The 71455-nt window shown below is 29.7% G+C and overlaps 10 protein-coding genes across 13 annotated transcripts; 6 read left to right on the top strand and 4 right to left on the bottom strand.

Annotated features, from left to right (window-relative positions):
• The first annotated feature begins 23733 nt into the window (after positions 1 to 23733).
• On the top strand, positions 23734 to 28896 carry LOC119683845 (testicular haploid expressed gene protein-like). 2 transcript variants are annotated; one of them, XR_005252698.1, is made up of 10 exons: positions 23734 to 24123; positions 24185 to 24427; positions 27182 to 27336; positions 27401 to 27732; positions 27790 to 27957; positions 28054 to 28117; positions 28178 to 28311; positions 28389 to 28454; positions 28513 to 28637; positions 28713 to 28896. XR_005252698.1 is itself a non-coding variant. In XM_038097711.1 (2 exons), the coding sequence occupies exons 1-2, from the start codon at positions 23964 to 23966 to the stop codon at positions 24349 to 24351; spliced, it is 327 nt and encodes a 108-aa protein (XP_037953639.1). In that variant the 5' UTR covers positions 23734 to 23963; the 3' UTR covers positions 24352 to 24427. The 2 variants fall into 2 exon arrangements, 1 of the variants encoding a protein (XP_037953639.1); XM_038097711.1 differs by lacking the exons at positions 27182 to 27336; positions 27401 to 27732; positions 27790 to 27957; ... (3 more) ...; positions 28513 to 28637; positions 28713 to 28896.
• A 2896-nt stretch (positions 28897 to 31792) lies between these two features.
• On the bottom strand, positions 31793 to 38702 carry LOC119679667 (RCC1 domain-containing protein 1-like). Its single transcript, XM_038092154.1, has 7 exons — positions 38610 to 38702; positions 38394 to 38554; positions 37811 to 38327; positions 37669 to 37744; positions 37155 to 37606; positions 31985 to 32094; positions 31793 to 31905 (listed from the first exon to the last, which is right to left on the bottom strand). Exons 2-6 carry the CDS (start codon positions 38479 to 38481, stop codon positions 32091 to 32093), a joined length of 1137 nt encoding a protein of 378 aa, XP_037948082.1. The 5' UTR covers positions 38482 to 38554; positions 38610 to 38702; the 3' UTR covers positions 31793 to 31905; positions 31985 to 32090.
• On the top strand, positions 32196 to 33812 carry LOC119679669 (testicular haploid expressed gene protein-like). 2 transcript variants are annotated; one of them, XR_005252418.1, is made up of 4 exons: positions 32196 to 32397; positions 32466 to 32644; positions 32710 to 33239; positions 33307 to 33812. XR_005252418.1 is itself a non-coding variant. In XM_038092156.1 (3 exons), exons 1-3 carry the CDS (start codon positions 32337 to 32339, stop codon positions 32896 to 32898), a joined length of 429 nt encoding a protein of 142 aa, XP_037948084.1. In that variant the 5' UTR covers positions 32196 to 32336; the 3' UTR covers positions 32899 to 33812. The 2 variants fall into 2 exon arrangements, 1 of the variants encoding a protein (XP_037948084.1); XM_038092156.1 differs by having other exon boundaries at positions 32710 to 33812.
• LOC119679668 (ADP-ribosylation factor-like protein 3) lies at positions 38661 to 42062 on the top strand. The gene is made up of 5 exons (XM_038092155.1): positions 38661 to 38749; positions 41146 to 41274; positions 41340 to 41471; positions 41571 to 41807; positions 41880 to 42062. The coding sequence occupies exons 1-5, from the start codon at positions 38747 to 38749 to the stop codon at positions 41916 to 41918; spliced, it is 540 nt and encodes a 179-aa protein (XP_037948083.1). The 5' UTR covers positions 38661 to 38746; the 3' UTR covers positions 41919 to 42062.
• Positions 42063 to 44441: 2379 nt separating this feature from the next.
• Positions 44442 to 53983, bottom strand: LOC119682656. Its single transcript, XM_038096146.1, has 5 exons — positions 52966 to 53983; positions 52750 to 52898; positions 45271 to 45550; positions 44761 to 45021; positions 44442 to 44577 (listed from the first exon to the last, which is right to left on the bottom strand). Exons 1-5 carry the CDS (start codon positions 53791 to 53793, stop codon positions 44497 to 44499), a joined length of 1599 nt encoding a protein of 532 aa, XP_037952074.1. The 5' UTR covers positions 53794 to 53983; the 3' UTR covers positions 44442 to 44496.
• A 3724-nt stretch (positions 53984 to 57707) lies between these two features.
• Positions 57708 to 58870, top strand: LOC119682525 (luciferin sulfotransferase-like). The gene is made up of 3 exons (XM_038095984.1): positions 57708 to 58042; positions 58109 to 58223; positions 58292 to 58870. The coding sequence occupies exons 1-3, from the start codon at positions 57708 to 57710 to the stop codon at positions 58868 to 58870; spliced, it is 1029 nt and encodes a 342-aa protein (XP_037951912.1).
• Positions 58871 to 61633: 2763 nt separating this feature from the next.
• On the top strand, positions 61634 to 62885 carry LOC119682526 (caspase-like). The gene has a single exon (XM_038095986.1). The coding sequence runs from the start codon at positions 61870 to 61872 to the stop codon at positions 62842 to 62844; it is 975 nt and encodes a 324-aa protein (XP_037951914.1). The 5' UTR covers positions 61634 to 61869; the 3' UTR covers positions 62845 to 62885.
• Positions 62886 to 65295: 2410 nt separating this feature from the next.
• Positions 65296 to 66369, bottom strand: LOC119679853 (electron transfer flavoprotein subunit beta-like). Of its 2 annotated transcripts, XM_038092424.1 has the most exons (3): positions 66316 to 66369; positions 66194 to 66247; positions 65296 to 66086 (listed from the first exon to the last, which is right to left on the bottom strand). In XM_038092424.1, exons 2-3 carry the CDS (start codon positions 66242 to 66244, stop codon positions 65376 to 65378), a joined length of 762 nt encoding a protein of 253 aa, XP_037948352.1. In that variant the 5' UTR covers positions 66245 to 66247; positions 66316 to 66369; the 3' UTR covers positions 65296 to 65375. The 2 variants fall into 2 exon arrangements, with proteins under 2 accessions (XP_037948352.1, XP_037948351.1); XM_038092423.1 differs by lacking the exon at positions 66316 to 66369 and having other exon boundaries at positions 66194 to 66301.
• Positions 66370 to 66500: 131 nt separating this feature from the next.
• LOC119681291 (3'(2'),5'-bisphosphate nucleotidase 1-like) lies at positions 66501 to 68412 on the top strand. The gene is made up of 5 exons (XM_038094439.1): positions 66501 to 66825; positions 66891 to 67149; positions 67210 to 67417; positions 67614 to 67738; positions 68057 to 68412. Exons 1-5 carry the CDS (start codon positions 66565 to 66567, stop codon positions 68263 to 68265), a joined length of 1062 nt encoding a protein of 353 aa, XP_037950367.1. The 5' UTR covers positions 66501 to 66564; the 3' UTR covers positions 68266 to 68412.
• A 165-nt stretch (positions 68413 to 68577) lies between these two features.
• LOC119682364 (protein claret segregational-like) lies at positions 68578 to 70970 on the bottom strand. The gene is made up of 3 exons (XM_038095780.1): positions 70708 to 70970; positions 69947 to 70650; positions 68578 to 69818 (listed from the first exon to the last, which is right to left on the bottom strand). Exons 1-3 carry the CDS (start codon positions 70895 to 70897, stop codon positions 68598 to 68600), a joined length of 2115 nt encoding a protein of 704 aa, XP_037951708.1. The 5' UTR covers positions 70898 to 70970; the 3' UTR covers positions 68578 to 68597.
• Positions 70971 to 71455: the final 485 nt, after the last annotated feature.

Below are 71455 nucleotides of genomic sequence, written 5' to 3'. Positions count from 1 at the left end.
CAAAAAAGTCAAGTACGGCTTTGGATCAGTTGATTAAGGTGCGCTGATTCTGAGCTTCATATTTGGCAGGACACGAGTTCGAGTCCTGGTACTTGCAGTCTCAAAAAAATACGAATAATTAAATACAAGAATTATTTCCAAGACCACTGAAGATGGGTATTTGGCAATACTCCAAACAGCTGTATGGTCAAGCAAAAATTCAATTAATTAAAATAATATAAAATGAATTTTTGTTGTTATAGATCTCTACTGTTCGAAAAAACCTCTTTAAAAAAATTTGATTATAAATAATTTGAAATATAATAGTCAGTATATTGTGTTGTCTTCTTACACTCCACCAAAGCTTATGGTTTGTTTCACTAGATTCCATTTGTAGAAATTTATAGTATAGGATATATAGGATATAGAATATAGTGTAGGATATATATATGAATAGGTAATAAATATAAATATACATAAATAGAATATAGTTCAAATTTATAGTATCCTATAAATAGATTTAAATATAATAGTCAGAAAACTATGTTATATTGGGAATATTGTACTTATTTAGTATATTACACCGTCATTTCTATAGAAACTGCAAATTGCAGCTGTAAATATCTTAAAATATTCAACTTATTAACATATTTGTGTCATTAAAAATGTACCAATTACAGCTAAGTTTAAATATTCTTTAAAGTTTAACGTTGTCACAACTGCCAAGAATAACTTAAAGTGGTTCTCACTACACTTTAACTACAAAAATTCTTAATTTACATGTCATGCAAGTATCTGTATCCGCGCAAATGCATCTGTGCGCTACTAATTTGTATGCCAAATTATATCAAAAATAGCATGAAATAAAATTGCTATTAGAGCCGCCGAATGCCGGATGTCAAGTGCAACAAGTGCAACTACCACAGCAGTTGGAACAACAATAACAACAACAACAATAAAATCAACGACTCCGGCACTGATACCAACCGGCAACCAACAACCTGCAATCAAATTCCTTTCAACAATTCCAGCAAATTTTGTTAACTCTTGCAAGCATTCACCTCACTCTTGACCAACAGCCTGATAACGATGATGACTATTTCAGCATGATTGGAGCATATCAACCGTCGAGCACCCAAAGCCGACTTACGTCAAGTTCAATTTTTAGTTGTTTGGTGTATGCCACAAATTTTAGGTGCAATTGCAATAGCAACAAATTTAAAAAAAAAAAACAAAAAAAAGATCAGTAAAAAAAGAAAGAAAACATAATTCTGTAACGACAGCAAGGAAATTGATAGGAAGACCCCAACTGCCGGTGAATTTTACGCTTCTCTCACTTGTAACTCCATTAAATCGTACTATCGAAACGAGTTTTCTGTAGAGAAAAAAAACAAGAATGTAGTATGAGGAAAAAAATTTGAGGAAAAATTGCATAAACCAAGTTATCAGCCTCAAACCAACAAAAATTGTATCATTCTGTGTAAATTTAAAGTATCGAAAAAAATTGCTCATGGCCGGATGTAACGAAATTGCTGGGGTTTGCATTCTGTAATTGGTTGAAATATACTCGTAGAATAAGAAAACGGGGAAAAGATAAACTATTAAAAAAATTGCACAAAAAATTACATAAACTACTCAAAAATAGCTTATGTTAAATTGCATGCTAACATGTTGTTTTTGCAGCCATTCATGTTCTTTGCAGAATGCTGGAAGGCCCTCCAGTCATATTAAAAAATAGCACAAAAATTGATACTTCCATTAAAATGTTGTAGCGTTACAGTAGCTTAAGTTGTTAAAATAGAAAGGTTTCAGATAACCTAAAATTAATTTATTTATATAGTTTATTTTATTTTTTTCTCTAGTAAAAATCATTAGCTCTATTCCACTTCATCTCAGTTGATTCTTATTTAATTTTTATTAAATTATTAAAGTATATATATAACTTAAAATATATATTCGTTATATGTATAACACTAACATATTGAACATATTAGCAATATATTTTTAGAAAGTAACTACTTTAATGTTAAGCGGTAAAGTTACATCCTTAACAATTCGACAGAAACCCAGCATTCCCTTAACAAACTACTTAGGCATGGCAGTATCCAACTTAAATGAGTACTTGGTTATCAGGACATTTTATGCCACTTACGATTGTGTTTCGTGCTCTGGACGGCCTCTTGACGAACTACGAAATCGGTAATCCCGAGAGGGCTAACCATCAGACAGCGCGGTGATTTTAGTCTGTTGAAGTCTTACACTGACTGGGCTTTCGATTGCTTTACACCTCGTTAAAGAAAAAGGCAACTGCTGGATAAAAGAGTTTTTTGAGGCAGGCAACCTGCTGTCTGACATTAATTTTTCGGATATTGGTGTCCCATTTGCAACGGCCAAGCTGATAATCAAACAAAAATATTTGGGTATAGCAAAATGAACTTCGGCAGATTAATCCAGTTCTGTTGAAGCCTAAGACTTGATCCAAACTCGCCTAGCAACGTACCAGTCAGTTGCTTTATCTAAGGCATCACTTGCTCAGCACTTGCTCAGCACTACGGTATCGGTGCTGACAGGTGATTGCATACTAGCAAGAAATGCTATGAAACTGAATCTACCTCATAATGCCTTATGAGGTAGGTGAGGTGAATCTACTCTACCTTATGAGAGTACAAATACAGAAATACAGAATATTTCAAATCTTTGGGATTTCTGTTCTTACCAACCAAACTTAAAAACTTATCTTGACTTAAATAGAGGAGTCGTGACTTTCAGCAGACTAAAAGATCAGCATATGAACGCCACAAATCCGTGGTATCACAAGGACATTATTTAAGCTCAAGTTGTCTTGAGTTCAAGGCAATTTAACTAACTTAACTAATTCATCTATCACAAAAGTTATAAAGCACCGTGTATTTTCAAAAGTCTGCTTATTCCTATTTAAACAGAAGATCACTTTTGTAATCTGCTCTTTAAAGTCCATAGTTATTTAACGTGGTTAACTGATGTGAAGGCTTAACACCATAGTAACATGGCAGCTTAACACTTGTATTGGTATAATAAGCCGATAAACTCTCTATTAAAATTCCAAGAAATTCTGTCGGTACCAATTGAAGCTATACGTTTCGATATAGTTTCCTTCTTATTAGAAAGCGAGTCTTATCTAACAATTTTATAAACTCAAAGATATTATAATAGAGTATAAAAGTATCTTAAGTTTTCGCTTAATACTGACATAAAAATTTTGAATACATTTCAATTCTTTGCATGTAATTAATAAATTGAATCCAAGAGTTAAAAATATATGTAATAGATATGCGTTTTATTAAAAGATAGCAGAAAATATTTTTAAAATCACGGGTTTAAAGTTGCTAAGTTATAATTGTCGTTTAGCATTTGATGAGTAATCTGAGTTTTTCATGTTTTATTAGAAAATAAGAATGCCCTTATGGAGTATCGTTAAAAATGTGTTTCATAATTAATAATCTACTTTTATCCAGACTTTATCCTTATGATTAATAATCTTAAACAAGATTATCGAATCGTTTGATGTGCCTTTTGACTCAGCATAATCTCAAATAGCGGTCCACTGAACTTTTAGAATAGTATCGTCATCAAAACAGATATCACGAAAAGAATATTGACATGGATTATACATATCTCACAACATCAGCGAAATCATTAAGTTATTGACTAAGCTGTTATTTTTTTATTATTTATTTATTTTATAGAGTTATTATCTAAGTAAATGCCGTATATCATTAACGAGATTACACTATTTGACGCAACTCGTTTTCAAAACTTATGAATAATTTGTATATAATAAATTGTTATAAATTTAAAAAAAAAATGTGTCTGTATATTCTTCCGAAAAATTACTGACTACTTCGTTTGCATGTAGTGGATGTAGCCTACTATATTGGACGTCTGCCCGGGGGTTTTATTTCATCAACAGTAATATTTATATTCAGCTCACGATGGAGATCAGCGTTAATAGCATACTACAAAGCATTTATAATAACTCTTAGCATTTCATTAATGAAGCCAAATAAGCCTAATAACCCTACGTAGTTAAAACTAAATGTGATCCTTTAGAAAATTTGTGAGGAGAACTTATGGTGGGACGTTGGGACACCGCACCGTTCAACAAGTGGCCCCACTGAAGCGAAGGAGTAGCCGAAGTAGACCACGAAACTACTGGGTACTTTTTCGTCCTTCTATTCTCGGATGTCGTTATTGAGTTAAAGCTAGAGTGGCTTCCAGCTTTAAGTAGTGAAGAGAACTACTTAGAACTGTAATGTTTCTGATACTTGACTTTTTGAAGAGAATTCTTTGAAATTTACACATTTGATGTGATAATCTTTCCATAAGTACCTAAATACTGCCTGTGCGTTGTACGTCTTGAAATCATTTTAATTTGTTCTGAACATTTGTCTATAAAGAGATTTGTCCGTTTCTATATGTAAACGGTGATACTTTATCTTAAATCATAAATTTTTATTAAAATAATGGTTTTATAATAAATATAATACAATTAAAATTAAAGTTAAATGATGAGTTTAGGACCAAGTCTTTTAATATTCAAAGTTAAATGAAATTTAGTCTCGTTTCTCTACCTCTGTTTTGTTATTTTTTGTTAAAAAAAACTTTACGGTTTGCACAAAGTTAAAAAAAATTGCTATAACTTCCATTTGAGTTCTTATAAATTAGAATCTTTAAAAAAAATATATAAAAAATATAAAATAAAAGATGAAGCTTCAATTTTTTCTTGGCCTTCTTGCATTTGCTGCCATTTACCATTGTCTCATGAATTTTATAGCCAACACGCACTTTGTGGCAAAATGTAATCCGACAGATGTTTTCAGTTCATATCGTAGAACGGTCTATTGCGTCTACAAAAAATAGAAAAAGACTACATGAAGGGCATATGCAAAAATTACACGTTACAACAACAAACTGGGAATGTAAAAAATTGAAGAAATACAAGGCTAGTTGGGAAGGTTTTGTGTAGCATGCAACGCACTTTGAGTTTTAAGATTTTTAGGTTTTTTCTTAATTTTTCTTTAATCATAATGTTGTTGTTATTGCAATTTTAATTTTTCTCAAATTTCTGTACATGTTAACGAAAAACAAAAAAAATTAAACAACAGCAGCTACTATAACATCAGAAATGTTCACAACTGCAGCAAAAAGTGCAACTTTTTCTGTCTGTTGGCCAATTATTATCTCCTCACGCAAGTAATTATTTTAGAATTTAAAAATGAAGTTGTAAGAAAAAATTTTGCTGTCTTACAATAACACAAACAGATGTAAAAAGTGGATTTTAATTCAGTAAAATTTTGCAAAAATAAAAGAACATTTATACATATTGAACAATTAGATACGAAATGAGAATAGGGCATCGACATATATAATAACATAATTTTTCTATTTTTTGTCTATTAAGTAATTAAAAAATAAATTGCAATATTCTGCTCATTATTCAAAATATTAATGCACTGAATATATTTTTTTAAAGATTAAAGCAACAAAAATAAATTCAACTCCGTGCTTCAGCTTTTTTTTCTTTTTTTTTTCGAAAGCCGCCGTATGAGACTTGAACCCACTAAACCACCTCTTAGGAATGAATGAAGAAGATTTCCAAAGCATTACCAAAACATCATTCCAGTAATCAGGGGAAAGAGGAGAAAAAATAGACTTAGTACCTAGGCAGCTACATTTATCTAAGCCATGACATTAGAGAAACTGGATTATAGAGAAGAGGTGGGGCTAGAGCAGATGAGCGGAGGTGAGATTGGCGGTAAACTTTGTGACTGGGGTCACGAAAGCCGCGGTTATATAGGGGAATGAGCAGGGTGAGGTACCTTCGAGCGAGTGTCAAAAGGTACTTGTCAATGCGAGTGATCTTGGCATTGTCGTAAGGGACAGAACAGAATTATATACTATTATATTTCTTTGTTCAGAATATTTTATTTTCTTGTTGGAATCATACGTTTACAATAATATACTATGTTGAGGCTAGTTGAGTTGAGTCAGTGCACCTGAGCACTTTTACTCTCTATTAACTGCGAGTTTTCTACAAAACCCCTCTTTGCGCCATGACTGGATTATTGTTTATCACTTCATTAGACTAAGCAATAATTGACCTCAGATCTGCATATCTCCCCGAGGAGCCTGTAACCATTCTGAGATTTGATAACGCGGTGTTAGTAAGTCTGTCAGATTTCGCAATTAATTTCAGGGTTCTATCTTTTATATATTTTTTGATGGGATCAATCTTGAGGTCCCTGAGGATGTCATGCGTCCTAATGTACAATTATAATTACTTAAATCTATATTTTTTTGTAAAGATGTGCACACGCCTTTTTTACTATATTCTCGCATAAGACAGCTGATCACATTAGTGATGCCATCTCGTTACGATCATTGATTTTATATCGTAACATATACATATATAACTTTACTTACTTAATACAGCTATATCATTTACTACCGCCCTCTAAAGTTTGACGTTAAGAAGACGCCTGACAGTTTCAGTAACCTTTCTTGTTTCATAACCTAACACAGAATTATCTTCGTGAACAACGCCGTCAATCTTCAAACCAAGTTGGCCGTAAAAGATTAATGAAAATGAAATTTTGGTTCGGTATGTAGTTTATATAGATCAGATAACTTCTAATACTTCATTCTGCATATTCTGATGGAGAGTATTATATACTTAAAAAAAAATTTTTCTATTATCTATCTATAATCTGTTTATAAAACAAACTTAATAGTTTTATATAACTATTGTTAGTATAATAACTTATTAAAGACAAACCTATATCCCACATAACACTGCTAAAGATATAATATGGGAAATATTAGTATTTGCAGGGCGTCGGAATTTAACTACAGATTTCATTAAATTTCAATATTCTGAGTAACATTTTCCCCTAAAGTATAGTATATACCTATTTAGTTTGATTCTTTTTAATTAAAAAAAAAATCTTAAAAGTGCAAATTTTTATTTATATAGGTATATTCTATTTCAAGGCAAACTAACAAAACTCCAGAAAAATGTGCGAACATAAAAGTCAAGTAATGCTTTGGGTCAATTGGTTAAAGTGCGCTGACTCTGAGTTTCAAATTCGGCAGGACACGAGTTCGATTCCTGGTACTTGCAGTCTCAAAAAATTATTTACGAAAAAATAAATACAAAATTATTTCCAAGACCACTGAGGATGGATATTTGACAATACTCGCAACAGCTGTATGGTCAACTAAAAATTCAATTAATTAAAATAATATAACAATGAATTTTTGTTGTTAATATATATACCTATATTTACTTTTGTTCCAAGGCAATGACATGCCTTGGAAGGACTAATTCAAATCTGTGTATATTAATTCTAATACTACGTTCCCCACTCTCATATTTTAATAAAAATACAATCCAATATATAAGGGATATTTAAAATAACTATCACAAGTTTTGATAAATACGATAAGCAATTAATTGAATACTTATTAAAAAGTCCCTTCACACTTAGTACCAGTTTGTGGTAACCCTTTATTTTTATATTATAGATATGTTCCATTGAGTTGAGTTTGAAAAAAAACTTTAATATATTATGATACTTACATATCTTGTATGTTTTATTAACCAAAACATGTTACATTTTTCACAATCTTTTTAACTTCAGCCGAGATCATCCCAACCTAAATTTTTTTCATAAACTGTTTTTATGAAATGAGCGGAAAAAATGTAATTAACTTTTTGCGCAAATTAAATACGCAAATATTTTGACTACATTAAAGAGGAACCCAAATGCTGGGTAAAATGTACCTTTAGCCCGGACGAGCGTGTAAGTTGTGCTATGATAGTTGAAACGCATATGTGCAGAGGTTCCGTTCTTCCGTGCCCTCGATGTAGTAGACAAATATTCCACTGTGAATGCAATGTAAGCTACGAGTAGCAAAAATGTACTAAATTAGCGAATTATTAAAACGAAAAAAATTGCATTGTATTAATTACGCGCCACAGTTCAGCTGCAGATACTTCATTTTAAGCGGTTGCCTTTGGGAAAATTTTTGCCGAATTACAACAATTCCAGCTAACATGTTCTTCACTTGCTTTACTTTCTGAATAGTTGAAGTTGTGGTCTTGTTGTTGCTGCTGCTGCTGTTGTTGTTGTTGTTCTTTGTAGCAATTGTTGTTTTAAAATTATAAACCAAGTTAACATAGAAAAACGCTTAAGCTAAGTATAGGTTAAGCCCGGTTGCCGCATCTCTTACCTGCCTGCCTACCTGCCCGCCTGTCTGCCTGTTCTGTTACTCTTATTCACTTTGTGCAATTATTTTTTAATTTAATTTCATTTTTTTTTCAATATTAATTTTTTATTAAAATAGAATGTGTACTAAAAGACAAGAGCCCTAAATATTTTTACTTTGCTCTTCAAAAGCGTAGCTTACAAAGTGCCAAGTCAGTTTCAAAGCAGGAACAAGAGCAATAAACGAAATAATGCTTCTGGTACATGAATTTCCATTTTAAATAAGCCCATTTTTTTCCTCTAAATAATTTCTGTTGCAAGTATTTTGAATTGCAGCTTTTGTTATTGTTTTATTTTTTTATTATTTTTTTTAACTTTAATACAAAAACAATAAATTAAGTATAATTTTAATTCAACTTCTTTAATTTGAATTTCTTTCAAATCGCATAGCACAACATGCATCTCAATACTGACAATTAAATCTGAACTGTTATCTAGACTCTAGAAGCTTCTACTGTAGAACTACTACGAATGCAATGAAAATATCTTTACCAGTAGTTTTTTTGCCCATTCAGGAGGCGTTATTGTTGTTGAGATAATTTTTTGCTTAGAACAAATTTCATTTAATTAAAGACTCAGTTTAATTATAAATATAAACCTAATTATCTCAACTTAACGAGAATTTCCTTATTACCATTTTTGTTACTTAAAAATATTAAAAATAAATTATATTCAAATGAAAAAAACCCTATTAAATGCTTACGAAAATTACACTTTGCTGAAGGGTCTCCTGCAATTGAGATTTGCATAATTAAATTAAAAAAAAAAATATTTACAAACTACCGCTACTGCATAACTGCATTACTGATAAATAGCAATATCAAGAGCAAAGAATATAAAAAGATGAGCTATTAAAATATTAACTACTATAAAACCGATATAACTGATTAAAATAACCCCCAAATGTGAATTTGTATATAACCGATATATAACCGATTTAACTGATTAAAACAACCTCCAAAAGTGCATTTGTAAAATTTTGTTAAATTATGGTAGCTAGTTAAAAAATAATTAAATAATATAAGAATAAAGAATTTAAGAACAAAAAACATAAAACACCTACATGATATTGATTATAAAACCATGTTTAGAGACAATATAATACTTTTTTATATTTCTGTAACGGCCAGTATTTTTAAATTTGGACTCATTAAAATGATATTAAACGATTATTAAAGATTTAATATATAAATGTTGTCTTTTCCTCAAGGGAAAGAGAGTTTTTTGGACCAACAAGAACTTATATACATATACAAGGTTGGCTATATTGGGTGAACCCATCCTACAACACTGTAACTTTGACAAGACATGTGATTAATAATGTACTATCATTAGTTTGAAACATCAGTCTTAAGAAAGTGTTTGCTACGGAGCAGTATATACTAGTTGAACTTGCTGGTTAAAATTGTTCAACTGTACAATGAAAATAACTTCTTAAAAATTAAACTGAATAGTGCGCCATCAAAGAACATAATAAAGCATTTGCAAGAAAGATTTTTATCGTCTGTTATAGTCGCTAATCCTAGGCGTCCATATAAAAAACAAACAAGACGATACCATGAAACTTAATCGACCTATTGACCTGCCCTACTGAAGTATCCAGAGTCTTCTACCTTAATCTAGTGTATTTTTCATTAAAATCGAACCCATCTATATCCATTCTTATCTCTAAACAATTCCCTGTCTTCTTACACTACCATCGCCCACTCAAATCCTAACCCATGTATACTTATTTGTTATTCCTTTCATGTTATCTCCGTGAGATCTGTGGATATGACAAAAAAAAACATATGTACTCCCATTAGGTGCATATTCTGACATTTATTACTGAGCGCAACAATTTTTTTAACAACATGATGCGATTTAGAAAGTTTTGCCACCGTGACCAAATCTATATTTTTCTTTTTCTTTCAATCTACGTTGGAGTGGCAGCCTTGTGTACCAAGAATAACGATGGTTCATACATAGACTAGGCAACGACTCCTCCATTAGGTGAAAATAAACCAATCTGACAGTTCTATGAATCTAGCTAAGTCCCTAATATTGCAGAATGATAGCTGAGTCAGATCGGTAAGGAAAGGAGCGCCCAATATGTTTGATCTTCTCCTAGCTAGAGATGAGCACTGACACATGAGATGAAGCACAGTTTCGTCCTCGTCACAGCTGCGACAAAGGTTATTATAAGGAAGGCGCATGCTCAGCATGGCTTACTATTATGCAGTGACCCATCAGCCCGACAACGTAGTGCTGAGAAGATTCCGCTTTAGCTGAAATAGCTGACGGGCACGTTTTTTTTCAAAGCAGACCAAATCGACCTAGACATCTGACAGCTGGATTCATCAGCCCATTGTTGCTTGGCTATGTTTAGATATTTTTGTTTTATTGCCAGTTTAACTGTTGCAAGTGAAAAGTCTATGTTTGAGAAGTGAATCTCAGGGAGAAAAGCCACTGCCTCGGCAAACTAATGAGCCATACATGCCTCTAAAATAAACATCCAAAAAAAATTATGAGTTATCTCTTTTTTGCTCTGAAAATATCAAATAATTTTTTTATGAAAGATAAAAAAATGAAACTTATACTCTTAACTTCTGATAACTACAAAATTATAAAACTTTATTACAGTCACTAATTATACTTTGCATATATATATATATATATATATATATATATAGAACAATTTACACTTATTGTATTTGTAAACTATTAAATATTTATATTTGAATGAAAAACTATAAATCACATTCATAATAAAACAAATAAGCATTTGTTATTCATTCCGTTCACGTAATTAATGGAGATACAACTATATTTTTATCTAACCCCTTATCAGTTTGTTACTTTACTTTAACTTATGTTTCCGACATAAATTTTCCACTAAATTAGTACTTCCTGCACCTAAATTCTAAACAATTTATGTGATTCCTATCTGAAAGCCCATATAACAAACCAAAAATCGCAACTTCCGTTTTTCATTATAAAGTACAAAACGCACGAATGCAGTGAACGCACTGAACGCATTGAACGCATAGAACGCATTTTACGCGTAACACATTTGAAAATGTAGAAAACCAGCAAAATAAACCAAAAACTTATATGGTGGAATTATCAAAAGTGGTCTGTCGAAGGCGCCTGAGGCCAACAGAAAAATTCCTTCGGTACGCACTTTTCATTGACGTCCAAAAAGAATTGAACACTCGCAACCTCATGATAAATATCAAATAAATGGTAGCCGTTTCCTTTTCCTGCTTGTTAACTGTAATTTTGTATTGTGTTTTGTGTTCGTATTAGTGTCGGAATTGCAAACATACGCACATATTTTACGATTTCAATCGAGATATAACGAAGTTGATATATAGTAGAAATTTAATTTAACTCGCCAATTAGTGAAATTCACTTCACTGTATTTTGAAATTGTTAAAGGCGAAATACGAAATAAGATATTTTCCCTAAAAATTAGGTAGATAATATTATAAAAATTGAATTAGATTGGAATAGAAAATCAAAATCTTTTTAGATATCTTAGATATACTATACTGAACAGTTCTTTAAATTCCATAAACAATTTCATATTAATACTTCTTCAGCCAGATACAGATTAATTGATTAAATCTAATGATATCTAAAATTTGGACGATAACAACCAAATATATGTTGAGTGAGGTGAAGAATAATCCACTTTATAAAGTTATACTAAATACGGTCTGAACATATGTCATGCAACTTTAGAGTACTGAACGTACTTTTAACATAGAAACACCTCACCTATCACTTAACACACCTATCAAAACTTCAACCTATACCAATATCAATCTATGTTACTTTATATGTCAAGTCCTTAATATATGTTTTGCTAAGTAGAAAATAAAACCAGCAAAACATATTGTATATATTATATACATATTATATAAAGAGGTTAAGTATGCATTCCCATAAAATAAGCGGTAAATTTAAAAAAGGATTATCAAGGAAATTAAGATTGCTTGTCGACTAGCGACGCAGAATTTGAATATACCTATATAGCATTTCATATAAAGTACTATAAGTTCTTATAATTTTTTATCGTTTATTGACATTGTGTGAAATATCTAACTATTCTTCATAGATTATTTATTGTCAATTTTAAAATTTGGTTGTTAAATACATTTCAAAGTAAACTTCTTTGGATTGAGGTTAAATTACATGAAGCGGTAGAAGCAATTATTACCCATATTCAAAAGATTTGGCACTCTGCAACTTTTACCTTTCCAAAAAAAGATGTACTTAACAACGAAAAGGAAATGTTTTGTGGACTTTGAATTCATAGAAAAAATTTTACCGACATCTTGGAGGTGTATTCAGTACAAATTTATAAACTCAGCTTCTATTCGTCTAACTCTAACTCGAACTCTGCTTGGTTGTATGTGAGTAGGAAAGAGTAGAAAGGGTTTTGAAAACTAATTTAAGAATTATGTTTGGCTCTTAACTGTTATGTTCAGACATTAAGAATAAAATGGAAAATATCAAAATATTATTTTGAAAAGTAAATATTTTCTATGTATTGATTTCAACATATTTTTGACATCATCAAAGCATGAATAAAATTTCAATCCACTAAATGTAGTAAACTGTGCGAAAACTATTATAAAAATTAATTTTAATTCTCAATTTTACTCAAGTGATAATTATCTTCTATATATAAACAATTAGTAAGTTAGTTTATTTGTTGTTTATTTCAGATGTGTTGAATTTCTACTTATATATAGATTAGTGGTTACACACCGGTGGTCCGCGAGATTGTCCACTAATCAAATCTATCAAGTATGGGTATATAGTTTATAGTTTATCTACTGAAACCTCACTTATTAAAAACCATCAGCACAAAATTACAAATTTACTTACAAATTTCTGAGTAATTATATACCTATTTTATAGCCTACATAATGTACCTGTGTACTTATACAATTCATTATACGGAGAGATGCAATACCAGAGATGCTAAAACCTTATTACAATAATCATACAGTTTATTATTTTTAAACTTTGTGATCCCTACTTAAAACAAAAATATCATAGTGCTCTTTTATCAAAAAAAGGTTAAGCAAAACTGATATGGATATAGATAGGTAGAGATGTACGGTGCGTATGAGTGATGTTCCGCATGCATTTTTTGTCAAAAAATGTTTTTTAATAAAATATAGTATTTTTTTTTAGAATAAAATTTTATTGATTAAATCAGCTTTAAAATCTCTATATTTACAATATATTGTGTCACTTTTAATAAGATGAGAATGTCCTTACAGAAAATAAAAAGAATTATTGTGTTATAAGTATGATATAGTTATATATAACATATATAAGTTAGTATATGTAATATTTTATTATATCTTGTTGAAAATTACTCTAAGTATTATACTAGGTAAATATGTATTGCAATTAGAGTTAGTTTTCAATAGTAGATATTATTATTAATAATCCAAGAATTTTAGTACAAGTATTTTGATAAAAAATGTATAAAAGAGGTTATTAAGCTATTACTTTAGTTATTTACATAAGAGAATGTTTCTTATATTGTTATGAAATAAAAAAAAAGATATATTAACTTAATATGTTACCTTTGCAGTGTAAATAAATTTAAGGAAATTTTCATATAGACACGCATTATAAAAATTGAGTAATTTTCATTTAATTTACTTCAATGAAAGCATTTTATGTGCATTTTAAATAAATGACAGACTTTAATGCAGTTAACATATTCACATAAACCAACACGTTAACATATATTTATATACATATACAATATATATATATATATAATATATATATATATATATATAATATATATATATATATATATATATATATATACGCATAATTTTATGTGCGGTATATAAAATTGAATATGAATGCACATCTGGTTGTACGTGAATAAAAGTTTAAAATTGCGATAATTTACGCATTATTATTTATTTATAATTAAATGAGTATGTACGCATCAAATTGTGCATTGGGTGTTCTCCTGGAAAATTTCACTCATGCACGAAAAAGGCACCTTTGTAATGCGTGTGGATACGTGCACATTTAGCAGCCAATTCAACTAAATATTGTGCATTCTTAAAAATAGAAACAAAATCAACGCACTGCCCCAAGTAAATTTAGTGCAATTTCACCTACATGCAACCTTTGCCTCCTCCTCCTTTAACTTCAACTGCTAAGCTGCTAGCCAAACCACGTATTACGATTCAAACGACGCACAGCAAGAGGCGTTGTGGTAGCATGCATATTTTGAAAATCGAACAAAATCAGCAAAACAAAAACAAAAACAAAAACAAAAAAAATAAAATAAATTTCATACAAAATTGCATATATTTTCATCCCCTTTGTAAACGCATGTGCGTATGGGACTAGCATTATGGCTTTTGCAGCCTTGCTGTGTATGTGTCTATTTTCGCTCACATACATTCAGGCTTTTGGATGCACTCCCCCACACTACACATAATGCGTTGCGTTTATGCACGGGTATGTGTGTGTATGTGTGCGTAGATGATGCATACAAACACACAAATAAATTTTATATAAATTTCATATTTGCATTATGTGAAATTTTAAAATGTTTTATGTAAATAAAATTCGATGTGGGGTGTTCAAATATGCGTACAATAATTTTGAATTCGCCCTTGTAGGTTTGTGCACTTGCGTGTGTGTGTGTCTGTGGGTATGCACAAGTATTGAGTTTATCGATATTTTATCTAATAAGGTATATCTACTACTGCTAATACCGCATGCATTAAGCTGTAAAACAATTATAGTGGCGAACAACGCCAAACTCCCACTGAACTTTTAACCTGACTTGGTTCACTTTGTACTCTACTCTATATTTTTTTTAAAATATTTTTTATTTTTCCATTTTTATTTTCCCCTAAATGCGTCTTTTTGTACGCATATAGACGCATACGGAAATGCAGCCAAAACCACGCACGCACTCCATATGGTTCGATGCGTTTAAGTTCGTTGCTAATACAAAAGTTTTACGAATTCTTTTGGTGGGGGTGTGAGTGGGATTTTTATTGGACAGCGGCGTTGGTTGAATGTAGTTACGCAATGTGTAATTTCAACTTATTCATTTGTACCATTTTCTTTCATCAAATACCATTTTTGCCTTTAGCCCATCGGGCATACCCGCCTTGCGCCCCATCCCCTTCTTATTTTTGTGCTTAGCGCCTAGTTTAAAGTTAAAAAGCGTAATGGCGGTAGAAATTCGTCAGAAAGTGGGGGGTTAGAAGTAGGCAACATTTCGTAACACATTAATGGCTGCAGTATAAGCAATTTTCCGCTTATTAAACATTAGGGTAAGTTGCAATTTTTTAAGAGGGGATAAGTTTGCAGTCTGCCTTAGAAAAATGGACTGTAATAAAAAGTTTAAAACTGAAATTTTAATTATTAAATACAAGATATTTATTTATATTAGTGAAAGCTTAACAAACCACCCTTTCGAATAATTCAAATGCATGTAAATGTTTCATAGATGAGAGGAGTACAGGTTCAATGGATTCAAAATGGATATCAAAAAGATAACTACTAAAAAGTAGATATGGAATAAAGGAACATTATAATTTAGAAACAAATTTGCATTCAAAATAATAAAAATCTTAATTATGTTCTATATATAATATGTATGTAAAATATACAAAAATAATAATTTTAATTTGAGAAACGAACACAAATCATAAGCAAATGTAATAGATAACATATATATTACAATCTATAATATAAGATTAGACCATGTTAGAGTAGAGTCATGGTCATGTCAAATGTGAAATTTTTGTTGTTTTTAATGTAAATTGAAAAAGAAAAATATTTTGATTTTAGTTTGGAATCGATGACGAGACTTTCTGTGGGTCCTTACGTTTGTCAAAACAATGTTGCTTAATAATAAATGTTAGAATTTGATTTGCCTCTAAACCACTCTAAGCCACACTGGAGTAAAATTAAGGTTTGAAATCAGTTTTTATAACAGTTTTCGAACAGTTTACTGCATTAAGTGGATTGCAATTTAACTCATGCTTTGATGCTAATAAAAATCTGATTAAACCAATAGATGCACCATATTTGTGTTCTGTATATTCTGTATATTTTTGATATTTTCTATTTTACATTTACAAAGGTATTTTATTCTTAATTCCAGAACAGTTAAAAACAGAACAGTGAAGAACAAAAGTAATAAATATATACATATGTAATTAATATCTTATTATGAAAACTTTCTTTTGCTTTCCTGCACAAGAAAACCAAGTTGAGTTAAATCTGCTGAATTCATCAAGTGCAGCAGGCGTCAAATATTAAAGCACTAAAATTAATCCTCAAAAATTAATCAAGTGAATAAATATATTTAAAACTATGATATTTAAAGATAATTGCAATTGGGTAATGTTAAAATATAGTAGAGTATAATAAAAAATTTAACTTAGCTAAAAGGATTTTTATGCAATTATTTCTTCCTTATTATATTTTTAAGTGCAATTAGTTATTTTTATTCATTTTATCGCTATAACCGATACTTCGGCTATCGTTTATTTTAATACACATATATATTTAATCTAAGTTAAACACTAACTTTATGCATTAAGTAAGTGAAGGAGTTTAAATTTTTTTAAAATTTATTTATTAAAAAAAGATTATCTAAAAATAGAAATACTTTGCAATGAGGCAATTTACGGGATCTGATATTTAGTTAGATTAGTGTGGAGCGGCGTCTTAATATCTAAAACCCACGGGAGCCTAATACATAATAGGTCAACATACGAGGAACGCTCTTTGTATAGTCATTAGTTACTTTGCTCGTATCACCTATTCAAGTTTAAATAAACCAACTTGTCAAGTCTATAAACTTGGCTAATTCCCTAATTTTGCAGCATGACAGCTTTATCAAGTCATTAAAAAAGGGGGAGATTTTAAATCGTCTCCTAACTTTCTCCTAACGTTTTCTACTTATCTGCAGAGCTTTAACTCCAACCAAAGTCATTATAGGGTTAACTCAGACTCATATCAGTCTCTCATGTCTTTCTCCGATGTCTTTCAGTGACCTGTTAGCACCAATATCATTATGTACAAGCTCAATCTTAAAAACTGACATAAGGGTTTATCTGTCAAGTTTGTTAAACTATACTCAGATATTTTTCTTCGATTACTATCTTGATCGTTGCAAGTGGGATACCAATAATTGAGAAATTAATCTTAGACTTCAAAGTGTTTTGTCAAACTGCTGTACCCTGCATTTGCTAGAGATTTGCCTGTACCCAAATACCCATCTAAGTTGGACACTGACACGCCTAGCTTACTCATTAAGACAAGCCTGGTATTCTCGAATTGTTACAGATATAGCTGAAAAGTCTGCTAGAAATTTAATAGCAACTTGACTGTCTAAGAAGATTATGATATTTACACTTGGGATCTGATTGACAAAGGCTCATTTTACTGTATAGTAATTTGCTATTATTTCTGCCTGAAAGAAAGGTTCAATAGTCGAAACGAGATGCTAAGACCCAGTTTATCGGCAAATATGCTACTGCCGACTCTTTAATCTATTTTGGAGCCGTCAGTTTAAATGAAAACAGGAAAGAACTGTTTTGTTGTATCTTCAACTTCAGTTAAGTACTGTTTTCTCAACTACTGAGCTTCTTTTGAACTTTTATTAATGAAGTCCGGTAAATTTTAAAGTACTTTTTAATTAAATTTTTTTCTTTACTTAATTGAAATGTATAATATTTACATATAATAATTCAGGATATAAAATATACAATTATTTATATTTATATTATCTTTTTTAAATGAATAACACAAGTCAGCAATTGGCATCCTATAACTATCAGGTACTTAGCCATAAATCAAGCTGCTAATCATGCCTGAGAAAATATTCGTTCTAGTACTGGAAGACTAACAAGCTTTTTGCTTTCTGGTCATTAGCATACCGAACATAAAACTTGTTAATTCAAGTGATTTTATAATTGAAACATGAATAGAAATTAATTTTCAGTCCGTAATACTCGTATTAAATTACTAGCTTCAATTTTCTATTTAGAACCGTAGATTTTGCGATGAGGCTAGCAAACAATACAACAACAACAACTGCAGCAAATTTCAGAAGTTACTTAAGTTTAAAGTTCAGCGACTATTATTGTTAAATATTGCCGTAGACAGTGGTTTTTTATATAATGTAATAACACATTTAGATAAACAACAATTAGACATTTTTTAAATTTATTGATTTTACGAAATAAATTGGCATAATATATTGTACTAAAGAAACTTAATTTAAACTATTTAAGCTTGGTTTTGACGTTTAAATGTAGTTAAAATGTTATGAATTTGAACTCAAAATAATATAAAATATTATGCAATAAAAAGATACAACATGAAAATGTCTAAGTTCATCAGACGATTTAATTCGCTCATTTATTTCTTAATAAAACAATTTACGAGTACTATTGTTTTTCATTAATATTTTGTCAATTAAAAAAAAGGATTAAAAATTTTTTTATTTTTTAAATATTGCAAAAATTTAACAGTCCAAAAGCTTATCAGTCCAACTGTTATTCCAAATATATAATATATTTTTTTATATTGTAAAAATTCTAATAACCGAAGTAACATTTGACTATAGTCTTTTAAATAATCGTAATAAAATTACAACACTAAAACGAAACTAGGTATGGTATCGTAGAGTGAACATTTCTATATCCACAATCTAACAGATTTTTAACCTTAGACAGGTGATTAAAAAAAGTCAAGAAATCAACATACCGCTATATTAACTATTTATAGTTAATATATTTGTTTTACTTAATTAATTAAATTATACTATAAATAGTATAATAGAATTACTATAAATAGTTAATATATTTGTTTTAAATAATTAAATAAATTAATCAAAAAAAATTAAATTTTTTTTAATATCGTTTATTTATATTTATAAACGAATTATAACCATGACAATTAATTGATGATGACAAGTGTAGATAGATATGTTAAATTATCTAAAGTCCACGAAATAAATTAAGGTATTTTTTTTTTATCTCTCAAGTTTTTTTAGGGAGGAATAAAGTAGTAAAACGACGAAATATCCCTTATTATGAGTAGCAAAAGAATATCTGACCTAAACCGGTACAAGTATAAAAACAAATTAAAAATGACTGAATTGCTATTCAATTACCTATTTTAATGGACTCTGACAAAAGGATGGTTTGGCCCGCTTCCACTTCCTTCTTCCACTGAAGAAAGTGATACGTGATAATTTAACGAGAAAAACTATATCATTTCCAAGTTCTGTAAAACACTAAACACGTAAAGCACTACTTCATCGGCAGATGCAAATCTGTTTTACAAGAATCCTATACTCTACAAGCAACATAAACAATGATTTGTAGACTAATGAACGAAACCCGCAGTGGAGGGTACAAACGTCTGTGATAAGAACATCTTGATTTGATCAAACAAACAAGAAATACAATCTTCTTTATACTAATATATTTGCCGATTGTATTAGCTAATAATAACATTGTTAAAATAATTTGCAGGAAGTTATTGAAATACATTAAATTTTACTACAGTCTGTCAAAGCTTATTAAGTTCTGGAAACTTACTGTAATCTTTGGGCTACTACTGTACATAGTAAGACTTGAACCCACTAAATTTCCCTCTTAGCAACGAGTTGAGAAAATTACAACTATCACACTGTTAAATATTTCTATTTAAAATCGTATTTCAGTAATCAGAGAGTGAAATATACAAAACTTAGTATTTGAATTCAGAACATATATAAGATCGGGCAAGTACTATACAAAAATGTAACCCCGGGGGTAAGGGGTTAGAATACTTTAGAGTTAAGATATACCTGACTCAAGATAGGCACTAAATTCTAATACGTACCACCCAATACTTTTTAGAGTATAAATAGTAGTGAATCAGTACTACTACTATAACTAATAAATATTAACTACTTAAAAGAAGGTGGCTGTGGAGTAGAATGACTGTATTGATTTACTTTCGTTTAATGTGGAGTTACATTTTATCTTTTGTCAAAACGTATAGGTTCAATTGGTTTCGCCGGAAATCCTTAAAATTCGAATGGTGGCGGTTATCGTTGCATTATACTGATATATCTATTCAAATAATCCTTTCCATTAGATTTTAAGATAGACTATAATAAGACAGGCTATATACCTATGCACTGAGGATATAGTGTAACCAAAATGCTTGGAACTTATGAGTTCAAGATTTATTTCAAGATCAATCAAGATTTTAAGTTCAAGATTTATTGTAGAAGACCGAAATCGAAAATTGTTTTATAGTTCTAATAGTGATGATAACATGAACTTTTTGATAATACAATCATAACAATTTGACAAATAAATGATGTTTTTTTGAATATTTAAAATAACTTCAAAAAATAAAGTTATAATAAATAAATAAATAACTGATTTGGTTACATACTTGAGGTAATGATATAAAATAAAAATAATTAATAGAAAACCAACCAACAGTTTTTGATTGAGTTTTACACAAGATTTAATAACATAAATAATTCTATTAACTAAATGTGCACATTACTATTCTAATACTAAATTTAAATATTTATTTTTATAAATAATTATTTTTAGAAATCATTGTTTACACAATTAATTTAATCTAATATATATTATTATACGTCCTTTATTAGCCATCCTTAATATAATAAATTATTCAAACACATTTTCCTATAACTAAGTCAAGGCTAATTTAATGTATGTTATTAACAGATATACTGTATATAATATCCTAAATAAAACTAATTATTCAGACCCACTTTTCCATAACTAAGTCAAGGTTGTCTAATTTTATGTGAAATAACAATTTACTACATATCACAATAGCACGATAACATAGCTAGCTACACTCATTCACAAATATAATTCCATTATTTGCATATGCATCCTAACACCTAATGCCAATACCAACCTATCTAACATATATATGTAGTAAGTACATGCTATATTATCAATTCTATCTGCGAGTAAATAAATTTTCGAATTTTCAACTCTGCGTTCGTTCGTATGACATACAAACTACTAAACAAATTTTCTAAATTTTGTTTTTGTTCTTTTTGGTCTCAATGCAACTCTCTATCAAAATCAGTGTGAAATCCAACCGCATATGCAATTAATACAAATGAACTTTATTTCACATTCGCAGCGACTCATATGCAAATGTTAATTTACATATCTACATATGTTCCCAAAACACATAAGGCATCATGTTAACATAGATCCCTGGCCAACATCAATTGACCATGAACTAAAATTTCAAAGCTAATAAAATTTCGGTTAATAAATATTGCAGATTGCCTTCCAGTATTTTTGTGAATGAAACTCCACTCGCATTCAATGTCATGACTTCAGATACATTCAACCGTACATACGCAACTAACAAACATTAGTCTAATACCAGATTATCTGAATTACGCCAAAATAATATGTAGGTGTATGCGATTTTCACAGCAGCATTTACCGCCATCAAACCTAGGCTGGCAAGCGACAGTGTATAAACAATAAATCCATGGGTGCCATGGTGCAAACTTCGTTCTCCATGCATGCATGCTTGGTGTGGAGGATTACTAATTCGTGCAGCTATTGCCATGGCTATTGTGGCATCGTTAAAATTGAAAATTTCATTGGGCGCAGATATTTGTGTAGTACAAGATACAAGATACACATATGTACTACAGTATGGAGTCAGAGTGAAACATTTCGTATGTAGGCTGTGTGAAAACGAAAGTGCATCACGACATTGCAATGAATAAGGCTCTAGGATATTAGATGTGCTTATACTTTCGTTGAAAGAAATTAAAAAAACCGGAAAGAAGATTTTCACTTTCTTGAGATTGGAAGTGTGAGACTTTAGAATTTAAGTGCGGATCATTTAGACTTAGTAAATAAAAATAAGAAATCAACGTATTCAAATAAGATTGCAAACAAAAACGTGTTCAGAATTATTCTAAACTATTATTTTCTATTACTATAATTTTTATATAAGTCCACATAAACAAGTATATCAAATATGTTAGATAGAAAGAAGTCTGCTACTATATGCGATTTTAACATTAATCAAATAAAGGAAAATCAAACTCTCTCATTAAAATGCCCCGTAGAGATATCAGTCTTTTAGTAGGTTTGCTTACAGGTTATTGTATTTTAGATAATCATGCTAGGAGACTAAATCTCCATTTCAACCATACCTGCCACAGTTGAGAGAACAATGGAGAGAACAATGAAAGTGTCTCCCATTTGGTTTGTTTCTGTTCAGCATTTGCATGATGCCGCCTTATCACTTTAGCGAATTTTTTTTTTGAGAATCTTGGCAAACTGGAAGACCACCCTCTGATAGCATTATAAGCTTTACCAAAGATTCTAAGTGGTTCTAATCCTTGAGTTTTTATGTATACGGTAACCGAATGGATCTAATCTAACCTAACATTAAACAAAAGACTAAATCTAAAGAAATGGTATATTATGCACCAAATAGTAAAGTATGCTTCATATATTGTATTGAAATATTTTTTCTAGAGGGTGTCATTATGTCATTATTGGCATTATGTATTCCAGTTATACTTCTGACTCTACTGTGGATAATATCGTATATTTAAATCATTCCTAGATTTGTGGAAATCGTTAAAATAACGGAGAATGAATTTGAATCAAGATGTAAAAATTTATATGTTAGAACATAATCAAACTCTGTATGACATATATATGTATATATATCTATATACTTATTATATATGTATATTGGAACCTATTAAACCTCTTTAAAGTCAGAAATTTAACAACCAGAGTTTTGACAAGACTGCGGTCCTACTAGTAGAGCTTAATTTGCTCGGTGTTACATAAACAAATTTTATGCAATCATGTAACATGTACTTTGGCATGTTAGTGAAGGAATCCATCAGCTTTGCGTCAAAAAAGATAGCGTTCTTTAGAAATTTGAACTCATATTTGATACCTGTGGAAAGAAATATAAAAAATTCAGGTATTTTATCTAAACAAAACATTATATGAAATGTTTGATTAAGTTGGCTAATGAACACTGACTCTGTGCTTTAAATTTAACACCATACCAGTTCAACCCTGGTATTTGCAGTCACAAAAAATTATTTACGAATAATTAAATATAAGAAATAATTTCAAGATCACTGACGATAGGTATTTGGCAATACTCAAAACAGCTGTATGATCATCCAAAAAATCAATTATGTAAATATGTAAAAGTAAATGAAAATTTTGTTGTTACAATTTACTACTGTTCGAAACCTCTTATTAAATACAACAGTTCCTATTAAGTAAGAAGTCACTACCGTCATAACTGACGTTAAAATCAAATTTAAAACATTCTATGAAATGCAATATTAATCAAAAATAAATTTAATAAATTTTCAAAAATAAAATATGTGAAAAATTCAAAATTTTCGTACCACATTTTCGTCGTTAGGTTTTACCTTTTCGGCAATACAGACAGCGGTGTCAGGAGATACATTTTCTCACATCAGCGTCATTCTAAATTTTTGTATTAAAAATTCTTTAAATATTAAATCATTAGCAACTGTTTTTAATATGATTCCAAATTAATTGTGTATAACACTTTAACCTAACAAAATAAAATAAATAAATAAATATGGCAAAACTGAAGAAAAAGCATTTCTCATACAAGTCCAAAAAGAAGATGAGAGGTATATCCGCTCGTCTTTTGAAGCTTGCACAACCAAAGAAAGTAGTTGACACCCATTTGAAAGAAAATCCATTCAGTGTCAAGAGAAGTGCATTAGAATATACTGGTTTGGATTAATGAAATATAATAATAATGTGAAATAAATTGATTTAAAAATTATTCATTAGCTTCTGACCGAATTTGTCAAATGGCGAAACCTAAGAAATATGAAGACTTTCACACTCGCACAGATTGTTTTACTGTGACAAAAGGAGCTTTACAAGCAACAGCCACTCCACGGTTAATACAACTAGCAATACCAAAATATTCGGACAGATTTGCCTTTTACTTTTGAAATTGACTTAATTGAATCCAAAACAAAGAAGTGAAGATCCCAACAATATTCCAATTAAAATGCAATAAAGTTAAAAGTAAGAATTTTATAATTATTTATCTATTATTGCAATATACAGCCAAACTTCCATAACTCGAACTTTTATAACTCGAATTTTCTATAACTCGAACCAAACACAGTGCACCAAGGTTTTAGAGAGCAAATTACATACAATTCTGCTTCCATAACTCGAACTTCTGTAATTCGAATTTCTCTATAACTCGAACAAAAATTTTGTTCCGTGCCGATATGAATATGGAAAAGTGCATTCTATAAGTGGAATTTTTTTTTTAAGTATAAAAACATTTTGCTGTTACGGGAAGCCCCTTTCTTCAAATCCAATGTTTAATTTTTTTTCTTTCTTATGTTTCTATCAGCAAAGTCGGTGGCAACGTGGTTTAAAGTAAATAAGATAACTTCCAATGCTACTCTAAACGATTATATTGAGCTGGCCAGTCGGTGGGAACGTGGTTTAAAGTAAATAAGATAACTTCCAATGCTACTCTTAACGATTATATTGAGCTTGACAATGAAATTTGTACATCGAGCTTTTCTACAGATGACGATATTATTGAGCAGTGATAATATCGATACTGTTGATGAGGATTTGGTGAATGTAATTGTTCATCAGCCTTCCAAGAATGAAGTAGGAGACTCATTCAAAATTCTGAATTTATATTTGCAAACGAGTGATATTACAACTGTTGATCAATATAAGAGTATGAATAAATTGGAATATCTTATTACTGAAAATAAGAAAAAAATTAAAGTCGTAAGCCCTAATTTCTGAATATTTTACTTTACTACAACTTCTGTGCTTTATTTGATTGCAAATAAATAAATATCTTCAAATGTAATTCTAGTTTCTTTCAAAAATAAAAAAAATTAAAAAAATTCTCTAACTCGAAGTCTCCGTAAGTCGAACCCTCTCTTTGCAAAATTGGATTTCGAGTTATGGAAGTTTGACTGTATTTAGTTTGTTATGTGAGTAGCAATTCAAAACAACCAACTTCGCTAATGAAAAATTATTTGAAAAATAACTTAATGGAAAAAAAGAGAAATATATCTCTCATCATCTAAATTTTTTTGTTAATTTGTTTTAGTTTCTTCAACTTAATTAAGATTTATTAAGAGACAATAATATGTTTTTACTATATCAAGATACTTTATACCAAGAGCATAATCTTAACATTATCCTCACCATTATCATTCATCATTACAGCTTTGGAAGTCATTATTTCGAGTGATATCATAATTCAATTAGTAACTTGTTATCTAAATTTTATCCACATTTTTGTCCACTTATATGAAATTACCGGCATTCCCTTCATGGTAAAAAAGGGAATGTTCATTGCAATACTGTATTTCAAGCGATAACGCGAAAAAAACAATTCCCGCTCCATAGGTATAGGTCCGTTACTAATCTACTATTTACTTTAAGATGATATGATCTAATCATATCATAAACTATATTACAAGCGATAGCTTCCATAACGTGAAAAAACGAATTTTTGCTCCGTTGGTAAGGATTCCATATTTATCTACTCTTTATTTTAATATAATTTGATTTAATTATATAAAAATAATTTATTGGCCTTGATTGCCGATTTTTGAAAATCTATTTATTTTCTATTTATTTTCATCTAAACTTGTTTCCAGATATTTGCGTCTTGCAGTTGAATTAAATCAAAATCGAATTGCTTTCGCGATTATCTCTGTAAAATTACAATTTCTTACCATAACGGCTATACCAAATACATCACATGGGTTAGCTAATAAAAATATTTCCAAATTTTTGAGTCAGCATATTATGTTTCACACGTTTACTGATTTAGAGCCCTCCTTTCCTAACCTGCTTTGAACAAATCTATATTACAAACATTTCGGAATAAGCGGGATGAGCGGGATAAAAATTTAGCTGCTCTATCTATTTTCGTGATATCACAACGTATGTTACCATTATTTAAACTCAGCTAGGTTTTGAGCACAAATCAATCATCTGCTACTATAAAAATAAGGAGACGTAAATGGCGCTGGACAGGCCATAATCTACGCAGACCCAATATACATTGCACGTCAAGCTCTGAGATGGAATCCTTAAGGCAGTCGTCGACCTGGATCGCCGACTAAAACTTGGAGAAGAATAATTGAAGAAGAACTAAGAGAAACGAACTATTCCTGGAGTGACATACTATGCCGTGAATCAAATAACCGAAGAGTCCTTTGCTCCACTGGGAGATAAGGATAAGAGAGAGAGAGAGAGAGGCTTTGAGCACACAAAGCTCAAAGCCCATCAATGCAACCATTTTCTACATGATATAAAGATATAATTTTGAAGCCATTAACTTAGTCTGCTCAACTTTTATAATTATGTATGGTACATGAACTATTGATGGAACATTCCACTAAATATTTTAAATAATTTTTTTTCAATTTTAATAGTTGATTTATTTTATTTAAATAAATTAAATTTAATTTTTAAAGATAGGCATTTATATTTCCCATTTTTCAAAAGTGTTATTTTAATTAATTAATTCTCTTATTCGGCTCATCATGATTGAACCAAGGATCAGATAGCCGATTGATAAATATTTATTATAATATTATTATATATGTTTCAGGTTACTATAACTGTATATATAAAAATTTATTAAATTTTAGAACAAAGAAAGCTTACAAGATTGGAAAAAATTTAAAAAAAAAAACAAAGTAATCTATCAAAAATTATTTTAAAATAATATTATACATTCATTTTATTTTTTTCTTACAAACCGCTTATATATTTTTATAGTTAGAAAAATTATGCAATAAACTGCAACACCGCGAAAACAGCTCTAAAAACCTTGGTAGGGCCGTGACGAAGGTAGAATAGCGACAAAATGCCAGAGAAACCAAAGCAGAAAACTGCGTGGACCATTAAAAGGGACAAAATGCTTCGCTATAAAGGTAAATATACTTTTATTTTGAATAATTAAAATTAGACGTTATATTCTTAATCCTATTGAAAAAGCTTCTGAACGGACTATTAACTTAGCAAAAGCAAGGTATACATCAGTGCGTTTCAAAGATCAACCAAAGGATACGACCTTTGACGTAAAAAAGAATGCATTGAAAGCTAAAGCTTCGGAACGCACCATCGAACTTGCAAAACCAAAATTCGTCACTCCTAAATACGTAAATCCCAATGCAAAGGCGAAATGATCAATATATATCACTTTATTCGGTGAATATATAACTTTATTCGGTGAATAACAATCAAGTATAGGATGGAGCAGATTAACATGCCTACGCTCAGCATTGGTAACATCTACAGAAAATGTCGGTGGATAGGAATGGATTTCGGTAGAGTATTTTAAAACGAATTTTTGCAATTAAAAGTATATTAACCATTACGTATAGTTAAAAAATGTCAAAATGATATAACCATATCCCGAATGTTATAATCATATAACGGCTATCTAGAAATCTGTTTCACAGCCAAGTACTGTATTTTTGGCGTGCAAGTTAAATCCTGTTGTGCTGTTTTGTTATATTAAGGAAGATCGAGCGTCCAGAAATTTTGATCAAGTAATAATTTAATAATAGCAATAATACAATAGATAATTTGGGAGAACCCTATATTTTGAATTTTACATATTAAATACTTTTTTATTTAAATTTTAGTCTTAAAAGGATACACAGATGTTGTGGGTAATATATCTATGTATAATCCTGCTATTTAATTTCGGTAAAACAATTTGAAACTTTCTTTGGCTTTAAATACTAATTTTTTAAACAAATAATACAGATCAATTACCTATATCACCAACATAAAGGATTTACAGTATCTATTTCTTATATTTTACCTATAACGTGGAGGTTAAAACCTGTTGTGATGTTTGTGATATTAAGGAAGATCGAGTATCCAGAAATTTATTTCATGTATGTAAAAATAATTTAGAACAAATCTATTTATTAAATTTTTGTACAGTAAATAATTATTTTTCTTTAAATTATAGACTCAAAAAAGAATACACGGATGTAGGCGGTAAAATATTTACAAATAGTCCTTCTTCTGGATTGGGGTAAAATAAATTTACTTTTTTTTAGTATTCAATACTCATTTTTTTTATCAAATAATAGTTCTGGTGTCTATATCACCAATGGATGTGTAGTAGTCTATTTCCTGTATTATACTTTGGTGTGTAAGTCAAGTCCTGTGTCATTCTTGTGATATTTAGGAATATCGAACGTCCATAAATATATCTGTAAGTAGAAAGCGATTTTATTTTAATAATAATGTTTATATATAAGTTTAATAATTTAATTTGTTTATATTGCAGACAAAAAATTAGAAACGAAGTAATTAAATGGTGACTACAATATTTTTTGAATACAGGAGAAACAATCTAAGTTGTACAATGGACCTGGCTTTCAATCGTTACGAAACGAAACTATTCATGTTTTAATATATTTTATATAAATTTGTTTAGAGCGAAACAAATATAGTGCGGTGTTGCAGTTTAAGCTGTTTTTTATTTTAATATATTAAGTATTTAGAAAGAGAATCTTTCAAAAGAATTTAAAGTTATAGAAATTGTTTTTAAATTTCGAAATATTAGAACTCAATCCCTAAAATATTTAATAAGTAAAAAGAATAGTTGGAGTATATATGACAATATATATGGGAATAAGGTTCCCGAGTTATGGTTCTCAAAATTTTGAGTAAAAATCAATGTGAATAATGAAAAAAAGTTACACAGAATCGTATATACTATTTGAACAAATATCATTTACAATTTTTTTTTAAATATTTTCAATAACAATGTTATTTTAAAATGTGTGGTTAATTTCTCTTCCACCAATAGGCCAGGTAAATTAATACCTTTCAGGCTTTTTAGAGGGTACGCAGTGTCTATTCTGGAATTGGGTTCACGTCTCTACCCTTTTAACCCAAAATTATTATTATTTTATTTATTATTTATATTATTTTATTTTTATTATTTTATTTATTTATTTAATTTTATTATTAATTTATTATTATAAATTATTCAGACGATTAGTGGAAAGCTGGCATTTATTGTACATCTGAATTCTAACTTATAATGACTCAAGCGCTAAGTTCTCTGAGAATGGCAAATCCTATGATTGTGGCTCGATACAAGAATGCCTTTCTGGAAACCAAATAGTAGTTAAAAGAGGATAGACAGCGCTAGAGAGATTTGGTTCCAGATTGGCCTGCTATGATTGCATATGATAAGGATATTTTACATTTGTATACATACATTAGAATTTTGAATATGTATAATATATAATTATCTTTTTTAACGGATTGATCATTTAAATAAGTTGTATATTGCAGATGTGTATTTGCAACTCACTAGGACAAGTCCCTAAAAAAATATACGGATAAAAAATGTGCAATGCTATATCTGACAGACCTATTTCGACATGGTATATCCTGACTTTTCATAACACACATTGCTATAGGTCATATATCGCTATCAAATATATATATATATATAACCCAAATTAAGTATTCATTAAGTTTCCATTAAAACTTGAAATTATTCAATGAAGAGAAAGTTAATAAAAAATACTCTTTACTCTTAAAAATATTTCTAAGAAAAATTAATTTTAATATATTTTAAATTATATGTGTTATATATGTATTATATGAATAAGAGATAAGGAAATATAGTTAATCGCTAGCTTTTTAATACCGTTTCCGATTGTTAAATCTATGGTAACTTTCTTCACCGAGATTCCCTTTTAGTGCGATATACATTTTCGATTAATAAATGTGTACTATGCAAAATGTGTAATACTCCAGATTAATTTATTACATATTATTGAACAATTAATTTATATTATACCAAAGTAGCAAGACTACCTTGAAGTTAACAGCTGTTTTATATGACGATAAATAGTCTAATTTGATTCTAATTTGATATTTATGAAAAATATATCTATTAACCACTACAAAAATATTAGATTACTCTAATAATGTTTGATTACTCACAAAATTTGAAAAATCGAGATTAAATTTATATTGAATCAAGATTTACTAATAGAAAACACCATAAATAAAGATTGGTTTATTTGGTAAAAGTCATGTAGACTATTTAACTTTAAGATAATCAAAAAAGTACCAAACCAAAGTTTGGTTACTAAAACGTACAGGTTCTTTAAGAATTACTCTTCTGATAATTTATCGAATTGCTTATCATATATTTAAAAAAAATAGCGATTTTCGTCTTTTCCGAAAATGGTGTTTAATTACTAATTACATAGTAATTAAATCATTAAAATAAAGAACTAGAATAAAAAGGATTACTGGGATAATATACCAGGATTAAAACAATCCAAATCACTTATTGGTACCTATAACAATAAGAGATACCAGGATTGTATGAACCTATCAAAAGAAAAACTTAGAATCATCACAGGAATCCTAACAGGGCGCTGTAGACTAAAATACCAACTTACAAAACTAAGTATACTTACAGATGCAAACTGTAGATTCTGTGAAGAGAATGAGGAGTCAGCCACACATGTGCTGTTAGAATGCCCTGCGCTAATGCACATACGAAACAGGCTCCTAGGAATGTGTATTCATACGGAAGAGGCAATAAAATTCTGTAAAGTTGGTTCTATACTACTTTTTATAGACGCAATGGGGCTTAAAGACCTACTCTAATCCCAGAAGGGGGCATAATAGGCCCGACGATCGCAGTGCCACATCTCCTAACAATAATAAAACTAATTACAAAAGACGTAGAGGTATACCACTCATTCCCAATCCACCGATTCTACTTTATTCCCCTTCACCTACTATCAACCATAACCCATCTGCATCTTAACCCATGAAATCGTTTTGTAAAACTTTTCATATTATCTGGTTTTAGGACCCAACGGGCTACCACAACAACAACTGTGGAGATCAGCCATTGTTCTACCAACCAATCAACTATTTATAAAATTATTATTTATTAGAATTATATAGAATTATGTATAATATATGTATAACTGCTTTTTTGAATCGTTTTATTGACTATTTTTGTAGCAAATTTTTGAAAATCTTCAAAACGAGACTATAGCAGTTGTTTTAAATATTATGACTAGTATTTTAACAATAATAATATATTATGACTTGTCTAACACAAGTATTTAAAATTATTTAACATTATACAATTTATGTAATTGATTATGTTCTCATGATGAATTTTATTATATTTATGTTCACTCCATGTATGGCTTTTAGCGGTTATTTTTAAAACAGATTTCAACTTTCGTTTACTTATTTAGTATATGTAAGATTAACCAAATTGGAGAGATCGTTGTTAAAAAAAATTCTCTGTAAACAAAGCTTTGATTAATTAATTTTGAATTGAAAATAATTAATTATATTATATACTATACCTCAAATATTTAAATACACATATAAATTTTTGTTCAGTTAAACTGCAATAACCACGAAATGCTGCAGAATCAAAATGTACTTGGAAAGTTATTAAAATTAAATTAAATGATGACCTTTGGTGTAAACAGTAGTTTAATTAAAAAATTAGAAAAAAATAACTCAATAAACTTTTACTCAAATGTATGACCTTACTTATAGTTAAGTTGTATGTTATATATCCTTTTAATTCACATACTTCATATGCGAAGTAAATTATCCTTCATATAGGTTTCAAGCTGATATATCACTTAAACATTTTTCATCTGTAAATAAAATTAGTAAAATGTTTTGAATTATTTGTCTAATAAAATTAAAAAAATATTTCAGATTATAAAATTTCTTTATAAATATTAAATTGATTTTTTCATCTTTAACTAAATTAACTAAATTTTTTGTGCAAAACAAAATTATTAAATATGCTAAACTAGTGAAAAATAGAAAACTAGCTTTTCTATAGCACAGATGTTTGCTAATTGATAGTTGCTAGAAATTTTCATCTACCTGTATGCAGAAATGTAAAAAGGTGAATCCATATGCAGTCAAAGAATCTGCACTACGTTATGTGGGTTCGTATATGAAATATCCTTTTCATGCAGTTTCTATATTCTAATCCAAATTTACTTTTATATTACAGCTACTAATCGCATAAAGCAGTTAGCAAAACCTATAATATATTTAGAAATACCCATTTTAGAAGAATTACCTAAAAATATCAGGGTTAAGCGCAGTGCTCTAAGGTATCAAGCATCGGAACGTATTAAACAATTAGCCGAGCCTAAAATAAAACCAAAAGAAAAAATGAACTCATATAAGGTATTCAATAGTTTATAACTGAATATAGTTTTCAAAAGTGCATTAATAGAAATGATATTTTATAGGTTTCTAAAAAAGCTTTGACAGCACATCCATCGAAACGTATAATAGAACTAGCACAGCCTAAAAAACATAAAGACGAAGTTAAAACTAATCCATATAAAGTGACTCCTCGAGCTTTAAAAGCGACTACTACTGAGAGAGTAGTTGAATTAGCTAAACCGAAATATGTAACAGAAAAATATAGAGCATAAGAAAAGCTAAGTTATGTATCCAAGTACAGAGTTTAGAACAACATACTTATCAACATAATTATTATCTCTTGAATATACTAACACCTGTATATGTAAAGGTGGGATTAGATTTTTAACATCTTTTTCATCGGCAAAATAACAATGCATCAATGATTGAAAATTGTGACGAACTAGATGAAATAAAGAAAACGGAAATTCCATGAACGGTCGGGTGTACGTCACGGAGCCAATCGTCGCCAGCGACGTCCAGGTGCCATTCAACACTCCCCAAGGGACTTCACAAACAGGTCCCAGCAGTTTACAACAACAAGGAAAAAATACAAAATCACGATCTAAAAAGAGTAAAGTTCGATTTTTATCTATAGAGTCTAGATCAACATATAACTGTTATATATATCTATTTATCAGATATGTAATATCCGTTGACTCTCTAAAGCTTGTGTGTGTATCAGTTGGGTTAGATTGGATAAGTTAAAAGTTTAGATGTCTTGATCTGTATTTGACACCTTATTCATCGGTAAAAAAAAGGTTAAATCAATGATTATGAATTGTAAGAGAAGCATAATGAGCTAGAGAAGATTGTTGTAACGAAATGGATCTTTACAATTTAAAAAAATTATTTAATCTCTGATTTGATATGATCGAGTTTATGCTTATTTTAAATTGTATAAATCTCATAAAAGCATAAAAATAGGTAACAGCTGAATGCAACAAATGGATAAGGAGCCCAAGAGCGTAGCGTAAACTACAACTTCCTGCACCAAATATATATAGCAAATAACACCACGGCAATTGAAACTACTTATAAAAATTATTTATATATTCTGCAACATCGAATTTATGACAACAGCAATCTGGTGTATTCTAGTATAGTAAATTCTTATAAGGAAAGCATAATTTATTAACTAATAATTATTAATTAAAAATATATAAACATAAATTATTAATAATTATTAGTTAATAACTTATATTTTGCTTATATGTAAAAATTTGTAAAAATTTGTAAAAATTTCATTAAATCAATTGATGACCAAAGAAAGCGTGTTTTAATTTAAAATATATAAATGATAAAGAGGGGTTGTTAATATTGAGATTATTATAAAGAATCCTGGCTCAAGCAAACATTGAAGTGAACAAACCAAGCAAGCGGAAAAACCTTTCGAAAAATTAGAACCCTAGCAAAAAATAGTGACAGTTGGAAAAGTTCGTTTTGGCCCAATATTCCCCTGGGAACGTACTGGAATGAATATAATAATAATAATATAAAAAATCCTACAAACTAAAACGCTGGAGGATATTTTTTGTTGGTTTGGATATTAAAAGAATAATCTATTTTATTAACCACGCAGATTAGATTTGAAAAATTTGTTTTTTATTCTTATTCCGGAGTGTATTTACTTGGACCCTACTTCGTCGAAAGAGTATAGCGCAATTCAAAACTACTGAGGCTACATAAATAACTTATCACTTAATTGCTAGAAATATAAATTAAAAATGCTATAAATCTAACTACACTGGTCGATTTTTTCTTTCAATAAATTTTGCCCAAATTGTTTTTTATACATACCCAAGTAACATCAGATCATGGTTCCAAGTATAAATGACATTAAAACCTTTAAAACTATTAACAACAACAAACCACTGATACCACTGAAACTGATACCAAAAAACCGAAAACTTATCCAAAAATTTTAGCATTAAAGTAGTTATCAAAGTAAAAGTAGCTTAAATACAGAAAGTTTTTCAAAGTTTTTAGAATAACATTTGTGTTTTCCTATGAAATTTTCATATCGAAAAAGTTACATTGTTCTAATATAGTTTTAAATTTTATAAATAAAAATATTGTACATTACATTGATTTCTTTCTAGTGGATTAAATGCATGTTACGTTGGTATGATATTCACAGTCCAAGAACACAAACTAAACAATAAATAACCAAATAGTCAATTAAACATGTTGATATCAAAATTAAAACATGCAGATATATCTTTTCCATTGTGAATATATAGGATCAACACCAAATCTGATTCTATGCATTGTAACACCTATATCCCTTAGGTTTATATCAATAAATTAAAGTTAAAGAGACACTACACAAATCTGATTCTATGCATTGTAACACCTATATCCCTTAGGTTTATATCAATCAATTAAAGTTAAAGAGACACTACACATTAGAATGGGCTGGCGGCAGTGATATAATGTAAAATAAAATAAGGCATGTTGAATTTAACCTTAAACCAGATGAAAAAATCTTGTTACATCAACGGAATGAAGCCATCACACATAATGGCACTTATGTATGTAGTTTTTGCATAGAAATAGCTGAAAGACGTGATAAGGAGTAGAGCTGACGTTGAGGCACACATTGGGAACGGATATAATTATGTGTGACTAGTAACTCAAAACAAAAGTTGCTATGTCTTGAACTCAATTATGCAAAGACAGGTTTTGCTGCACAAGGAAAATGTTCTTATTTCCGGAGATATTCAGAAGCTGATATAGACATAAAATTTCTGTCGATGAGTTAACAATACTACATCCAGACTTGTGAACTATATATAGATCGCTGAAAAATCTTTAATAGCAGCCTGACTGTCATTTAGAAAGGTCGAAGTTGTTTTATGTGGTTACATGCAATGAGAGCTTAAAACCACTGTATACTCAACACTTGTAAAAAGATATTAAACCACTGGAAAAAATAACTTTAATGTCAATTGAAGCTTTATATATGTGTACATAACTTCCTACTTGTGAGACCCTTCTAAATCTCTGATATTCTTTGGGTCAGAGCACCCGGTTCAAAAAATGCAATTTCACATTGGTTAAAAGCATAAACGCTAACATATTTTCTGTGTAACTTTAATTGTTAACCACAGACACCATGACACTCTTTTACGAAGCCTATCCAGTGTCCAGGACAATCAAAGTTGTAAGCATCTTTGTCTCGTTGTAGCAAATTAAGAATGCAAACTTCTATCTATTTTATGTTTGTATTTATTATTTATTACTCCATTTTCAAAAAGTTAAAACAAAAATTTTTAAATAATATATCTATGAAATCTCAAACTGTTTGAACATATACGATTTGAGACAGAAAACCATCCTTTTAGAAAATTTAAATATGACACAATTTTTACGAAATAAATTATAATTTTTTGTCGATTTTTTAAAAAAAAAGTATCTATGCAATACATGATTGGTTGGTTGGTTGCAGTGGCATATCATTAGATAATTTTCATGTAGCTCAATTATCGATTTTTGCTACCACATTTCTCATAAGAAACCCTAATATAGAAGACTATACATAGAGAAAAGACTACATCTTTCCCGTCGAATTTAGATAATTTAATAGGTCTGTCGTCCTTACCGATAAACAGTCTGATAAACTATCAAAAAAGTATCTTTCAAAAAACCTATTTCTTCTGGAAGCCAATGTCGGGTATTCACGGAGAAAATACAAAACATTTATCAACTCAGGTTAGGTTAGGTTATACCGGCGATCCCTAGGCGATCCATTTAGGCATAATATATAGGAAAAGTTCAAGGTCTAAAACCACCTAGAACCTTTAGAGGAAATTGACTCCTAATATATTAAGTCGCCGCCGTGCATGAGCTGGACAAAAACATAGTAGATGAGAGATACTCTCATCGTCTTTTCCACAGCTATTACAGGTTTGATTGAAAGGGAGTCTTAATCTTCTAGTATGGTTGCCTAGTTCACAGTGACGTGTAAGTAAACCTACTAAAAGACCGATATCTCTACAGAATATATCTCAATGTGAATTTTGGATTTCCTATTTATCAACTTAATGTTTAATAACTAATTACTCTATAAATAGATCTTAAAGTATGCGTGAATGAAAATCTTTTTTGAATATCATCATATGAGATTGAAAATGAGTAAGTTGGCTAATTAACACTGACTCTGAGCTTCAAATTTGGTAGGACACGACTTCCATTTTTGATACTTGCAGTCACAAAAAATTTTGCAAATAATTAAATGTAAGAAACAATTCTAAGACCACTAATGTTGGGTATTTAGCAATACTCGAAAAAGCTGCATGTCAACCAAAAATTGCAATTAATGAACAAATAATAATAGTTTATTGTTGTTATTTACTACTTTTCAAAAAACCTCTCTATTGCAAACAATAGTTTATATTAAGAATTTAGTTTCTTTCACCAAAATGGACGTTAAAATTCAATTTAATATTAAATACTTATAAATCTTATATGTATATATATAAATTACCTTATTGCAACAGTGCACCATGGTCCACAAACTATGTTTGGAGTATTTAACTGATTTGGGATAGTTGCGAAAAATGGAACTCTTTCAAAATGATCGCACATTTGATTTAACTTCTTTAAACCCAACTGACCGTGTACATTCCAACCTGCTGCATACACAGTACCACAATTCATTTGCACAATTGTGTGTCGTGCACCCGCATATACTTTAACAGCAATGCATTCTGTATACTGCTCCCCTTCTTGTCCATCATCACTAGATTTTACACTGCAAGTATTACATGGAGGCATATCAATAATTTGTGGCAGCGGAAAAACTGTAGGTTCTTTTTGACCATTAGGTTTAAAAACACGCAAACCCAGTTGACCATTTGTATTGTGACCCCAAGTATATAAATCACCAAAAGCAGAAATAGCTGCACTATGCCAACCACCGGCAGCTATATGAATTATCTGAAATTTAATTATTTATTATATATTTTTTTTATTAATTAGTATATAAATTATTTATTTACTTTTATACCAGCTAAAGCTTCCAACAAAACTGGCGTTTCTTCAGTTTGTAGCAATTCTTGACCTAGCTGTCCACGTCTACAATAATTTAATAATAAAAATTTGCTTAATTTTTTAAATTAATTTTTTTTTTTTTGAACATACAGACCCATGCCCCAAGCATATATATCCCCCATGTTAGTTAATAGCATTGCGTGCTCAAAACCACAGACCAATTGCTTTACTTTTATATGCTTTGGAAACTCATGTATTTTGCTGGGTATGCTATAAATACCATTTGTGTTACTTACAGCCACATTTATATTACTACCACAAGCGATGTGAGTAAAGGTTTCCACTGTCTGTTGTTTTATTGCACCAAAAATTGTACGTTTTTGTGGCGGTGCAACATTTGTAGCAGCGAATTTTACTTCCTCCAAGTTTGCTTCTACTTTTGCTAGTAATTTGTATATTTTGCCATTCTCCAACAAAATCAAACAAAACTTTTCAGCTGCTGCTATTTGCTTAATTTTGTCGGGAGCTATTATGTTTACACTAGCATTAGGTTTATCAGTCAAAAATCCACACACAAATAAACGATTTTCTTGTGCAAATGCTGTGTAGCTCCAACTGGCTGCTATCAATGTGCTGCTATTTATGACGCACTCATTAAAACCAAACTCTGTTGTTAAACAAAGAAGACAGTTTTAAATTCAACAAATTATGCGTTTTTTAAACAGTTACTGACCCGTAAAATCATGAACTCTGCTAGCCTGTTTGTTACCAAACTGTCCAAATACATTAAAGCCAGTGAATGCTGCTGGTATGACTGCCATCTTTTAATTCACTTCCGCTGGTAAATAGTGAATCAACAGTAACAATTAACGTTGCCTTAGTTACAAACTGCGACTGTATAATGAAGGAATTATTTTTTAGTGGTCTAAATTTATTTGTCAGTTCTTACTTAGCTCTTGTGTTGTGATGTTGTTGGAGGGGAGCGCGCTTCTACAAATACGAAACGTTCCACTTCATTGCGCATTCTAAAACGTGACCATATTATTGTGTTAAAATTGAAATCCGCATATAGTAAACAAATAAAATATGGTGAGTCTATGAATATACAACAAACAATTATAATTGAACAATTAGTTTCTAATTAACTATATTATACAAAAATTTACAATTATTATGAAACCAGCAATTCCTCAGATTCTTTAGTTTGTTTTGTTTATTAATTGTCATAGCAACAAGCGACAAGTGCGGTAGTGAACTGTCAAATGTCAAATTATGCTTAGTACATACACAAACCAATGGGAACTGTTCCCATCGGTATTTTGTTAAGTGACCTATACTTATTTATTTGGTTGAGTACAGTTTTAAATTTCTACTGAAATACATTTCCGTCATTTTATTAAATAATTAAATGTTTATAAAAAACAAACGCTGCGAAATGTAAAGAATGTATTTAAGTGATTCTTTGAAATGTAATGACTAAGACTTTTATTTTACTTTTATGATGCTTTAAAGTAGTAAGCATAATAAATTAAATGTTATTACATTTTAAATTTGTTAAAAATTGTAACAATGAAGAAACGCAAACTTAATTCTTTTAGTTAGAAAAAGAAATATAGTTTAAAAATATTAAATCTATTTAATATTAAAAGAAATATATTTTTAAATATAAAATAAGTTAAAATTCACATATGGAACACGGCTAGTCCGAAACTAGTACATTTTATCATAAAGATAGTTTTAACAATTCAATACAAACATGTCTTAAAAACGTACCCAATTGTGTCGCCCTACAATCGACTCATCCCAAACTAATCCATTCAAACCAGTTACTGGATAATAAATGCACAATTAACCTGTTGTATACTGGATTCGATACGATTGGTTTTAAACTCCTTATCGAAAAAGACGAGGCCTATACCTATATCTTCCTTTATTGTTATCTTCTACCAAAAAGACATAGGACTTTAACATCTTCAAAATTTGTTAATATTTTCAAACATTAATCATCTAATATTATAAAAATAATTTTATACATTATCTAAGTATATTATCCAGAAATCAGTGAAGTATAATTCGTCCAAAGTAATTGTAAACAAGAACAATATAACTTCTAAATCATATTAAACGTCAATTCAAAGATTTTGATACTCTGGCGTTACTTCTTTTCTTAGATAACTCAAAGTGAAGTAGTAGTGCAGATATAATTATAAGACTAATATCTATAAAGTCATCAAACTCTAATTTAACTGAGCAATGGCAACATGTTCAGTGGAGGCCTCTCTCCAAGTTGCATCCATCGACCTTTTATTCACATCACGTTTACATAGATACCTATTATAATGAATCCAACTAACAATTCTCCACACAGATGCAGTATCTTCTTCAAATATTGCATAGCAAACAAACAAAGTGAAGAACAATACCTTTTCCGTGCAACGAGAACTTATCTGTTTTCATGTCCTAATGCACACACCAACTTGAGTCCAATTGAGCTTTGGCTTCATCCCCCACTTAAATGACTAGATTTCGCCGTATTGACTCAGGTTAGCTGCAATTAATCGACTTTAATCCACTCTTTAGTTCCAATTCCTGATTCCCTATCCGTTGACAAATCAAACATTGACTAACTATTTATTTTAATCATACGCATTAGATGAAAGAACACAACAGAATATGCTTAATTCACAATTACTTTGTATTCTCACAAAATCCTGTAATCTGACAAATATAAAACACATTGATTTCAGGAAAATACCATGCATCAATCAGGAATCATATTTATAAAAATGAACATCATAGTGAATCGAAGATATTAATTTTGCGAATGACCGATGTTACCAAGACCTTGACAACACTTTCATTTACCTTTCCTTGACCATCTCGAAAACATGTCTTTAATAATATGACCCAATAGTCAAATATTCAAATTTCAACATTTATTAAAGAATACGTTCACAATGGAACAAGTGACCTAAGTGGATCCAGTAGGGATCGCCGGTTAGAATATGTTATCAAATATCAACGATAAATCTAGCAATTTACTTTTTAACTGTTATTCTATCCCAATGCATTAAGTAAATAAACCTATTATGTGTCCAGTGCAGTACTAGAAACCTCGCCTGCAGTCAGGCATGTAGTAAGGGGTGGGGATTGAGCGCTAACGCATCCGTCTCTTCCAAAATGATTCGGGGAACTGTACTTATGTAAACACATTATTACAATTATTATTAATCAACAAGGCTTATTAATAATTTAAAATGTTATTTAAATTACTGAAATTATCTGTAAACGGCTGAATGTCTCCAATTATTTTATATATATCTAATCTAATCTAATAATTTCTTATTTATATAAAAACTGATGAATAATTTATTCGCATTTATATATCTTATTTGTTAATATATATTTGAATAAAATGCTTTTTACACATACATATATTTATTAAATATGACTTACTACAAAGTTTAATGTGAACATTTTTTAAGGGTCTGTTATCGCTTTTACGAAAATTACGTTCTACCCCAGACAAGGAAGCGAGAATATTACTACTTGGTTTGGACAATGCTGGTAAAACAACAATTTTGAAACAGCTAGCCTCTGAAGATATAACAACAGTAAATTTTCAACTATAATATTCAAACTAGATAACAACTAAATTATTAAATAATTTCATTTATAGATAACACCAACCGCTGGCTTCAATATCAAGTCGGTGGCAGCAGACGGTTTTAAGCTCAACGTGTGGGATATTGGTGGCCAATGGAAAATACGTCCATATTGGAAAAACTATTTTGCCAACACTGATATCTTGGTAAATAAACAAATCTATTTAAAATTAAATAAAATAAATAAAATAAATAAAATTAAAAACTAGAAATTATAACTTGAATTTTATAATTCGTTTTTCCAGATTTATGTAATTGATTGCACCGATAGAAAGCGTTTATCTGAAACAGGCAGTGAACTCTTTGAACTATTAATGGACAACCGACTTAAACAGGTACCACTGCTTGTGTTCGCAAACAAACAAGATTTACCCGACGCAATGTCATCAGCTGAAGTAGCCGAAAAGATTGAATTGGTACGTTTGCAGGAGCGAACTTGGCAAATTCAGGGGTGCTCAGCGGCCAATAACACAGGCATAAAAGTAAGTTGTAACCAAAACCGATAAATAACAAATAATTAATAATCATTAATTGTTAATTTATTGTGATTTCAGGAAGGTATGGATTGGATTTGCAGGAATATTAAAAAATAAAATATTAATTATTTCAAATCATCAAAAGGACTTTAGTTAGTTAAGTAATAGTATATATTTTCTTTATAATATAATTTTACAATATATATAAATATGATTTTATAAAAGCGATTATTAACATTAACAGGCCTAGGTTTTTTACGTGTCCTTTTTGCAATAGTTAAAAAAATGTTTGAAAATGAAACCTACATAATAATTCTTTCTTATATTAGTATTTCTTGATTAATTTAATATATCCACAATATATAGTATATATATTATATAGTATGTAACTCATATAAAAATATTTAATATAAAAAAATAAACAATAATGAAATCTATGTAATAATAATATATAAAAAATATTAATAATATACATTTCCTTTTTTTATTTTAAAAACTCTCTCTAGATTTTTATTTTATAATTTTTTAATATTACAAGTAAGCAATAGAATCTATAAACATTTCACTAGAAGAACCAATACTTATTTGTATTGCTAATATTTCTTTTAAATTACACGAGGTCTTATATGAGGAAAGATTGTTGTCTTTGCAAAAGGCGACCTAACTCTATTCTATGTATGAACAAACGTCAATCCTGTGGCACTTCAAAGGGCCATTATTTGAGCTCAAACGTGATTTTTGGATAAAAGACCGCCACTCCAACCTAAACTAACCAGGAAACAAAAATACATTGTGTAATCAATCAATATACAATCCTTTGAAAACACTCTTGGAGTTATAATATTGTAGACATATCTGATATCAGATATAGTAAAGAAGATAAAAATAACTCTTGATAACTTCATAGCAAATATTTCAATACTAAATAAGTAATCTGAAAACTTGGAAATTAGTTCTGACTTAAGACGAAACCACTTTCTAAGTGAAATCTACAAAATGAAAACTAAATATAATCGTTGTCACACATTGACCACTGGAGACAATAGTTAGAGACGTAATTAGTAGGGAAGAAATCTAATTAAGAAATGCGTGTGCTCTCTGTAGCCGAGTTTGTTAGCTGTCAATGGAGTCAATCATTGTCTCGACAGTTTTATACATGGTTTTGGCTTGTACCCGCAAATGATAATTATGTAAATTTTATTTTTTTATTATAATTTTTAACTTATTACCTCCAATGTACTTTAATTCACAATTAATTTTTCTCATGTTTTCGTTTTATTGAGTATTAAATCATATAATAACACAATATATATTATATTAGGACCAACAGCATGTTTTAGTTTAAGTTTCAACTTAAAGATGAAAGTAAATGATTTTCCGATAAATATAAAATATTGTAAATCACATAGATCTGTACATATTGCTTCACACAATATCTAAAGTTTTACCAGATTTGAAATTTTACATTTAAACCTAATGGTCATATAAGGCTTGAGGCTCTTATAAAAATTTCTTCAATCCATGAAACTAAGTGACACAAAGAAAGCTATTTATATTGACTTTTTAAAATTCTTTAAATCTATTTTATGTGCAAATATTAAATCCTAAAAGACTGTCACAAGGCCGTAAATGATTTCCATTAAACTCTCAGATGGCATACGCTTGATTAGACCTAATTCATTCCATGCCTTCGCTATGTGTTACGTGGCCGTTCGGGTAGTAATTCTGAAAAATTTTTTTAGTGATATATTCTGCCTGCCTGTAAAAATTGTGCACAAACTATTTACATTTACATTTCCGAGTCATTATTTTATGGGTAATTGCAGGTATTCGATTGATAAATCTGGGTTAACTTTTTCAATCGACATTCACTTTAAGTGTAATTTTTATTTTCTATTATTAAATCTATACACTCAAGATTAATGTAAAATACTCGAGATTAATTTGAAACACTCTAGATATCTTGCAACATTACATTGGAATTAACAGCTGTTTTATGTGCCTCAGCAGTTGAAGTGTGATTTTATTAGACATATGCATTTTCAAAGAGTAATGTAAAATACTCGAGATTAATTTGAAACACTCTAGATATCTTGCAACATTACACTGGAATAAACAACTGTTTTATGTGCCTCAGCAGTTGAAGTGTGATTTTATTCGATATATGCATTTTCAAAGAGTAATGTAAAATACTCGAGATTAATTTGAAACACTCTAGATATCTTGCAACATTACACTGGAATAAACAGCTGTTTTATGTGCCTCAGCAGTTAAAGTGTGATTTTATTATCAACGAACACAACTACAAAATTTCCAGATTACTCTAAAAACGTTCGATTGGACAAGAAAATTTGACAGTTCGAGATTAAATTTAGATTGAATCCAGATTTACCAATCGAAAACGTCATAAGTTCTAAATGACAACTGGGTGTTAAATATTGTATTAAGCCAGAACACAACACTTTCATGATGCGACGAAGATTAAGATTGAAGTTTCCTTTAAATAGATAATAAAATAGCTCAGCTGTTTTTAAATAATTTTAGTTTTTATTTTTTTATTACTATTTACATTACACTAATTAAATTAATTAGAACGTAAGATTAAAACTATAACTAAGTACAATTAAAATCCTCCTCTCATACCACAGTAAATTTAGTTTATATTAGAAAGTTAGATACCCCCATCACTTAGTCTTCACAGTTCATTGTGTATGTATTCTGTAGTAACTTTTGCCTCACCCTCGTGAAAACCGCTGCAGTCCACAGGATATGCGGTCTATAAATAAATAATTTTAAAAAAAATAGCAAAATTATGAAATACATAATTTGTTAATATTTCACTAATTTAATTATTTAAATTTAACTTAATGTGTAACAATTGATTTGTGCATGCAAATTAATGAACAAAACTTAAATTATACAAAATTACTTAATTTGCCATTGTACAAAAGTTACTTACCTCACAATTGTATGGTGCATTAATGACACCGAACAGTGTCCAGAATGGTGTGCCAGTTTCAGTGCTAATGAAGAAAGCTGCACCCATGCTACCAATCTTAACTATTTTTGGACTAACACCAGAAATGAGACCACGCGATTGTAAATTTGTTGGTGGATTCTGTTCAACTGAATTCAATTGGCACAAAACATAGCGATCACATTGTGGCGTCTTAGAGATGAATCTATAGGCACGATGCACTTTCAGAACTGGTTCGATAACCTGTTGGTTTCAAACCAAACAAAGTAAATGTATTAATTTTCTATTTAAAGCATAACATCACGCTATGTATTATATTTCTACTGAATTAGATTTAGATTATTTAGATTTCTTTTTCTAATTAATTTACAATGATTTATGCATATAGGTTTTCTTTTTCTTTTTTTCTATTTGCGTTATAAATACAATAGTCTGTATATATAAATACAGACTACTTGTGGACAATTTATTGATATCCGAATTCTATCGTACCTCCAAATTTAACGTATCGGTCAATTTATCACTCAGCTCGGTCGCATTGAACTGCAACAGACCGCGTGCTTGACCCAATTTCAAGAGTTCTTTGGCATAACCAACGGCCGGTTTCACGTACTGCCGTGAATCGATCTTCACATTCAAATGCTGCTTAGCCACATAATCGAAAAGGTTCGATATTGTTTCACTAGCGCGGCTCGTATCGAAATAGGTATTCTTCGGATAACCTTGACTCTTCAGGAAGCCATTGAACATCAGTTGTGCAGTTTGGAAGTATCTATAAGTATAAAAATTCGTACATAAAATACAATGTTTTAAAACATAAAAAACATAAAAATCATCAAGTGAAATAATAAAATCAAAAAAAAAATTGGAATAAAAATGTTAAAAGAGAAAAGTACAGTAATATTGGGCGAAATCTTTAAGGTAAATAAAAAGAAACAAGTGGAAGAGGTAAAGAATTAAAGTGAAAGGTTTTTTTCGGTTTTTAAGCCAAATAAATATTTGATGAGTTTTTTTTTAATTCTTTAAATTTTTTTATATATTTTTTTTTTATATTAGTATAAAAAAATGTACCGGTAGAAAGTGTTTTCAACTCATTGTCATGCTGAACTAACAACTTAATGATGATTTATAATGACGATTATTATAAAGAAGACGCCTACATTTTAGTCGAACTGCATATTTTAAAGAATCGAGTCTTTCAGAAAGACATTAATTTACTTTCAATTAAAGAAAATCAAACATTTTTCTTCATTTTTTATATAAATAAAAAACATAGTGATATAAAAGCAGACATAAGAATTCAGGTCGAACTTTGATTTATAATTAAAGATGAAAAAAGAAAGACTATTATGGACGTGTGCGAGTTAGGCTAAGTTGATGCTAAACCAAATGGGAGATTTTTTGGGATTTTTTGCACTGCACACATTTTGCCATTTATCAACACGTATCGACACATCAATACATTATCGACACAACTTAGAGTTTCCCTCATTTAGGACGTGTGCGAGTTAGGCTAAGTTGATGCTAAACCAAATGGGAGATTTTTTGGGATTTTTTGCACTGCACACATTTTGCCATTTATCAACACGTATCGACACATCACTACATTATCGGCACAACTTAGAATTTCCCTCATTTAGAACGCAACTTAGCCTAACTCGCACACGACCTTAGAACGCAACTTAGCCTAACTCGCACACGACCTATATTAACTTAAATTTTAAGTTAAACATTAATATTATAAGATACGAATAATAATTGATATACAATTTCTATATTCTATTATATATTTTACGTACTAGCATATATAGGAAACGAGATAGTAAATGCTCAGTTATTTGATATACAATACAGGAGACATTGAATACAGAATGATATATGGTATGTACATATATCCTTTCCATTCATTTTGAAATTAAAATATAATATCTTTATTCTATTATATATTTGACTTACTAGTATAGTTAGAAAAAGAGATATGTGTGTATTATAAATGCTTAATTATTTGAAATGCCATAAATAAGACATTAAGTACAGAATGATATACATATATATCATATATATATATATATATAAAATATATATTTAAATATATCTAGTATATATATTTTTTAGCTTAATTGTTTTTCGATTTCGTAGAAGCTTTTTTTAATTCCATCAAGAATAGTAGTGAATAGCAACAACAGAATTTTATTATTTTTAATTAATTGTTTTTTGGCTGGCCGTACAGCTGTTTCGCTTATTGTCAAATACCCATAGTCAGTGATCTTTAGAAATTTTAAAGACCACTTATAATTAAATAAAAAATAAAAACAAAAATTTTATATTTATTAATTATTAAGGGTTATTAGTTACTAAATACATTCAAAATTATAAAACAAAAATAAAATGTACTAAATATCTCAAGACCTCAAAAGAAACTGTGAGGTCTTGATTTCACAGCGGTAATAGCTGTGAAATGAAACGATCCACTGCTGATATATTGTCGTATTTTATGTATACAGATTAGAATAGCATAACGTTAAATACTTATATTTTTTATTTTAATTTATTTATTTTAATATAACTTATTCGAAATCTACAATATACTTTTGTTATAGCAAAAACCTCAACTGTTGAATAAATAATTCTGAAAGTTTTTTATAATTATTTATTTAAATTAATAATCATTCAAATAAATATATAAATAGTTTACAAACGTTTGTTAGATTTTTATTATAATATTTTTTTAAATTCTATTTTATTTTGTTATATATGATTTTATTTTTAGTTTTTTAATTAATTTTATTTTAATTTATTTTATTTTATATCAGTTGACTATATTTATATATTTATATTTAATTATAATAATTTCATGTTTCTATTTTTTTGAAATGGCTTATATGAATAAAATTAAAATGAAAATAGAAATAAAAATAAAAATAAAAACTAATTTAAAATTTTGGATTTTATTCACATTAATATAAACATTTAAAAAAGCAAACTCTCAATTATTCTTAATTAATAATTTTATATTAATTTAATTATAATTTTTGTTAACAAATTATTTACGTCTTATATAACATCCAACACATTCTTCTCGAAAGCCTAGTACTAATATCCATTTGCGCAAAAAAATTAATAATATATTAGTCTTTCATATGTTAATGAACGTATTTTTATATGGAATTTTATAGCAGTTTTTCGTGCAAAATGGACGTTAGTTCCAGGGTTAAGAATTCAATCCTCAAGTATGTTAGGTTATTGAGGTGATTTTATTTATACACTAGAACTACAGCCATACCGTAGTCTGTTGGGTTACTGCTTTAACAGACAAATTAATTAATTAACTTAAATATGAATTAATAGAAAGAATATGAATAATATTTAATTTTTTTTGAAAAATATAATAATATATGATTATTTCATGAGAAGTGCTTGTTAAAAATTGCCATTTTTTTAATTTATTAATTAAACACATAGTTTAACTATATTTAAAAAAAAATGATGTCAAAAGAAAGTAAAAAATAAATTTGAAATAATTTTTCCAAAATAATGAAGATAAAAATTGAAAGTTAGTAAGAAAAGTAAAGCCAAATTACTTTCATTTAATGAGAATTTCTTTAAATATGTCATTTTCGTTTCTTTTTTTTATAATTTAACTAAATGACATTTAATTTTTGGAAAATTTCAACCTTGAAATTTGTTTCGCTTTGATAATCTTCAGTGAAAACAATAATAATTATATCTTTTTTTGGTATATATAATAAAAATAACTTGAATTGACAAAAGTAAATCTTTGAGAAAAATTATGTCGCAACATTTCTTCATTTATTTTGTAATTAATATAATTTAAATTAAATTAATATTATTAATATTGTTTTATGATTTTATTTAATTGATGCATAAAAATATCTACGAGTAAACCCACTTATTATTAGATATTTTTAATCCTTGACTTAATCAACAAACAATTAAATACATCTCAAATAGATATAAGTATATGAGAAATAGATATAAATCGGAAAAGAATATATATTAGAAATAGATACATATCAGAAAAAGAGAGATATCACAAACGTCAGAAATATATATATATCACAAATAGATATATATCAGAAAAAGTTATATTTAATGTGAAATTATTTAAATGTAATACAAAACAACTTTGATGTGACTTAGATTGGGTAATTTCGATACAATCTAAATTTTCTCTTGATCTGTCAAATTTTGGTGCCTAATTGAATATTTTTAAAGTAATCTAATATTTTTGTAGAGGTATTAGTAGACATTTATATTTTTCAGAAATACATATATCGAATAAAATCACAATTCATCTGCTAAGTCATAAGTCATATAAAACAGCTGTTAATTTCAGGGTAAAACTGCTACTGTAGCTAAATATCTAGAGTCTTAAAAATTAATTTCAAGAGTTATATATTTCACTCGACATTTGAATCTTTATTAAAAAAGTTTGTCAAATTTCTAGGGCATCACAATAGTAAATAGATAGATGTCACCGAGTGACATCTCACCTAACCTTGTCAAAATTCTATATATTATTATTTACCAATTTATTTTAAATGTTTTTTTTTTGTAATTTACAAAACATTTCATAAGTCATACGGTTCCAAGTCAAGTACAGCCTTGTGTCAGTTGAATGCTGGGTGTTAGTTTCAAATTTGCGCCTTATTTAGAAATATTTAAATACAAGAATTAATTCCAAAACTACTGTTGATGGATATTTGGCAATACTCAAAAGAGCTGTGTGGTCTGCCATAAATTAAATTAATCAAAATATAAAATATTAATAAATAAAATATTTTGTTGTTGCAATTCAGTGCTGTTTGAAACCTCTGTACAAAATATTTCACTAAAAATTCCATCTTTCGTTCAGGTTCCATTATTTTAATCAATTTAACAAAAATGTTATTTATTTAATATCAAAATGTTAACATACAATAAATGATAAAAAAGATTTTGCAAAAATTTACATAAATAACGGGAAAAGAGTGCTAATAAACGATTAACCTAATTTTCACTCTTTATATAATATATAATATATGTATATTTATTTATGTACTTTTTTATTATTGTAAATGGTAAATGTTCTGCTTCTTCTTTTACCTTCTCAAATTCTGAAGAATTCTTTTCGCATAAGATCATTAAGAGTGCGAAATAAACATTCGAAGAAAGTCATAATGAAAATACATTAAAAATATTCGGCGCTTACACGCCAAGTACATACGAATTCGAACGTTTAGGGCAGAGAAGACTCGTAACCTCAGTGAAAATAAAAACGAGAAATTATGTAAATATATATATTATGGTCATGTATGTGTAGATACATCACATAGTAGAAAACATGACTAACAAACCCAATACGTAGTACACATACTTAATTCAACAACAAAATATTATAATTTTACTGGCCAAAAATGCAAACCATACGTGCCTTTGACCCAATTTTCAAAGCTTTACTCTTTCTTTCGTCGGTAACTATTTTGAGTGTTCACTTTTAGCGCTTCTCCCTCTCTCTCTCTCTGAAACTTCTTATTGTGGAAACACGTTAAGTATTTGATTAAATCGTGATTCCTATAAAAGCAAAATAAACATTAAAGTTTCACGAAGTCGGTAAGCTAATAAGAATAACTGTAACACACACCCAATAAAAATAACTTAAGCAGAAATACTTGACGCAAATGCAGAGCATATACAGCACGATTGGACAGAGTCCGGCGACTTACATACAGACAGGCATACCTATTAACATGCGGGTTCTAACAAGTTGGTAAAGTATGAAAAACGCTACCGAAAAAGTGTGTCACAATATTTTTTTCCTAAAATAAGCAGAAGAAAGAAATTGAAAGAAATAGAAGACGACATAACCATAAATTTAAGAGTTAAAGAACAAACTCGTTTGTCGTATGCTTCTTTGTAGACTTTGTAGACACAACATCACACAAGTTGCAAGACTTATGGATTAAAATACTGTCAGTAACCAAGCTTAACTGTTATTTTGCTGTTTACATAGCTGTGATTAAAGCTGTGATTAGCAAATTCACTTCAAAATAGCTTAGAAAAATAATAGCAGTTTTTTTTAAATATGTATGACCTTACAAACAATAGAATATTAAATATTTTATTTGTAAATAAAAAATTGATTCTATTATGTGCATATAGTGTTCTATTCTTCCTGTACTTCCTGTATAGAATAGTAAAAGACAAGATGAAATGATTTAAAAATGTATAAAAACTATATAAAAGATGGCATCTCTTCTTAAGTATGCAAAACTTTAAAGATCTCATAAAAAAGTTCCATAAAAATATCATCACATATCAGTAAAACTTGCTGACGGAACTCTATCACATAGAAAATTATATTGAGACAATGGGTCTTGAAACAACTGTGAAAATATGACTAAAATGTTGCACATCTACTTTATAACTATCTACCACACGCAAAACTATTATTAAAAATTTTTTGAACTTATTTTCTAGTTAATATAAGTAAAGTCCATAACCAGACGTTAATAGCGGCTAAGACCCCAATCAAAGTATTTTGCATAAACTCTTCTCAAAACGCAAAACGCGTAGCATTTCTTTATACATTATGTAGCTTATGTATAGCATATATGTAATATATATATTGTATATATATAGTATAGTATATTGTATATATATATAGGTCAAAAGCAATACCGAATTGAAGTCCTATACTTACAGAGCAGTTTATGATTCGTTCAAAATGCGTAAACATCCCTAGGTTTTTGACGATATTATACTTGTCCAATAGGCTTAAGTAGATTCAGTCGATTATTGTAATAACCGTAACCTTATGTTATAATATTCAAAAGTTCTAATTTTATAAAAATTACTTTTAATTACTGTATTAGCATATCTAGTCTACATTACTCTTAACTTTTGAAATAAAATATATTGTTAAATTTATTTTTTATTGAAAATCAAATCAGAATCAAAAATTATAGAATTACAATATTGTAGCTACATTAATCAAATGTCTGGAGTTTCGAAATAAGAAGGCATAATGTATAACTAGGTATGTAGGTTGGTCGGTCTTGTATCCAAGAAAGCCCACTTGAGCTCAAATAATGGCCCATTGTGATACCACAGGAATATCTTGGTACTTACATAGACTGAAAGGTCAGTATACGACCAACGCTGTTAAAAATAACGACTCCCCCATTAGGTAAAAGAAAGCTAACCTGACAGTGAATTTGATTATAAATTTAGCTAAGTCCATAATAATTCAGGGACTATAATACAATGTAATACTATAATACAATGTAATACATTGTATTATAATAAGTATAGAATAATTATTAATCATTGGGCGTTGAGATGCTAAAAGTAAAACCTGGTTTACTAAACAAAATAAGCAGCACAACAATATTCTAGAGAATTCCCAGAGAAGGGAGTTATTAAATACAAGGAAGTTTTTGAACGTTACAACTGTTATTTCATTACATCGTACCTCGATGGAGTTTTATTTTATGATTTGCTCGTGTCTTAATCTATTTCATTGATGAAATAGCTAAGTCCAAATAGTTATAAAAGATTTTCACATATTTAATTCTTTACAGACAATATATTGATTCTATCATAAAAGGATCGACAACATGGTAATGTATATCCGTTGCCACTAAGAATATTTCTTTATCATCATTTTAATATATTGAGAATAGAAACTATACTAATCTTTACCTAATAACAAAATTTAAAATATAAAAATGAGACTATAGAATATTAATTTAACGTTTATAAATATGCAAAATATTTCTTTTGTGTTCCTCTTATAATGTAAAATCTTGTTAATAAGAAAACAGTTAAACTAACTAACTAAAACCAATTCATTTTATTACGAATATACAGCTGTTCTGACCTCATTTAGAAAGTAGTTAAAAATTAATTAAGACTAGCACGAAAAAGCAATAAAAACATTTAATTAGAAGAAAAGTATATTACACTTACTTCAGGTAAACCTCGGGATTTGCCAGGTAGCTAGCCCAATCTGCCAAATACAAAGTGGCAGACTTAATCCAACGTCTGCGGAATGATTGGTTGTTTAGAGATTCGAACAATTTGTCGTAATCGACTTTGCCATCACGACCTTTGAAACCCTGTCATAAAAGATAATTTTTGTTGTTGCAAAGAAGTTGTTCACGTGTATTTTAAACACTTTATTACCTTAAGTATTTTATTAATGCCGGATTTCTCATATAATGCGTCTGCTAATTCTGAATTTGAAAAATGATCCCACAAAACGTGAATGTGTTCTAAGAACGGTGGCAAAACCCAAGCATGATCTTTATGCTTCTCTTGTGTGTGTTGTCCTTCAGGACCAGCGAAAGAACTAACGGCTTGCATAACAAGTGGCAACAAACTCATCAAACCATTCTCTTCCGGTTCAACTTGATTACTAGCACTGCCGCTATTCACAGAACGCTTTTGTGTATGATGTTGCTGTGCATTATTGGAGTTCATAAATACTGAAGCAATTTGGAGTATGGAATCCAAACCAATACCAGGTGAACCATTTGATTCACGCTTTTGATTTATGTTACCATTATGTGTTGCATCATCTCCATCATCACTGTTTGTAAACATTTCTATAACATTACTAATAATAGACGGATCAAAACCACCGCCACCGCCATTACGTGCATTATTATTGCCTGCACTTGCTAGTAAACTTCCAATACCGGATAGAATTTGCATAGCACCAGTAGCTGCCTTTCCTTGACCATTACCACCGCCACCATTTGACTGCATAAAACTACCGATCAGTGAAGCGACTCCTGCAAGTCCAGCACCAGCTCCACCACTGCCACCATTTCCACTATTACTATTTTGATTATTTAGCGCTTCCTGTATAAACATAGAGGCCATATCTAACAAAGGATTCGAATCATCTTCAGCACCTGCGCTGGCGCGGCTCGGACGTTGTGTCGTGTGGCCAAAGGATATATTAACACACAGTAATGCCAACAGAAATATAGCCTTTTTTATAAGCATTTTCAGTATATTTTTTTGGTGTGTTTTTTTAGTAAATTCTATTTGCTTTTAATTAAGTAAGTAAATAAAACTTTCACAAAATCGCTACACTCTAGATGATTTCCGTATTAAATTTTGACTTGGTTTAATTCACTCAAAGTTTAGAGCTTAGAATTTCTATGGCTGAATGCTTTCGCTAACACTTAAAAGTTGCAAATAATAATTTTTTCTTTTTTGTTTAAAACTGTTGCACTTTAGAAATCACTTCAAAAAAAAAAACTTAAAGTTAAACGATGTAGAACATCTGCAACGTAAGACGAGCCAACTTCACTGCAATTTAAAAACTTTATATTTCTTTTTTTTCTTTTTGTTAACTTTTTAACAGTTGTCAACACGTCTTACTTTACCAAAAACTTTCTTTCTTCTGATCTGTTAGTTGAGTTTGTTACTCTTCTTAAGCCGCCGCCAATGTGTTCAGATTTTCTTACTTCAGGTATAGAACAACGAGCAACGACGAACGACCGTCTCTGCGCAACCTCATACCGCCTAGCAACAATTTTGTTGCATGCGATATGTTGCAGTGCGCATGCGTGTCTGAAACTTGTTCGATGTTTATTTAAACGCTTGCGTTATGGCTGTTGTTTTTGTTGTTGTGTTTTGTTGCTACCTTGTATGGTTCTTACCTACTTTCTTTTTAGAATTCTTCAATAAAAAAAATTTGATATTTAATGCAAAATCAAAGTACAGATAAACTAAAGTCTTTGCGGATATAAGAACTTTAAAACACAAATCAAGAAAATTTTTTAATTTTTTATTTTAAATTTGGCTTTACCGAAGCTTCAATGCCCTTCCAAAGAAGGGTTTGAAGTTTTCTATAAATCTATTAGTTAGCATTTATTTAATACTTTTTTGAAAATGAAAATGAAATGCCTCCGTATAATCTCTTTACTTTATACTGTTTAAGCAATGAGAATTAAGTATTTCCTTATAAATCTATTACTTACCATTTACTTGACGTTTTTTTAACAATGAAATTAAAATATTTCCATATAAGTATTTATTAGATATTTTTAAATTGCATTTAAACGTCAGTTATAACGTTAATTGACTATTTTACTTAATAGAAACCAAAGAAGATTTTACAAAATATTCTGTGATAAAAACTATAGTATTTAATAGAGCGGTATCGAATCGCCTGCAACAACAAAAATTTTTATTATTTTAATTAATTGAAATTTGGCAGGACACAAGTTCAATTTCTGGTACTTGCAAGCCTCAAAAAATTATTTACGAATAATTAAATACAATAATTACTTCCAAAACCACTATTGATGGGTATTTGGCAATACTCGAAACAGATGTTTCAGCCAAAAACTCCATTAATTAAAATAATATAAAATTAATTTTTGTTGTTGTAGTTCACTACTGTTCGAAAAACCTTTTTATTAATTATAATAATAAAAAAATTTTGTTGTAGTTCACTACTGTTCAAAAACTTTTTATTAAATATATTTTACATTTTTATTCTATGTTTTAGTGCAGCTATTTAGCATCTTCTTGTTCTATTTTTCAATTTATTCCGTAGTTTTAGTGTAGTTAGCTGGCACTTTATTGGAAATATTATATTTCATTTTATATCACAGATATTGAAGAAAATGTTATCAAGAGCTGGTCTACTGCATGCAAACAATGTAAAGGGATTAAAAGGAGTTAGTTTATAATTTAGTTTAGTTTAGTGCAGTTAGCTGTCACTTTATTCGAAATATTGTATTTCATATAATAATAAAGATGTTGAACAAAGGTTATTAAGAGATGGTCTAATGCGTGCGACCAAAGTAGATGGATAAAAAGGAGTTAGTTTAGTGCAATTAGCTGGCACTTTATTCGAAATATTGTATTTCATTGAATATCAGAGATGTTGAACAAAACGTTATCCAGAGCATGGACAACAAATTAGTTCCACTGCTTACGACCAATGTAAATGGAGGAACGAGATATTAGAATAAATTTTAAAATGATTAGCTCTCACCACTACATTTGATCAACCACAATACTGTTTTCAATCATTTTCATATAAACACTAATTATAAAGTAAAGTTCAATATGTTAGTACCTAATAAACTGAGTGAAAAAAATTTAATGGACCGAATTTTCATTAACAGATATAATTAAGTAATTATTAAAATTTATAATAAAATGTTAGGAAAAGCGAAAAAATATGCATAACAAATAAAATGAAGCTACATAAATGGTGGGAACACGGAATAATCAGAAAGCAATATGATTTCTAGGGCTACTACTACTACTGCCTGACTAAATGGTACATTTGGATTTCTATTAGCCACTATTATTGAACTTCAAACAAGAAATTGAAAATAAATTTCGGAATTGATTAAAAGAATAAATAGGGCTTCGCAAAAATTTAAGAATATTGACTGAAAAGCTCTAATGTATCGCCTTTTTAAACCTGATGTTGCACCATCAAATTATCATTTTTTCCGATATTTACCGATTTATATATGCCATAAACTAAAAACTGTGAAAACACTTGTTCAATTTTTAATGATATAATCTATGATAAGAACACACTTGCGTTTGATGTAACTTAGGTTAGAACACACCGGTGATTCTAATAATCCATTTACGTCTATTGGTCTATTGATGTTATCGTATAAGTATTCAGAGATTTAAATCCTATTAAACGTTTGGTAAAGCCTAAAATGCTCTTTAAAGAAAGGTTCTAGAACTGGCCAAAATGTTCAAAAAAGTAACATCCAAGCATAGTCACAGCAACAAAGTAGATGTAAAGCACTTTCATAGACCTTCCACAGCTGCGAAAATAAAAATTAAACGAAATCTTCTAGTATGGGTCCCTAAACGGCTTTAATCCATCAACAAACCCACAACAGAACTTATATATTTACGAGGTATCTTCATGAGATTGCTGAATGTTTTCTTGACGGTCTTCTAATAACAAGATCGGATGCTGTGAATATATTAACAGTGACTTAATGAATATCACAAGACTTACTGTACTTCGCTCTGGTTACTGGTATATAGAAATAATGCAAATAACTGTACCTTTTCATAAATACTCTTTTTAGAAGTTATGAATACTTTTACTGGTAAGAAACAAGCAAGTATTTCATCTTTGACAGCCGAGGTTTGGATTCTAGAAAAACAGTTTTTTTGAGGAAGAACTGTTTTGACTGTTTGTCGGACTGTTCATCGATAAGGACGAAAGATTTATTAAATTATCTAAGGATTATTTATATATATAATGAACATTGAAATGATTTTTGGTGTCTTGAAGTCTTAGTTTGTGGTAAAAACATTGAATAAATTTGTATATTGTGTTAATTGATTTTAACATCGGATACTCATAAAATAGTTATCAAAAAATATATTCTATTGAATGCCTCTAGTATAGCGTGAGGAGATTATTAGATGTTTTACGCATATATAGTAAAGAGCAGTATGATTATTAAAGAAATACCATATATCACTTATTCGGGTTATAACACGTATGATTATAACACCTACAAGGCCTGAACAGGTCATGAGAAAATAAATTTTGATCTATTTTTAATTTTTCTTTTAGCCATGACATCAATCGCTTGCAGAAATGCATGTTTACTATTGGAAGGAATTTCAAACTTGTTAAAATAAAACCACAACTAAGTTGACAAGCGCAAAATGTATCATTAAATCAATTTGACTTGCCAGCTAAATTGGTAAGATGCCGGTTTTCAATGTATCTATTTGCGCTTTTACTTTCACTGAAGCAATAATTTGCTAGTTTTCCAGCCACAGTTGAATGCAAACGAAAACTGAAGCTACAGTTTTTCAGCGAGTGCTGCCTAAAGCGGATGTCCAATTTTCACATAACAAGTGCAAGAGTTAAGAAAATTTAATTTCATAGAGCAGAAGAAAGTATGGAGATCTCATATAAGCCACTGGACAAAGAAATATCAACACGTATCGATGCCTTGTTTCCGAAGAAAGAATGTTTTATTGAGGTTCTACCGGGCAGTGTAGTCTTGCCGCGTAAGTTTGCGGATGTTGGTCAGTCAATTAGAGAACTGCCCACTTTTTCAGACGATGTATGGTTGGTCTCGTATCCACGTACAGGCTCAACTTGGGCTCAAGAAATGGTGTGGTTGCTGGGAAATAATTTAGATTATGAAGGTGCCAAGCAAATGCAACAAATTAGATGTCCACTAATAGAATTGTCTGCATTATTTAGCGAGGACCACCACGAATGGGTAGCGTAAGTAAATTTCTATAATTCATATAGATATTGCAAAAATTTAGAAAAATATTGCTTAAAAACTAGCAATTCGATTGGAAATACAGTTGATGTGGTTCGTAACACACCGCGGCCACGATTTATACGTTCCCATTTGCCTTGGCACTTATTACCACAGAGTTTTGAAAGTGTGAAACCTAAGGTATTTAATCAACTACTTACAACTATTTTCATTTGATATTATTTCTTTAAACACCTTTGAGAATACAGATAATATATACCGCTCGAAATCCCAAAGACTTGTGTGTTTCGTTTTATTATTATTGTAAATTAATGCATGGATTACATGGTCCTTTTGAAGACTTCCTTGAACTTTTCCTAGACGAACGTTCACCAATCGGTTCTTATTGGAATCACGTTTTACCATTTTGGAAACGTAGTCAGGATCCTAATGTACTTTTCATCAAATATGAAGATATGAATCGGAACTTACCAAGCATTGTACGGAAGTGCGCAAAATTCCTTAACGTACAATACGAGGTCACCGATGAGAGTTTAATAAAAATTTGTGAACATTTAAAATTTGATAAAATGCAAGTAAATCCAGCTGTCAACTTAGATCCAATTTTAAATAACAATATTTTTAACAATAACAACAACAACAATAACAACAATGTGATAAATAATGGAGATCAGCATAGAGATAAAGAAAATGGTGATTGTAAGTTTATACGTAAAGGAAAAATTGGCGATTGGAAGAATTATATATCGGATGAAATGTCGAAACGCTTTGACGAATGGATTGATCAGAATACTAAAGGCAGTGGTTTAATATTTGAATATGAATAAGTTATTTAAACCTGTTTTTGTTATTACCTTTATGAAATTTTAACAAGGAAAAATTGAGTGAAATAAAGTGTTATATACCTATTATATATGTTACCCCCAGAATTTTATATACATATACAAATTGTTAAGAAAATGTTTGCAAACTTTATAGAATTCAGAATTGCATTGCAAATTTTTAAAAATTTATGTTGTAGTTATATTGTATTATATATATCTTTTATGCGTTGAAAATATATTGTGACATCAATATGAGAAAATAATATCAAAAAAAACAATACAAAAAAAAATCTTGTAAATATTTTCTTAGCTTATACTATATATGTAGAAGTTAGGTTAGGTAAGGCGTGGCGTGGTGGCCTTGTGAATCAAAACCCACTTGAGCTCAAATGATCGCTCGTTGAAGGACCCTCAAAAGAACTGCTTTAGTCAGCATATAAACAACGCTGTAAAGCACATTTTCATCATTCAAGATAGCGTGAACCAACCTGACAAGTCTTTACGCTATTAAAATGTTTTAATTTTTGATGTAAAGCAGAGCTAAGGTTGTTGGCAGATTATCTAACCGATTATCTTAATGAGAGTTTTATCTTTATAAGATAGATCAATCTGAGTTATGATTGACTCTCTAAATAACATTCTATATGATTCGAATTTGATATAGAGAATAGAATATATAGAATACTGATATAGAGAATACTGATTCGTTAGCTCTCATATAATCCTGATATTAAAAAAACCATGATATTTTGTTGGCATTCGTAACGCTGAATATCCTCTCTTCTGTTATAGTCAGTCCTGAAAAGGTCTGCTATAAACTCGCCACATCATTCTAAGGCAAGCCGTGGACCCTCTTATCTTCTATTTTTTTTATAATCGTAAACTATTACAATTTACAGATAAAACTTTAACATTATATTGCAATATATTTTTAAATAACAATGTTGTTTAGTTAGATCAGAGAAAGCAGTATGCTGGAATGCCTTTATCTACTACTTTTATCTGCCGATATCAAATAATCCATTTTTGTCTTTATTCATAAAGCTGTATTTCTGCTCTTCTGTTAGAGTCAGTTCTTTAAACAACTGCTATAGATGCACTATTCTGATCCATTGGGAGACAAAATCCCTGTTTTTTTCGAATTTTATTTATTACAGTGAACAACTGATACAATTTACAAGTAAAGTTTTACATTATATTTCTGAATGATAATATTTTGTAGCTCATATTTTGTAGGTATGCATGGTACCTACGGTAAGTATAAAATAAAGGTGAAGCAGTATGTAAGCTTAAATGAAATTTATAATAAAAGTAAAAAATTTCTAATTAGCCAGTATAATTATACTAAAATATATTTAAATAAGTACGAAACATTATCAGAACAATATCATAAAGCTTTTAAATCTACTCATTTATTTTATGATATGAAAAAGCAGTCTTCAACGGAAATTCCGTGGTGTTTTTAGCATCCATTTTTATACTATCATAATATTTTATCAATAACTAACTCTAAGCAATTTGTAGAATACTTTAATTTTAATCAAATCGTTTATTTCTATTATTTCTATTATCTATTCTATTCTATTCTATTATGACGTTTTCGATTGGTAAATGTAGATTCAATCTATATTAAATCTCGATCTAGATTGAATCCAGAATTACCAATCAAAAACGCCATTCCATATATCGAATCAACTCACACTTTATTTGTCAAGTCATATAAAAGAACTGTTAATTTCAGAATAATCTTGCAATTAGGGAGTATAATCTGCAGTATTATACACTTCGCTCAAGATTTACCAATTGAAAATGAAAATTGCACTAAAAGTAAATCACTATTAAAAAAGTTACCCAAGATTTACCAACCAAAAATGGCATTAGTATCATTTCTAGATATAATATAAATTTTAGCAAACTACACAATTTCGAATGCCCGAAAGATATATATTCTCACTGCAGACTTTATAGACATTTCTGTACTATGTGCAGACACACATTAATTTCGCAAAAATCTAAATTTCATCTTCGTTTCAGCGAAATTGTTTTTTCTATACAAAATTCAATTTTGAGGTTAGAACGAAATTAAGGAAAATGGCCTTAATTTCGTGAAAAGGACACTGAAATTAAGGGACATTTCAATTGCAACTTTGCGTAAGATAAATTTTAAGCAAAAGATACAGTTGAGATAACGAAAAAGATCATTTTTTAAATAAATGTCAATGACAGTTGATTTTAATAAAACCGGGAAATATTTTGAAACTAGTGCAAATTTTCAAATTTGAATATAAAGAAAGAACTGTAATTGTGAGTGAAAAATAATAATTCACATACTTGAAATCCACTAAAGCTAATAAAACTATTGAATGCCATCCTTTATAGCTATAATAATCAACTATTAAAATTTTCCAGACACAAATAGTGTCTGATCCATGTAATTTTTAACATTCGATTTGTAAACAAAAAACATATGATTTCCTTAATTTGGGGCAGTATGAACATTTTCGAAATTAACTTAATTTCATTTTTACGAAATTAAGGAAATTTGGCTGTCTGAACATAGTATTATATTGTCCAACTACTGGTAATTATATTCTACAAATTTTTGAAGATACCCTCGTCTTTATAAATTAAATTGTTTTTATGCTACCTTTTTGCTCAGTTGCTTTCATACATACAGTTCATACAAGAAAATACTACTTTTTTTGCTTTTTATACAACACAAACACAATGGAACACCTAAAATGCATCATCAAAAACATTTGCAACAACGCAAACAAAGTAAAGACGACAAAGAAAGCGCAGATGTGAACGGCATTATTGTAAAATTAATAACAAATTATAACGAGTTTTTAGCATAAACAAGTTGTTTGGTGCTTTGCAAATTATATTAAACTTTTAGAAACGATTTTAAATATTATAATAAACGCCTAATTTCGTATTTAATTAATAGCTAATAACAAAGCGCGTGTGAGTGAGTAATTAATTGAAAATATATTGAAATTATGATGGCTGAAGATCAAGTTGGAATACGCGTTGAACGCGCGACAAATACGGATGATAACACCGATGCATTCGGTACGGTTGGAACGGGGGTTTCCAGCAGCACTAACTCCTCGGTTGGTGCTATTGGCCAATTAGCGAATGGTCATAATTATGGTGGCAGTGCCTACCATAAATATACAGCAAAAATGACAACAGACCGTCATGCGTCTGAGTACAATATGCGTCATAAGAATCGTGGCTTAGCAATTATATTCAATCACGAACACTTCGAGATACCCACACTAAAAGCTCGTGCTGGTACTAATGTAGACTGTGATAATCTAGTACGTGTGCTAACACAATTAGATTTTGAAGTTAGCGTGTATAAAGACTGTCGTCTAAAGGAATTGACTAGATACATAGAAACTGCCGCACGTAAAGATCATAGCGATAATGATTGCATACTAATAGCGATCCTATCGCATGGTGAACTTGGTTATATATATGCAAAGGATGCACAATATAAACTGGATACGGTATGGAGTTATTTCACGGCACAACATTGTCCAACATTAGCAGGCAAGCCTAAACTATTTTTCATACAAGCCTGTCAGGGTGATCGTCTTGATCCTGGTGTTACAATGAAACGTGCACAAACTGAAACGGACGGTGAATCATCAATGTCGTATAAAATACCAGTGCACGCCGACTTTCTCATTGCATACTCTACAGTACCGGGATTCTATTCTTGGCGTAATACCACACGCGGCTCATGGTTTATGCAATCTTTATGCGCTGAATTGGCCGCTAATGGTAAACGTCTCGATATTTTAACCTTACTTACGTTTGTTTGCCAACGTGTTGCTGTTGACTTTGAATCTTGCACTCCGGATACTCCAGAAATGCATCAACAAAAACAAATTCCATGCATTACAACAATGTTGACACGTATACTGCGTTTCAGTGATAAAATACCACCAGCGGGTAGGGCCTAATCGAGTATAGCCTAATAGTATAGACAAAATAAACCCCAAAAGAAATTATATTTACAAAACAAAAAATGATTAACGAGATTATACCATGTATGGGAAAAAACAGAACAAACTAAATTATATGTATATTGAAATAGTTTATATACATGATATAAAAAAAAATATTTTTTTATAAATCTAGTATCAAGCATATTTATACTGCCTAGAATAAATAACAATTATTAGCATTTTTCAAAAATTATTTTAAAAATCTCAATATTTACTTTTGAAATTTTTATTAATCTCTAAAAAATTTTTTATTTGAATTATTTTATTATTTTTAATAAAACTAAACATTCTCAACTATTATATGAAATTAGTATGTGATTGTTCTTTCCATTGTACATTGCATGCCATTTAAAGAAATTTTACAATGTTAACCGGTCCAAAGTATGTCCATATTTTATATATTTAAAACAAAAAAATGTATCTCACCTATTCTATGCAACAAAATACATATATATATTGTAGTTTTTAAGTAACTTTTATATAACTATTCTATATATAATTATGTTTCATACAAAATGTATTCATACTTTTTTTTTCGAATAAATGTGTTTTAGTAAATGAAAAGTGTTAATGAATTTAATTACTATAAATGGAAAAATTCGAATCACTCAAGCTAAATACAAAGATTTATTTTGAATTAATTTGATTTAAATAATTTTTAATAAGCTTGTTTGAAAATTGATTAAATTTTTTTTTTGTATTGTTGGCATTAAAATAATTTTGTATTTATTAATTAAAAACGACTTATGTAAATTTAAATATTTTTGAAGTGCAGATTCTGTGGAGATATTCGACAAAAAAAAATAGATAGATATGAATTTCATCTACACCACAGTAATCATTTTGATCTAATTTGCTATACTGTTTACAAAGCTAGTAAGCATTGTATATAGATTAACTAAACACTCGTGTTTTGAGTTCGTCTTTAAACTAACTTCATTATTCTTTAAATTCCTTAATTAAACCAACGCGAAATTGTCGAAAATGATGACAAGAATATCTTTATTCAGCAAAACTCGGTGAACTAAGCATCCTCACGAAAACTGCCAGCTTACAGTTTATTCCGTCAGATTAGATTGTACTTGAGTTCCACATATGAGGTAGTCATAGGATATGTTGCAATGAGGTGCTATGACTATCTATTTATGTGTTTAAATAGGAAAGCAAAGAAATCTATTTTTACCGTATGACTAAGATATCATACTAATCAGTATGATATCTTACTACTACCCAATATCACAGACAAGTCATACACAGATTGCGAATGCAGAACAAAAAAATTACTCCCTCTGATTTCATGGTAGCCAGCTCGAGTAGCCAGCTAAAAGCACAATCAGCTTTGAATTGTAGAACAATTAAGTAAACAAAAGCTGTGTATAACACAATGATCTTAAGTGTTCTAAACACACGAAAGAGCTGTTGCAGAACATTGTCAACATATAAATCACACAAGCACCCAAACTAGCAATATGGATAGAAAATATAGCAACAATTTCTATACTATATCACACACCTTCTCATACGCACATTCAACAGCTCTTTCGTGTGTTTCGAACACTTATGATCATTGTGTTATACACAGCTCTTGTTTGTCTCTTAATTGTTCTTCAATTTAAAGCTGATTGTGCTTTTAACTGGCTACCATGAAATGAAAGGGGGTCATTTTTTTGTTATGCATTCGCAACCTGTATATTATTTGTCTGTGCCAATATGATATCTTACTACCACCCGGATTATTATCTTACTACTATCCAGTATAATTTTTTACTACTACCCAGTATGATATCTTACTAACACCCGAATTTTTATCTTACTACTGCTCAGTATGATTTCTTACTACTATCCGGATAAATTTCTTACTACTACCAAGTATGTAACCGTTTTAACATTTTACGAATGAATAATTGAATGATTTTTGTAAGTTTTTTATACCTTAAAAGTTTTTTGAACAAACATATATTTTAAATACACCGACAAGCTTCAATAAGATTAAAATCAGTTTAATGGCTCATTCATATTAAAGAATTACCTTCATTGTCTTTAAAACATACTTTACAAACTAAGGTCAACTGGCAGGAAAGTTATCACATACTCGGTTTATTATAAAATAAAGTCTTTAACTATGTATACTCACAAATAATACTATCGATAAGAGTCTGCAATTAATCTCTAGAATAAAATTCAAAAAAAAAGCGAATTCATAATGAAAATTAATATTTTCATAATAAAGCCGATGATATTTAATATTGATAAAATTCTTTATATATTTAGTTTCAACGCATTTTTTAAATTTTAATTGAGGTGTTATATTTAAACTATAATAGTTCATATTTTAGTTACAAAAACAGTTTCTCTTAAAATTATATCATTTGTGTAAATTGCCGATAAAAAAATCATTCAAATTCACAAACAAAAATTAAAAGTAATTTAATAAATGCACTTTAATATTGTCCGTAGCATATTTATTTTTAAGCTTCGCACATAAATTAGATATGACCACCTTCTTTCAATTTGGCAATCAAAGCATCTACATCGGCTACCACAGCACCAGCTTGACGTACAGGTGGATCTTCAACGGATATGACGTCAATGCGTGGAGTTGTGCCAATACCCAAATCTTTTGGTGTGACTTTCTTTAATGGCTTCTTTTTGGCTTTCATTATATTAGGTAGTGTTGCATAACGTGGAGTATTTAAACGTAAATCAGCACTTAAGACAGCAGGTGTTTTGGTTTTAATAGTCTCCAAACCACCATCGATTTCACGTGTTATTGTTAGTCCAGAATCAGTTTTTTCAATTTTATTACAGAATGTCCCTTGTGGCCAATCTAAAACAGCTGCTGTCATCTGTGCAGTTTGGTTACTATCATCATCAATAGCTTGTTTGCCAAGTATTACTAAATCAGCTTTCTCATCCAATGCCAATTTGGCCAATATTTTTGATACATGCACTGGTTGTAAGAGCTCATAGTCTTTACCAGAAACCTCTACATGTAACCCACGATCTGCGCCCATAGCCAATGCAGTGCGTATAATTTCCTGAGATTGTGTTGGGCCAATTGATACCGCGATGACTTCTGATGCTAATTTTTTCTCTTTCATCTTAACAGCCTCCTCCACAGCAATCTCATCGAATGGATTCATGGCATGCTTGACACCTTCAGTAACAACGCCTGTTTTATCAGGCTTAACACGTACCTAAAATATTTAATAAATTAATAAAAAAAAATATACTGATTACGCAAAAGCAACAGTTGATTGAAAAAATTAGCTAATTTATTTTTAAATAAATTTTTTATACGTACTTTAACGGCATAATCGATAACGCGCTTCACACCTACTAAAACACGAGCCATTTTCTAAATTTTATTAGAATTTTTTGTTAATAATACTTAACTAATTTAATTAATTAAATTTAAGAACCCACCACTTGAACTAATGTTCAACCAGCACCAGAAACGTAAAAAAAGTCCAAAGGTTGTGTGATGTTGCCAACATCAAAACAACTTTGTTGAAGTTTGGGGATATTTTTATTGTAAAAAACAGAAACAAGACATATCGTAATGTTATTTTTATATTCTAAAATTCAGCGAAAAAAAAAATTATTTGCAATGTTTATTTTTTATTTGTTTAAATTAGTTAAAAACCATTGAACATTAATTAAAGATAATACATTATGTTTGTGCTGTCAAATCTCTACACCGCAAGATTGATGCGGTCAGCTGCTACGGTCTCCAAAACAATACAAACGGAAAAAGTTAACTTTCGCAAAGTTCAGTCAAACCATAATATATATTTTAAAAATTATTGTAATTGTAATAAAATGACTGTTCCGACTATAATGCGGGTAATGGCTTTATCCATTACAACTGCAAACCGTGCTGGTACCATAATAAGAGATGTCATGAAAAAAGGCAATTTAAATATAGTAGAAAAAGCAAGTAAAATAAAAATCTCAATGATAAGGTATTCATGTAACTTTCTAAATTTATTTGTATTAAGGGCAAAGATGACTTGCAAACAGAAGCCGACCGTTCGGCACAACGTTGCATAATTGCATCTTTAACAAAAGAGTTTCCAAATATAAAAATAATCGGCGAAGAAGGTGGTTCTGACTTAAATGTTAAAGATGATTGGTTAGTTAAGGAATCCGATGCAGAGTTTTTAAAACAAAACTGTCCAGAAGAACTCCAAGAATTAAAAGACGAAGATTTTGTTATATGGGTAGACCCACTTGATGGCACATCTGAATATACGCAAGGTTAATTTATTTATACTACAATATTGAGTAAATATATACTAACAGTAACTTTTGTTCCAGGGTTCCTAGATCACGTTACTGTACTTATTGGCGTAGCAATTAAAAATTGCGCAGTGGGTGGTGTAATACACCAGCCTTATTACGAAAATGATGGTGGAATGTTAGGTCGTACCATATGGGGCCTAAAAGGTTTAGGTATAGGTGGTTTTGTACCTTCTTATCCGCCCGATAATAAACTAATTATAACCACAACTCGTTCTCATTTCAGGTATGTTAAGTGCAATTAAACTAATTATTCAAAGTAGTGCACTTTAATCAATCATGAAGTCATGAATCAGTCATTTAGTAACAAATAATAATTACTCTTTAAATTTAAAATAAAAATTATTGAATGAAACTTATTAAAAAAATTCAGCTCTATAACTTCTTAAACTAGATTTATTCACATTTATTTTTTATTTTAGTCCAAGTGTACAAGCTGCTTTGGATGCGCTAGCGCCCAATGAAGTGATAAAAGTTGGTGGAGCTGGGTTTAAAGTGTTACAGTTATTGGAAGGAAAGGCGCACGCTTACGTATTTCCTAACCCAGGTTAGTAAAAGTTTAATATTAAAAGTTTTTCTTAAATTATATCAAAGAGATTAATGAAAAATAGTTTTGGAGTTTTCAACTATTAATACATAATAAAATATTGTAAACAAAATTTAACGAAAAAAAGGTTTTGGAGTTTTCAACTATTAATACATAATAAAATATTGTAAACAAAATTTAATGAAAAAAAAGTTTTGGAGTTTTCAACTCTTAATACATAATAAAATATTGTAAACAAAACTTAACGAAAAAAAAGTTTTGGAGTTTTCAACTCTTAATACAGTATAAAAATACTCTAATCAAAGTTTTATTTCACAGGATGTAAAAAATGGGATACTTGTGCTCCGGAAGCAGTGCTGGAGGCTAATGGTGGTACCCTTACAGATATGCTTGGCGACCACTACTCATATAATGCCTGTATCGAATTTCCAAATAAACGAGGCGTTTTAGCTACAAACGGAAAAATCGATCACTGCGAAATACTGAAAAAAATTCCAGAAAGCGTATTAGAAGTTATGCGGAAGTAAAAATGTACGATAATTTGTCAAAACAATTAGAAGAAATATATTTTTTATAATTTTCTCGCGTAATTGAGGTATTTACGTAATTATAAAATCAAGTATTTCATACACATATACTGGGCTATTATAATTTCTATTTACTTTAAGATATAGCGAAATAGTATATTTTTTATTTATATTGTTTAGTTTTTAAGTATAAAAATTTGGATTCGGCTATAATACTTTAGAAAAAATAAAGAACTAAATTTTGTTTTTAAAAATCAAATTTTTTAACAATTAAAATAAATTCAAATAACTAAAAATAAAATAAAACGTCTAACTACTTTACAAATTGTTGATTAATTTAAGCTATTCATAATATTATTTGTAGAAGAATTTAAAACACGATTCCGTTTAGCCTTTGTCATTTTACACGAATTCACTGAGGCTGCAAATCGTAGTGATTTGAGTGATTCCACAAAACAATCTTGGAAAGGAGCTACATTGATGAACATTAAAGTTTTAGAGTTTCCACCTAACGAAGGCATTAGTAAATGTGTAAGTTTTGAGTTTCTGTAAGGGATATGATCTTGTTTTTGAAGCAACGCTAGTATAACGTTAGTCAATTCTGAGAGCGATCGATTTATATTCTTAGTCTCAGTCATACGTGTGCTTGTTTTAGGCGATTCTGAACCAGCCAAGTCAACTAAATTTATCGTACCAACCGACATTTCATTATTATCCTCATGAATACCGGTTAATTCAATTTTGGTTACCGCATGCGAACGTGATGATCTTTCGTTACCGACTGTAGATGCGGTAGCACGATTCATTTTGGCCAAATTCATAAGTTCGCGCAAACGAGATGCTGTAGTCACAGTTTCCTCTGTAATATTGGATACATATATGTCATATTTATTATTTGTGGCCATACGAATTTCCATCTCCTTTTGCTCGTTACTAAGAAGATCATATAAAACTTCATTATAAATCTCTAGAAATGTTACTTTTATTTCGTATTTCCATCCAAGCCGCTTGTAATTCTTTATTGATTCAAATAACAAATCTACAGTACGTGGTATAACGCCTGGATTAGATTGCACACCATCCATGGTGTAAGTCTTCCCGCTGCCTGTCTGACCATAAGCAAAAATACAGATATTATATCCGTCAAGTGCTGATTGTATGAGCGGTGATACCATTTCAAATATTTCAGATTGTCTGGAACAGGGATGAAATACTTGGTCAAATCCAAAAGTGTGACTAACTTTACCTTTAGTGGCTGCATCGTTTTGACTATAGATTTCCAAAGTAGCTTCATCTAGATAATTCCAGCCACATAACATTTTATCCTCTTCACATGGCAGAGATGGACGTACACGACAGAATACTCGTATATTCCCTCGTAAGTCCATAACCATATTATGCAGCTCTTTACGTTCCATGTTGGAACGAAATAATTGCTCTTTGCTGACTCGCGATTCTTCCGTTAACTCTGTAACGGTAATTGTGAGATTATTTTTAGTTTCCCGCAATTCCACCACTTCCGTAGACAAAGCACTATGCTCTTTGGAAATTCTCTGAAATTATTAAACAATGGTAACATATATACATTACATTTTCCGGTATATAATTTACGTAGTATATATTCTACATTTTCAACATTAAAAAAAATATGTGCATATATATATATTTAAATGAAACTTACTGTGTGTTCCTTCTCTAAATTTTGTAGTTGCTCTTTGGTTTTAACCAGACTGTTTGACAGCGTTTCAATTTTCATTGCTTGTGACTTTACTTGTCGTTCCAGACATTGTATATCAGTTTGTGCGTTTTTTAATTGTTCTTTCGTTTCATATAACTGAGCTTGTGATTCCTCTAACTGTTCAGGTAGAGTTTCCATTTCACCCATTAGTTCACATTTTTCTTCATGGTTTTGTTTAAGCACTTTATATTTTTCCAATAAGTCATTGTATCGTGCTTTATAGTCATAGGCAGGAATACGTTTGTTTATCGTTTTGCCAGGTCCTGTGGTTGAGACAGAAGTCACTGACGAGCCTGCTGGCGTTGGCTTTTTTGAGACTACATTTGAAACCGGAGCACTTGCAGCACGTTTTGTTGTTTTATGTATTGCAGAAGTAGGATTTGATGTGGGTTTCTTAATTGAAGCTGTACTTGTTGCGTTAAAAGTATTCATACGTGCTGGACGAGTTATAACTTGTGTACCTCCTACTGCTGCATTTGCATTTATATTCGCTAGACGAGAAGACTTTGCTGCTATTGAACCGAGTGCCACATCATTACGTTTTAAAAAATTCATTTCTCGTAAATCACAAGCAGATTTGCTACGACGTAACTTTGCTCGGTTTTCAGTTGTTGGTTTTCTTAAAAATTCAGGTGAAACGCCACGATCTTAATTTTAAATATATATAATACACTTTTATAAATTACTTTACAGAAGTAACATACCTCTTTTTGTGAAATTACTTGGTATATTTGATAAATCTCTGGAAAGTGGCTGATAGTTATTTGGCGGCAATGTAGAATTTTGTATAGTTTTAACTGTTCCAAACGTGTTGGTTTTGATTCTATCTGTCGGTATTCTAGAAATTTGCAAGGGACGTTTAAGTCCAGATGGTTTTGGTAGTTTTGATTCCATTGCTATTTATAATTAATGACATAAACCCAAGACACTCTCTACTGTACAAAACAACTTTCAATGATTCTAACAAGACGCTATAAAAATTGTTGCCCGTTAATTTGTATATTCGAAATTTAATTTCGAAATTAAGTGTGTTCGCAAAATTGCTTGTAAAATTCGAATACAGCGTTGCAACTCCATTTTGAAAACATATAAATTTTATGGGCACACTGCTGTTGTAGGATTGATGCGCACTGTATTAAACCATAACTTTAGATTCAATTGCCTTGCTTAAAATTATTAACGAATATATGAAGGATACACAAAGTTATGTACATGACAGGTTTAATATAGATTTTTATAATTATCTATTGTTATTGCTGCATTCATTATTTTTATTTTTTTGCCGTCTCAAATTAAGACAATGTTTTATAATAAAATTATGAACAAAAATTTTAGACATTGTATTATAAACTATTTGTATGAACACTGGTTCAGTAAACCCACACACATATTACTTAATATTTATATTACTTAATATTTATTAAGTACAATTCACCAATAGTAATAAATTAA

Source organism: Teleopsis dalmanni, chromosome 2 (assembly GCF_002237135.1).
Source record: "Teleopsis dalmanni isolate 2A chromosome 2, ASM223713v2, whole genome shotgun sequence".
In the NCBI taxonomy this organism is placed as follows: domain Eukaryota; kingdom Metazoa; phylum Arthropoda; class Insecta; order Diptera; family Diopsidae; genus Teleopsis; species Teleopsis dalmanni.
This window is presented reverse-complemented; position numbering and strand designations above follow the sequence as displayed.

Coding starts and splice junctions, on each gene's coding strand:
- LOC119683845 (XM_038097711.1), top strand. CDS start 23,964: ATGGCAAAACTGAAGAAAAAGCATTTCTCATACAAGTCCAAAAAGAAG. Junction 24,124..24,184: donor AAGTGCATTAGAATATACTG/GTTTGGATTAAT, acceptor ATTATTCATTAG/CTTCTGACCGAATTTGTCAA.
- LOC119679669 (XM_038092156.1), top strand. CDS start 32,337: ATGCAGAAATGTAAAAAGGTGAATCCATATGCAGTCAAAGAATCTGCA. Junction 32,398..32,465: donor ATCTGCACTACGTTATGTGG/GTTCGTATATGA, acceptor TTTATATTACAG/CTACTAATCGCATAAAGCAG. Junction 32,645..32,709: donor AAAAAATGAACTCATATAAG/GTATTCAATAGT, acceptor GATATTTTATAG/GTTTCTAAAAAAGCTTTGAC.
- LOC119679667 (XM_038092154.1), bottom strand. CDS start 38,481: ATGGCAGTCATACCAGCAGCATTCACTGGCTTTAATGTATTTGGACAG. Junction 38,328..38,393: donor CAGAGTTCATGATTTTACGG/GTCAGTAACTGT, acceptor GTTTAACAACAG/AGTTTGGTTTTAATGAGTGC. Junction 37,745..37,810: donor TATGCTTGGGGCATGGGTCT/GTATGTTCAAAA, acceptor AAATTATTGTAG/ACGTGGACAGCTAGGTCAAG.
- LOC119679668 (XM_038092155.1), top strand. Junction 41,472..41,570: donor TTGCCAACACTGATATCTTG/GTAAATAAACAA, acceptor TCGTTTTTCCAG/ATTTATGTAATTGATTGCAC. Junction 41,808..41,879: donor CCAATAACACAGGCATAAAA/GTAAGTTGTAAC, acceptor TTGTGATTTCAG/GAAGGTATGGATTGGATTTG.
- LOC119682656 (XM_038096146.1), bottom strand. CDS start 53,793: ATGCTTATAAAAAAGGCTATATTTCTGTTGGCATTACTGTGTGTTAAT. Junction 45,551..52,749: donor AATCCCGAGGTTTACCTGAA/GTAAGTGTAATA, acceptor TTATACTTATAG/ATACTTCCAAACTGCACAAC. Junction 45,022..45,270: donor CCGATACGTTAAATTTGGAG/GTACGATAGAAT, acceptor TGAAACCAACAG/GTTATCGAACCAGTTCTGAA.
- LOC119682525 (XM_038095984.1), top strand. CDS start 57,708: ATGGAGATCTCATATAAGCCACTGGACAAAGAAATATCAACACGTATC. Junction 58,043..58,108: donor GACCACCACGAATGGGTAGC/GTAAGTAAATTT, acceptor CTTAAAAACTAG/CAATTCGATTGGAAATACAG. Junction 58,224..58,291: donor TTGAAAGTGTGAAACCTAAG/GTATTTAATCAA, acceptor TTGAGAATACAG/ATAATATATACCGCTCGAAA.
- LOC119682526 (XM_038095986.1), top strand. CDS start 61,870: ATGATGGCTGAAGATCAAGTTGGAATACGCGTTGAACGCGCGACAAAT.
- LOC119679853 (XM_038092424.1), bottom strand. CDS start 66,244: ATGGCTCGTGTTTTAGTAGGTGTGAAGCGCGTTATCGATTATGCCGTT. Junction 66,087..66,193: donor TTATCGATTATGCCGTTAAA/GTACGTATAAAA, acceptor TAAATATTTTAG/GTACGTGTTAAGCCTGATAA.
- LOC119681291 (XM_038094439.1), top strand. CDS start 66,565: ATGTTTGTGCTGTCAAATCTCTACACCGCAAGATTGATGCGGTCAGCT. Junction 66,826..66,890: donor ATTTAAATATAGTAGAAAAA/GCAAGTAAAATA, acceptor ATTTGTATTAAG/GGCAAAGATGACTTGCAAAC. Junction 67,150..67,209: donor CACATCTGAATATACGCAAG/GTTAATTTATTT, acceptor CTTTTGTTCCAG/GGTTCCTAGATCACGTTACT.
- LOC119682364 (XM_038095780.1), bottom strand. CDS start 70,897: ATGGAATCAAAACTACCAAAACCATCTGGACTTAAACGTCCCTTGCAA. Junction 70,651..70,707: donor AAGTAATTTCACAAAAAGAG/GTATGTTACTTC, acceptor TTTAAAATTAAG/ATCGTGGCGTTTCACCTGAA. Junction 69,819..69,946: donor ATTTAGAGAAGGAACACACA/GTAAGTTTCATT, acceptor TAATAATTTCAG/AGAATTTCCAAAGAGCATAG.